Raw genomic sequence first — 72,089 nt, 5'->3', positions numbered from 1 at the left:
TCTTTAGTGTTGCTACAATGTTTTCATAATCACCTTTGTCCGCACTCTTCAGAAGCACTGCTAATGCCTCATCATCTTCTACCTTTTTGCCAATAGCTGCCAGCTGTTGCTTAATGCTTTTATATTTGTTCAAGTGTGTGATTAAAGGTTCACTTTCCTTCATGTCCAATTTGTAGAATTGCATTAACAGATTTATCTTTGAATTTTTTGCTTGTGTACCAAATAATTTATTGAGTTCATCCCATGCATCTTTTGCCCATTGTATCCCTGTGATGTGATGAATGATTTCATCATTTAAACTGAGTGCAATAAGTCCCAATGCTTTTTCATTCCTGCTCTTCCACTCATTTTTCCCTCTCTCTGGGCATTCATCTCTCCCTTCAACTAATCCCCACAGATTTTTCCTCATGAGCAAATACATGGTTTTTGTCTGCCATGTATAAAACTGCTCCCCATTAAATTTGGCTATTTCCTGTGCTGTACTCGGATGTGAAGGGGGTCTTACCTCTTGATTCAATTTCAAGATTCAAGGGCAGTGTCTACCCTTTTACAACTCAATCTGGTAATTAATAGATGATTACAACAAATTTATCAGCATAAAATCACCAAAAATTACATTAAATCAAGGGTAACCAATTTGTACGGAATGGTTGGAGTATCAAACCAACTCCGAGTTGTAATCTGAAGTTATAGGGATCTGTATCAGATACCTAATGGTGAATTTAAACCCTCAATTGCACCAAAATATAGTGATTAGCATTGATTAATCATTGATTAGCAAATTAATCCATTATTTTGTGTGTAAAAAACAAAGTATGCGGGGAGTCCAAATCTGGTACCTTAGACTTCAAATGAGCTCAAATGATTTCAAAGGCATCAATAGCAATGAGTCTAGTAGAGGATTAAGCCAATAAACACAAGATTTGACCAAATATTGAAAGCTTAATCTCTGTTTTACCAAAGTCACCTCCAGATTTGATGAAGAGCTTGGATCTCACTGTAGACTTGATGAAACTGAATTCTGTCTTCACCAGCTTTTAGAGCATGCTTGAAAACACCTTGGGCTAAGAGGAATTGAAGCAATTTGATTTGATGAGCACAAGATCTGCAATTTCATCAGAAAAGTCTGCACTGGTCAAATTCGTAATTTCTCCCTCATGCGTCCGCGGTTTGCTGCGTGGATTCAACTGGCTAAAGCTCCTTTGGGTTAGCTACCTTGGGCTAGAAGGGTTTGGCCAATGATTGAGTATGCAAGGAGCTAGAGCTCCTCCACCAGCTGGGGGTACAGAGGCTAATTGAAAAAAGAGGAAAAATTATAATTTTCTACTAATCCTAATTAGCAAAATAATTAACAAATAATGGGCTCACAAATTAGCATGGCTCTGATACCATGTTGAAATTAGAGGAATGTGATGAACTATGGTGGATCAAACACTAGAATCAACATCATTAACAAAGTGATTAGTAAATAATTAATGGGTAATTAGCAAATAGATTAATGTAGGCATGGATACTCAAATAGATTAATGTAGACGTAATTAATGGGTAATTAGCAAATAGATTAATGTAGGCATGGATACTCAAAAACCAAAAAATTCTCATTAGGGCAATGCCTCAATTTATAGAGTTTACATCAAGCATCAAATCCCACTGATTTCTCCATGATTCACTCCACCTCTTTTCCTTGATTCTCTCCACCTCTTCACTTTTTCCAGAATATCTCCACACTTCCTAAATCTTCTCATGCTACCCTTTATTCTCTCCCAGTAGATTCTTCTCACCTTTTCACAAGTTCTTTCACATTTACACATCCTCTTTTATAGCCTCTAACCAAGGGCTTGTTCCCGGGCACACCCTATTCACTTGTATTTTCAACAGGTTTGACCAATGCTCCAACTACATTCAGTTGTATGATGAATCGCATTTTCCTAAAGTTTCAAAGCTTTGTTGTGGTGTTCTTTGATGATATTCTTGTTTTGAGCGAGAATTGTCAAAAGCATGAGCAACACTTGAAGCAAGTGTTTAACCTTTTGAGAGAAATTGAATTGTATGTCAATCTCCTGAAAAGAGTTCTTTCTTTCAAAAAGAGATTGAATACTTAGGCCATATAGTGTGAGCTGAAGGAATTCGTGTGGATCCTAAGAAGATTGAGTGTATAGCCTCTTGGCCTACACCTCGAGACATTCATGATCTTAGATCTTTTCTAGGTCTATGTAGTTACTATAGGAAGTTTGTCAAGAATTTTGCTTATATTGCACATCCTTTGACGGAACTTCTCAAGAAAACTACATTTTTTCATTAGACTGAAAGTCAAGATAAATCTTTTATATTACTCAAGGATGCATTAACTCATGCACCAGTTCTTACACTACCTGACTTTCAAAGACCATTCTTTGTGGTAGTAACTGATGCTAGTGGCAAAGGTTTTGGTGATGTGCTTATGCAAGACAACCATCCTATTGCCTATGAAAGTCAAAAGCTAAAACCTACTGAAACAAATTATAGTACATATGACAAGGAATTAGCAGCAGTTGTGCATGCCTTGAAGATTTGGAAGCATTACCTAATGGGTTCAGAATTTCTTATCAAGACTGATCAACAAAGCATTAGGCATTTGCTTTCGCAACCCCTTATTTCAGATAGGCACATTAAATGGGCATCTTTCATACAAAGTTTCCAACCCATGATTCAATACCAACCTGGAAAGGAAAATGTTGTTGCCGATGCTTTAAGTAGAAAACCTCATATCAACAAAATTTTCGCTATTGAAAGTGAACCATTTGTACTTATGAAAGAAACTTATGAAGTAGATCCAGATTTTTTTGAGATATGATCAAATTGCGTGAAAACAATTGGACACCTCAAGGAAATTATTCTCATAATGATGGCTATCTTTTCTTTGAGAAAAGATTATGTGTTACTTAACCCTATAGACAACTTGTCTTGGAAGAGATGCACCAACCACCATTCATGGGACATAGAGGAGTTTTCGCAACACTTCAAGTAGTTTCTCGAGAATTCTTTTGGCCTCGTTTGAAAAATGATGTAGTAAAATTTGTAACTCAGTGTAACATTTGTCAATCAATTAAAAGCTACAAAGGCAAAGCTTTGGGATTGCTTATGCCTTTACCCATTCTCGACCGACCATGGGAACAAGTGTCTATGGACTTCATTACAGGCTTTCCTACTACTTCCAGTCATCATGACATGATTTGGACAATAGTGGACAGGTTTAGTAAGCAAGCCTATTTCATTCCATGTAAAAAGACACTGACTTCTCAGCAAGCTGCGACCATATTTGTCAAGCAAATCTTTGTTCATCATGGTCTACCCAAAGTGATAGTTTCTGATAGAGATTCCGAATTTTGTAGTCACTTTTGGATTGCTCTTTTCTCAAACTTAGGCACTAAGTTAGATTTTTCTACGGCTTTTCATCCTGAATCAAATGGATAGACCGAAGTCACGAATAGCACTATCTTAGATATGCTTAGAGCCTATGTTTCCCAGCAACCTAGTTCATGGGATAAGTACATACATCTACTCCAATTTGCTTATAATAATACTTCTCATTCTGCTACTGGTCGAGCACCCTTTGAGATTATCTATGGTAGAGCTTTGCCTATTCCGGCTACTAGACTCTCCCATAAGATTGAAGCTACTGACCAATATACTCGAGACTTTGATCGCATTTTATCTGAAGTGCGTGATTGTATTGAAAGAGCTCAAGAGAAGTATACATTTCAAGCAAATAGGAAACGTAAAGATTTTTCATTCCAAGAAGGTGATTATGTACTTTTGAGAATTGAGAAGAGACGATTGAAGAGTGTGGAAAAATTCCCTGCAGTTAAACTTGCACCTAGATACTATGGACCATTTAAAATTATTGAAAAGATTAATGATGTGGCCTATAGACTAGAGTTTCCATCTAATTGGAATATCCACAACTCTTTCCATATTCATCTCTTGAAACCCTTTCGAGAAACACTTCCTTCTCACCCAATTTATGAGGAACCACCTCTTGTTGAAGGAGAGGAAGAAGTCTTAGTTCCTGATGCTATTATTGATCTCACGAGACGACAACAACAAGAACTGGAAACCAATACATCAAATATCTCTTGACATTCAAAAACCATCCTCAAGAAGATGCAAAATGGATGCCCGAGAAATTTTTCCGAGCTTATCCTGAGATCCTTCGTTCTTTTCAAACCCAGCAAACCCGCAATTGAGGGCAATTGCAAACTCAAGCAAGAGGGATGTCATGAGAATATATTTGAAGTCCTCTTTAAGAATATTATTTTTCCCTCTTGAGTAATTTGGGGACGCCTAGGTTACTCTTGTGTCATACCGGCTAGGTTAATATCGTGGGTGACACTACTATAAATATTAATACGTGCGGTATATGACGTATGCTTGGGGCCATCTATGATTATTTCAGTTAGGTTTGTATGGCAGGGTGATTCCTGGGGTACTTACGCCTGGTAGTCATGAGTTGGTGATGGTTTGTGCCTGTTTAATATTTGTGGAATTAATTTAATTATTAATTGGGCTTATATTTTCAGGTGATGAAGATTACGAGGATTGATGAATAATGTTGAGGAGAATATTTCTTATGCGCGTCATATTTATTTTTACAAGCGTAGCTTGTAACCTTAGTAGTTGATTTTTCCATTTTGATACATTGGGAAAAATACATTTATAATGTTGAATTTATTAAAGCCTAAAGGCTTTACCCTAGCCCCAATTTTTGGGACACTATTTTTATTGTGAAAGAGTGTCGTGCTCTCAAAAAGGACACTTTGTATATTTTTGGGGGCTATGGCCTATTTTTTGTGGAAAGCTAATAAAAATACTCTTGTGTAGGGAAGGCCACGCACAAGGGGGGGGGAAGATTGCACCCAACATGTTTGTCTTGGAGCTAAGTATTATGTTTGCTATGTTGTTGTTTAATTTATTTGATTTTGTTGAAACCTGCAAAGCATGTGTTTTCATGGTTGAAATTATGTGTTGAATTTCTCAAGTGTTCCACAAGCTATCCTAGAGAACGATTCCGTTTTCAAATAGTGAGATGAGCCAACTTGGTGTTAGTATTGCTCTTGAGAGAACTATATCTTAATTTAGCGAGTCTCAACAATACATAATCCTCTTCCTTCAATCCCAATGCCTTATATGCTTGTCTTCATGGTGCTTCATCCTTTCTTGTGAAACCTCTTGATATTACTCTTACATTGTTGAAGCAATGCTTGCATCTTTTCTGCTTCTTCTTTTGCATTTGGATTAACACCCTCTTCCTTATGACCATCATTGGTACATTGATCTTGTAGCCATACAATGCTTCAGACATGCTAGTACTCACACAATGAGTACTAATGTAAGCAAACTCAAAAATAGCCAAGCAATCATCCCATTTATGTTGAGTCTCATGGTAATAGTATCTCAACTAAGTCTCCAGCCACTTACTCACTCTCTCTATTTGACCATATGGCTCCCATGGTCCCAAATAAAATTCTCCAAAATGAACTCATGAATTTGACATCGCGATCACTAATAATGTGGTGGTATACCATGCAATTTGAAGACATACTCCACAAATTGCTTTGTAATCGTAGATGTCGTATACTTGACCTTTGTAGGGATGAAAATGTGCCACCTTTTGTCAATATATCCACAATTGTATACAAGCTATCCCATCCTTTCTTTGTGTGAGAAATTCTTGTGAAAATATCCATAGCAATGTGAGTCCACTTCCCTTCAGTGATATGCAAGGGTTGAAATAAACCCCCGAGCTTATGTGTTGGACCCTTGTTGAGTTGACAAGACATGCACTTTGACACATATACATGTATGTCCTTCCACATCCCTTTTCGATAAAAGCTCTTTCTTATCTTGTTGTAGGTCGTGAAAAGAACCAAATGCCCTGAAATAGGAGATGAATCGATTTCCTCCGTCATCTTTTGCTTATATTCTGACATTGGCACAAGATAAAGTCTTTCCTTGTAGTACAAGAGACCATTTTGAAGCTTAAAATGGGGCAATTGTTCATGAGAACCATGCTGTAATTTCTGCACCATTTGTGACACTCCCTCATCTAAGAGATACTCCTCTTGAATAATATCCGTGATCCAATCCTTATACACTTCAGAGATGGCTGATAAAGGGCATGCCCACATTCTAGATAGAGCATAGGCAACCACATTGTCTTTTCCCTTTGTGTATGTGATCACAAAATCATAATTTTACAATGTGGCCAACCACCACTTTTACTTAGGAGGAGATAAATTTGGTTAAGAAAGATAATACCACAACACCCTATGATTAATTCTCACATAAAAAGTGACTCCCATAAAGATAATGATGCCACTTCTTGATTAGCATGTACGATAACAACCACCCTATGATCACTTCTCACATAAAAGTGACTCCCATAAAGATAATGATGCCACTTCTTGATTAGCATGTACGATAACAACCACCCTATGATCACTTCTCACATAAAAGTGACCCCCATAAAGATAATGAAGCCATTCTTGCTAGCATGTAAGATTTGCATTTCCTTCTCATTCAACTTATGGCTCTCATAAGAAAGCACACCATGATCTTGGTATAAAACTACCCAATTCCGTTACCACATACATCAGCCCTCACGATGAATGGCTTAGAGAAGTTTGCATAAACTAAAATAGGGACTAAAGTGAAGATCCTTTTGAGATCTTGTTTGCTATTGCATCCCAAGAGAAGGCGTCCTTATTAAGCTATTGGTAAGAGGGGAAATAATTTTTGTATACCTCTCAAATGAACCTTTTATAGAAAGAAGATAAGCCTAAAAAACCCCTTAGTTAAGTCACATTAGTGGGTGTAGCCCACTTCTTCACATGTTCAACCTTCTTGGGATCACCCCCTTTTCTCATAATGTGACCAAGATGCTCCACTTCTTGAGCCATAAAAGTACATTTTCTCTCCTTTGCATACAAGTAGGATTATTCCTCAATACCTAAAGCACTTCTCTAACATCCATCAAATGCTCATCCTCATTCTTGCTATAGAGCAAAGAACACCAATATGAATTTGAAGAGGAAGGGATGAAGGACTTTGTTCATCAATGCTTGGAAAGTAATGGGCACATTGCATAACCCAAATGGCATCACTGTGAAATGAAATAGTCCTTTTTTCGTTCTAAAAGTTGTTTTTAGCTCATCACCTTCCTTTATTCAATTTTATGGTGCCCCAACATCAAATCAATCTTAGAGAAGTATTTGGCATCCTTAAGTTTATCAAGAAGTTCTTCCACATGAGATATTGGAAACCTATTATTGATGGTGATCTTGTTGAGATCACAATAGTCAATACACACATATGGAATGTTCCATCTTTTTTCTTTCACCAAGAGTATCAGTGAAGCAAATGGTGATTGACTTGGCTTAATCCATCTCGTATCCACCAAGAGTTCTTTGATTTGCCTTATGACCATCTTTTTCCACCTTAGAGAGGGTTGTTGACTGCGTTTGCATTTAGTTCGAGCTCAATACCATGATCAACATCTTTGTTTGGTGGTAAACTCTTGGGCATTTGAAACACATCTTTATACTCATCTACGAGTTTAGCCATACCCTCATGCATTATTACTTTTATCACCATTTATAACCTCCTCTTTGCAAAGCTATAATGCATAAACCCATTTCATTTTCATGATCTCTCTCTTGCTTTTAGTGCCATTGATCAATGTAAACTTAGACAAACAAGATCCTTTCAATGTAACATACCCTTTTTCATGCATAAAGCTCATGAAACCTTGTTACCAATTCATGTTAAAAGTCGCGTGGACTACCAATTGCAACCCAACATAATGTCTATTAACCCTAGTAGATCAACTTTACATGTGTATTCATTAGAGAGCATGACATCCTCCTTTGCAAACCATTGTAAAATCCTCCTTTGCTCGATTTTCCACTTGAACCATATAGAAAGAAGATCAAACCACATGGGATACAATGTGAGATTATATAATAACTTCTGGTTCACAAAGCTGTGTGTGCTACCACTATCCACCAATATATGTGCCACTCTTCCATTTATCGATGCTTTAAATCTCAAGGTATTTGTACCTTTGCAACCGGCATATCTATCATATGAGAGTGAACACATGGTAGCATTATGCCTTGATGAATCCAACGAATACTGTAGTGGGTAATCCATCATCATAATCCCCCTTATGAATTCCACTGGGATCAAAAGGAAAATCGCGCTTATGAATTCCACTGGGATCAAAAGGAAAATCCCCCTTCTGAATTCCACTGGAATCAAAAGGAAACTCCCCACTAGGCTTATGGTTATGATCATCATCCTCATGCTCATCATAATCCCCCTTATGAATTCCACTGGGATCAAAAGGAAACTCCCCACTAAGCTTATGATTATGATCATCATCCTCATGCTCATTATGATCTACAAATTTTTCAACATCATCCTCAAGTCCTTTATCAGGTGTTGTTCCATGAAAATCATGCTCAAAGATAATGTCTTTTCTTACATGCTTTATAGTGATCCTTTATAGCCATCCTTGCTCTATTTCTCCCCACATTTAAAACATAAATATTTGCTATTAAGCTCATTATTGTGTGTGATCCTCCTTAATCACATTTCTCTTGCTCAAACCACTTGAAGGTTTTCCATCCCCACTTGGACCCTAGAAGAAGTATTCCCAAATCTGAAATTTGGTTTTATCTCTCTTTCATAGATCGTAGGGTATCTCAAAATAGTAGGTGCCATTGTTGAACCATATGAGAACTAAGATTCGAATCACTCTTTTGAGGTCCTTTGTATTACCTCATAAATCTTGGCCAACATCATAGCCTCCTTTACAGAAAGAGGCCTTTGAGCATTCACATATCGGCACCAATACTAGTCTTCAAGCCCTTGATGTACTTGATCATTTGGTACTTTTCACTCACCCTTCTACATGCAAAGTAAGCTTGAGGAAATGGTGTGAGTACTCCTTAACACTAGTTTCTCTTTGTTCCAATCATTCCAAGCACCAATGACATTATTGTTGTTGTGCAATTCTGACATAAAAGTCTTGCTCATTCCTTTTTTAAAAGTTGTCCTTATAGCAACCTCATAATCATGAAAAGAAATGTGTCTCCACCAACAATGAACATATCCCTCAAGGTGAAGAGTGGCAAAATAGACTTTGACTCTTTCACTCCTTGGATTGAGTTGAAAATACATGTCCATTTTGTTGACCCATTCTTCAAACTCCTCATTGGAATTGCTCTCTCATTTGAGTTTGGTGATAACTACTTTGTCTTTGATCCCTTTGAATTCATCCCTCTATTCATTATTGTTGTATCCAAATGCATTCTAGGTCTTCTATCATTCCGAGCACCATCCACACGTGAAATCATAAGCTACATGTTTCCCTTTGTCTTGATTCCATAATGAAGCAGGCATATAGTAATGATTTCCTCCCATGGTTCATGATAGTGGTGGATGATTCTCCTTATTAGCATGACCACCCTCATTTGCATTGCCAACAAGCGAAATTCCCACCACGGGTTGTCTTGATAGAGATGTCATTTCTTCATTTGCCCTAGAATAAGAGCCCACTTGTGTACCATGCATTGGATTTACACCATGAGTGAGTTGCACCAAAAGATGATTTATCACCATGATGCATGCCTTCATCTCCTTGAACTTATTTCTAAGGGAAGACATTTCATTTATCATCCCTTCAATCAACTTTTCTTGTTTCTTGTTGAAACTATCCACAGTGCCCTCTCTCATAGAATGCATCATCATTATCATTGATTTTATCTCCATGCTCTCATTGAAGGGATTGTACCTAGTCATCCCCACATGGGTATGCACATTCTCATCTCCATGGCATGTATTTGTCACATTGAACTTCCAAGACCCTCACTTGACCTAAGCATATAGACCACACAAGATGTGCTTGATCAAGGAGTCACAAAGACTTCATATAGATTTTCACATAGTACGTATCTTCAGATTTGGTGGAGCCTTCCTCGTACCACATAGATTTTCAAAAAAACTGTGTGGTACACTTGAATCCTATTGGGTATCAGGATGATAGAGACAATAACCTTTACTTTTCGAGCTATACCTCAAAAAAATACACTTAACAAGCTTACCGAATTTCCTTAGGCACAAGTATATAAGCAAATGCGTAAGTGAGCCACAGAGAGATTTCTACCATTCCAAGCTTCAAAAGGCATAACTGTTTACAAAGCCTTTGTAGGACACTTGTTCAAAACATATGTTGTACACACTAGCCAAAAACCATAAGGTAATTCTTGACTTTTGACAATACAACATGCAATCTCCATTGAGAGACATGTTTTTGCATTTAGCTACACCACTTTGTTGAGGTGTATAGGGCATAGTACATTGGTGTTTTATCCCATGATCAGCCATGTATGCACGAAACTCCTTAGACATATACTCCCCCCTCAATCTTATATGTAGAAACATTTTCAACCATAGCATTAAAGTTCTTAAAGTACATAAAAAACTATGATTTCTGTTTCAATGGATACAGCCAAATATGTCTAGAATAATCATCAATGAATGTGACAAAATAGAGATAGCCCCCAATAGATGGTATCCTCATAGGACCACATACAACATTATGTATAAGCTGCAATTTTTGTACTGCTCTAACTGAACCATCTTCGGGAAGCGATGTGCACTACATTTTTCCAAGAATACAGCCCTCACATACATGCTTGATAGGGACTTCAAGATGTGGCAGCTCAGACACCATGTCATGCTTATGCAAACACAGTAAACTGCCAAAGTTTAAGTGACCAAAGCGTGCATGCCACAATTTAGTATCACCTATTGCCTTTGTGGCAAAAACTATACATACAACATGCTTTTGTCTTTCATATGCATCTAGCCTTTGTAAAGGCCATAAACAAAGTACTAGAAGCAACAATTGTATTGCCATCACTATGATCATGAACAATACATCTGTTATCCATAAATTGAACCACTAAGCTAGCCTTAGTAATGGCACAGACACATAACAAGTTCTTCTTGATCCCTGGTACATATGATACATCTGAGAGCATGATTGTTCCACCATATTTATAGCAATGAGACCAATTTTACCAACTCTTTTTACACGATATGAGAAGTTGTTTGTACATGTAACAATGTTTTCCTTTGGAGCAAATTCAAGTGATGAGAACAAACTGTGCTAAGAAGTAATGTGCTTACTGGCACCACTGTCAAAATACTAGACATGAACATCTGTAAACAACCATGCACACATTCTTATGTGGAGGGTTAAAAACTGCGCACACAAAAAAACCCCAATCATCATGTGCATAGTTTGTAGAATTGTTGTTTTCTGCATTAGATGCTGACGCATCAGCTACAACCATACCTGAGTCTTTCTTTTTCTCCTTCTCTAGCCGCTTCCTACACTCATTAATGTAGTGACCAGGTTCCCTGCAATAGTTGTATTTGCCCTTTTTCTTTGGCTTGTCACCTTCCTTGTCTATGCAAGCTTACTCGATGACTCTGATTTCGGCTTGTAACTTCCATGAGGAAAGGATTTACCTTTGCCTCTTTGTTGACTGGCTACAAAAGCCTGGCATGACAGAACTGTTTTTCCTGGATTGCTCTTCTTGCAAGAGCATAGAAACCAACTCCTCAAACTTCAAGACATTTGGATTGCCTTTCATCATCAGTCTGATGGTAGAAGCAAAGCACATTCAAGAGAGTAGGCACCAACGAACTGCTTCTTAAAATCCTTGATTTTTGTAAGGAAACTATCCATGGAGTCTTTCTCATTCATATGCTCTGACTCTGATTGCTTACATAGATAAGTAACGCATACCTCATTATGTACTTGTTACAATGATCAAGTGCATCCCAAGCATATTTAGTAGTTGTGCATGATCGAATGTGAGGAATAATACTCCTCTTGACTAACAGAGCAAGCAACACATGTGCTTGCGCATCTCTTCCATCTCACTTTGTTTGTTCCTAAATAGGAGATATACTATCCTATGGTAACGTACCATGTGAAACTGAGTCCGTGTTGTCTGCAAATGTGTTTTTTGCAGCATGTTCATCAAAGAAGCCAGGACGTTTCTCATAGTACCAACAACCGCAACATTACATAGCCCTTTGGCTACCAATACATGGCGCATCATGTAGAACCATGATAGGTAGTTGGTCCCATCAAGCTTATTCTTATTAGTAAATAATATTTGAAATATATCACTATCTACCTTTTCTAATAATACCCAAGCAAGTTATCATGCAACATATAAGTGCTAAGTGGTCCTTTGATGCAACCAAGGTGGACATAAGATGTAGAGATCGATGTCACTGAAGTGTAGCTCTCGTAGACAAGATCTGTTGTGGTGAGTGTCTGATGATGCTTTCATGTGTATCTGCACACCCATCTATAGTAGATATGATAATACTAGTCCAGAATCTAATGAAGAACAATGCAAATATGGTCCCCGAAGATGTTTGCAAAAAATTAAAAACCACGTGAACGGCTAAATGGCCCCCAAAACGTGCCCGAAACGAAAATATGATCACAAAGCAACAATACAAAGTACTACACACTTTAAGGTCGTCTTTCTTTTTCCAAGAAGGGCGCCTTGGTCTGATTCAAGAAGACAAGTGACTTAGGGTGAAGGATAGGGAGCAACAAGCGAGGAGCATATGCTCTGATACCGAATTTTGAAAACAAGGTTGTAGGAATGCGCACACACACACACACAGTGGAGAAGCTCAAGAAAGCACACGATGATATGACAGATAGATAGTGAATGTGTGTTGTGTACAAAGATGATAAGTATACCCTAAGATGGGTGTATACTAGCACGGGGGGAAAAACTTCCTAAAGGGAAAAAAAGTGCTCCGGCTCATCCTACTATGTTCACACACATCACTACCAAATATGGCTACACTTAATAAAAAAGTTAATGCCACTATGGAAAGATCTAATTATTCACTATGTCTACATTGAACATGTTTTAGAGCCAGTAGCATTGGATGGTTTCTTGGGATACAATTAAGTATCCATAGCCCTAGAGGATATTATAAAGTGGCTTTTTCAATAAAGTGGAGTATCTATTTTTATAAGGTTATGATATTCATCCAAACCAATGCCCTAGCTTCTTTTCAATGATTGATGTATACAGCATACAAGAAATACCTTTACAAATTCCTTGAAATTTTCATTGACAACCTTTGTGGACACTCGGAAAAAGGCTTAATAAAGGTTGAGATGTTGATTGTATTGAATATCATTAAATCCTCTTCATTAGTGCTAAATTTTTTTCAAGCACAAGGTAATGCTTGGTCACATTGTATCCAAAAATAGCATCTCTGTAGCTAAAAGTAAAGTAGGATTGATTGCAATGCTGCCTGGGAAATGTAGGATATTATTAAAGATTTATTGTGTTATATGCAAAGATATAGAAGTATTGTTGGCATTAAATGTTGGTAATTAAATGATATAGAGATGAATCACACAAGAATGGAAAGAGAAGGGTTGGTCATGGTGTATGCAGAAGTATTATCATTACCTCTTCACTTTTTTAAAAAAAAATTATCAAGCATTGGTATATCCCATGTAAACAAGACAAATTGTGGCTATCAAGCATTGGTATACCCCATGTAAACGAGACAAATTGCATGTCATGGTTACTCACTCTCTTGGAATTTTCCTTCATCACCACAAGAAAAGACTCATGATATTATGTGCTTATCAACTATATGTTTATATATATCAACTATATGTTTATAATTGTAAATTGTTATCCATTCACTAGAGTGGAGGATGAACTTCTTCATGGTCCTCTGTACAAACTTGATTTGGTTCCTAAATGGAACAATAAATTTCTTAACTTCACGACTTACAAATTTCTTAATGATGAAACTTTGGACAAAGTTCAAATGCGGCATTTGATCAAATAAGCATCTCCATATTAAAATGATTGTAAGGTAACTATACAAATTGGGATAATGCCTTATGTTGATGTGTGTGGTGAGGATGAGTTTGCTGATATTTTAGAATAGGCACATTCAAGTGTGACATGAGGGCATTATGTAACTAAAATGACTCCACAATTTTTTTTTAAAGTAGGACTATGGTGGCTAACATTATTTAGTGATATACCTGATTTTGATAAGGGTTGTGATAAGTGTCAACATTATGCAATACCATAGTAAAAAAATGATAAGATGCCACCAACGCGTATTATTATGCAATACTATATTAAGTTATGCCACTAACACATCTATCATGATCCACCAACCATCATGTGGTGAGAATGAGTTTGCTGATATTTTAGAATATGCACATTTAGGTGTGACATGAGGGTATTATGTAAATGAAACGACTCCACAATTTTTTTTCAAGTAGGACTATGGTGGCTAACATTATTTAGTGATTTACCTGATTTTGATCAGGGTTGTGATAAGTGTCAACATTATGCAATACCACGGTAAAAAATGATAAGATGCCACCAACGCATATTATTATGCAGTACTACAGTAAGTTATGCCACTAACACATCTAGCAAACATATTTTTTCCAAGTTATATAGAGAATAGCTAATGGCATTAATCACTAATTAATCACTAAATGGCTCCCCGACCTTTAAAAAACATTCCTTTTGATCCGCAAAGGCTATTGACAATCCGTCTCCACATGTATTTTTTCTCAATGAAATAAAAATTCCCATGGAGGCAAAATCTCAATGCCTTGTTCTGATCAAGAGATGTGAAAATCTATACATGTGAATGTGAACCTCTCCACAAGATCTTGTTACATAGGGTTTAGATTTAAGCATGTTATATTAGGGTGAATTAAAGCAAATGGAAAACCTCTTAATTACAAAGTGAAATAACTAAGAAACTTGATAAAGAGTAGCTTAAACAAATTGCACAGGTAGCCACCCATAACCAATCTCATTGATTTAGGAGCCAACATACATCAAAATTTATAGCTTCAAATGGAAATCTCTAGATCCTCACACGATCCATGCCCCGTGTACATATGTCTACCATCCACACACTATTCATGTGTACATCATAAAACATGTTACAAATATTATCCATGTCACTGGCACTACTCATATGTCTAGCACCAATCACACGTGTCCCATTAATGTTATGCATGTACATTTCTTTTTTACATTTCACCACTCATTCAAGACAATAGTTAGGCTTCCAACCTTTCATTTAACCTTAGAAAGCATAACCAACGACTCAAGGTTGCAATTTTAACATATATTTAATTAGCCTTTTAAGGAAAAAAAATGCACTCTCTTGCCCACAATCCTTTCACATGTTCTATAACTTAAAAAAGTGTACATGCACATGGCCATGCACCCACTCATCCTTAAATTTACTTTGAAGATTAATCAAAATTATTATATTGAAGTAAATTTTCTATTCAAAGAAATATCATACAAGCTTGCAAAATATTCATTGTTCTGTTTGTCCTGAAGTTGTAGAGAGTTTGTCCACACATGAAATAGTGTGAAATTTTTCAACCACCAATCCGCACATGTCTCATTTCGGGAAGCACTATGCCAAGGAAGAGAAACGATGCAAGCTTTGAAAGCTTCAAGAGGAAGAAGCATGCATCAATAAGCAAACACTTTCGTACTAGAATAGTTCTCTTCTTGAGGGATATTGGCCATGAAAAATAAAAAGCTTATAGTTGCTAGGGCAACCTTGCATATGTGATATACATTATGTCAAGTAGAACAAAATTATCTTCAACTTCATAATTTCACTTATAACTTTCAATATCTTATGCAAAGGCAGAATGGCATGTATACATACACACACACACACATTTACATGCACCAATATACAAACTTGATCTCTAGGAAAATATTGTAATGCTTTTTGAGTTTTAATGTTTCCTTCATGTGTTGTGTAGAAGTTCCACTAGGGTACACAAAATGGGTTCTCACTTCAAAACTCCAAGCTTGGAGGTCTCCACCTTGCATATGTGATATACCTTATGTGAGGTAGAAAGTAATTATCTTCAGCTTCATAAATTTCGCTTATAACTTACAATTTTTCATAAATATCTTATGCTAAGGCATAATTGTATGTATACATACACACAAGCACACTTACATGCACCAACATACAAACTAGAGATATATTCCAAAGGTAGAAATATTGTAAGCTTCAACTCAATCCAACAATGCAAACAATTCATAAATAAATATCAATTATTAAGATTTTTTTAAATGTAAGTTTGGTAGAGAAATAAAAAATGTCATGCACAATAGACAAGCCACGCTTTTACCGTTAAAGCATACTTGTGAGGATTATATTGCATAAGAGATCCCTATGCCTAGCCAAAGAGGCGATAGCTCAAGTGGTAAAGGTTTTTGGCTAGGACTAGGAGGTCTTGGGTTCAGAACCCCACAAGGTGCTTCCTTGGAGGCATCGCCTACGAGCAAATAAAAAAAATGCCTATGAGCGGTGAAAAACGATAACTACAGAAGGACCTTGGCCGTAAGGCCCATTGGGGATTTCCCTGTCTAACGATAATGCAATATTCCAAAACCTCGAACTCACTAGGGTAGCCCTCTCTTCCCTAGTATATAGACATAGATAGCTTAAATCAACCCTCCCTATTTCTCTACAGTGTTGCAGTTGGTGTTTCACACATTGGTGGTCTTAGAGGTGTTGGTAATTGGTCTTACTCAGTAACATATACAAATGGCACTCTTTTATCAAAACTAAAGAATGACACAAAATGTGTAACCCATACCTAAATATACATTACATAATGCTATCCATCATGGTTTTTTTTAGTTCTTGCTCTATTTTTCGTTCTTTCTTAATGAGCAAAGTCCTTCACAGTGATAAATGGATGTTATGCCTTGATCGAAAGGCTTTTCCCCTCTCTCTTCTTAGAATCAACCCTTCTTTATCCTAGTTATGTGCACAATGATAAGCTTAAAGGCTATCTTGCCGTCTAGTTTATATTGAGATAGTTTATGTTTCTAGTTTATATTGAGATAGTTTATGGCATACTTGGAATCCTGTGGATAATATATGCCAAATTTCAAGTGATGGTGTACTCAGACAGCAAAACCATCTATGAATGAGCATCAAAAATTCCCATGTTAAGAGGCTCATGAAGAACCTTATGATTCCTTCGAACGATCTTGCAGCACTAGCAGAGGCACACATTGCCCGTGCCCAATAGTGCTTCCTAAGACTGGTCGATCATGGTTTTATTACATAAACCTACCCAGTTCACCTTCTATTTTTCTGTTATAGCTTTTGGAGATGCTCAATTACAGATTGTATACACATTGTACCTTCTTAGTCGCATAGACCATTTTGGCCTCCCGCAGATGTTAATATGAGATCTCTCTTTTCCTTGACATAAAGGCCCCTTATGACTTGGCATTTAGCATGCAGAAAATGCTCGTGTCAAGCTACCTTCTCCATCAGCTGATACAATACAGCACCCCCTTGATGACAGCCAGGCATCTTGCCTGCTGCAGATGATAAGTCATCCTATTCATGCAGAAGGGCATAAAACAAAAGGTCAACAATAAGGTCGCACACTTTAACTACACCTTATTTTTCACATTGCCTTGGATGGGACTTTTCGGATTACCTTTGTGATACTCAGTAGCTGAGTTGACTCAAACCCATGCTCTGCATGTTTGTATAACTGCAGAACCTCTGATGATGATAGTGAGCATCTCACGAAGAAGAAGGCTGTGGGACGGACATTGAGAACACGGCGAGAAATCCCAATAAATAATGGATCACTCTGCAAGACAATCCTGTTGCTCAGCTACGATTGAAGCAGTTAGCACATGAAAAAAGTAAATGCCTTCATTATTTTTGGTTAGAGAAGGATACAACCTTCTCAAAGAGAAATGCCATGCTCCATACTAGGAAAAAGGCCTCCTCTGTTTTCTTGGAGCCAGAGTCAATTTGGAGCTGCTTTGAGCAGCCTCACAGCACATTAAAAAGATTTAAGTCCATACGGCAATGATGATCCTCGTGGGAAAGGTGACAATACCCTTGACGCGCTCACAACATCAGGCGCCCCATACATTTCAAGCTGCCAAACTGCTAATCTGCTCTTGATACTAAACTCTAGTCTCTCACAGCAAGTCTTGAACGATCCTCTACGAGCTTCGTCTTCAAGGCCCATGCAACCATCGTGATGTAATGAGAGAAGCTGGTGCCACGTTAAACCGACTAGACTGCATTGCACCATACGTAATGAGCCGCAAGACAGTCCAAGATGCAATGTCAAACAATAGGGCCAACAAAGTCCACTTGAAGAAGGGCCTTTGCTCACTCAAACCGCCAAGTGGGGGAAAGGGATTTCATAAAGATCCAACTTTATCTTGATTGCAGGAGCCACCTTTTTTCAGGGTGCAACAGGTTATCTTGGTGCTCAAGGATGGCATCAAAAAATCAAAGTTTCCCATGCCACCTTTGCTCAAATATTCTTGTTGCCAATAGCAAAGAAAGTTCCCAATCGGCCTTGTGAATTTACTTACGAATATGCGGGACAGTGGAGACTGGCGAGGCAGTACGGATGTGGATGAAAAAGAGGGGAGTGGCAATCTGGTGCACAGTGGGCATGGCAACAGGATTGTTGGTCCGGGAGGGGTCATTAGCTAAAGATCACCTTTAACATTTCAAATCTACCTACATAAAACCTTGTATAAAATAAACTGGTCGGCTATCACCAGACAGACAGCCCTCTGCAGCCAATGTGGAGACTCAGCAACACTGCCCTTGGAATTACCCAAAGGCCTAGCAGTTTTGGTGGAGGATTTTCACGTTGTTCCCTTCTGAACCCAGCACTCTCAGCATTACATAAGGCGTCATTGCATGGGCCACAGAGGTGGGTGCGGCTTTATTCTATGAGGAGGATGGCACAGGTCACACCCCACAGCTCACACTTTCCGATCTCAACCATTCCGTACCAGTCCCACAATGGACCCCTCAGGCCGGTGTGAGCCAGAGATGAGAGTTCATCAACAACATTGCTGCCTGGCATATTTGGCAGGCCAGATGCAACGAGGCCATATGATGGATCCATCACCCCACCTGTGGAGACGATCCGCTTTATTTGGACGGGCATCATTCACACCCTTCGGGAAAGATGGAAGTGCCTCACAGGTGACTCAAAGTGGATGTAACAGCATCATGCAGCCTTCTTGCACACATGGAATCCAGGCCCATTCTTCACCAGGGTAGATCTAGCATTAGAGGCTCCAGTGTGGCTTTTTCCACCCCCTACACCGTTGTAGCCTCTTTCCAAGAGCTGCCAGCCAAAGGGGGAGGCCCCGTCCTTATGTTTTTTGGTTGTATATACCTCTCAAGAGGATTTCTTTGTATCGTATCAGCCTCTGCGGAGGGTTGTAGTCTGCATATGCGGATGTTTTCTTTTGGCTAATGAAGGCTATTTTTGGAAGAAGAAAAAAGGCAGCAGTGCCAAGCTGCCTTCCTTTGCACTTGGAACTCGGGGCCCTCTCTCACTCAAGGGGAGACTAGTCTCGTTTGGCAATTAGAGTGGCTTCCCATCCCCAGCCCCCCCAACCACTTCTTCCCCTTCTTTTCTTTTCTTATTGTGTATTGACCTCTTGCAAGGGTTGTAATCACCTTTGAGCAAACACCTATTTTCAACTAATAAAAGGATCTTATCTTGGGAAAAAAAGGAGTTCGGTCTGTAAATCTTGATTGTTGGTCTGGTGGCCCTGCCAGGCAGAGGAGACCACCTTTTTTATTTTTCTTTTCTTTTTGGGGGGTGGGGTGTGTGTGTGTGTGTGCGTGTGTTGGGGCAGGGGGGGGGGGGGGGGGGGGGGGGGTGTTGGGGGTGTGGAGGGGGCGGGGGGTGGAGTGGGGGGGGATTTCAAGGGGCAGAGAGAAAACTATACCTTTCTCCCCTACGAGTATTTGCCTGAAAGTCAAATCTAGCAAATTGTTGGGCAGAGGAACAGCTATGTCTTTTTCCCCTACAAGTATCGGTCCAAAAAGGGTGTACCAAGTCAATCTAGCAAATTGTCCTCCCATGTCCACTCTTATGTATCCCACTCTTCATAGGCGAATGGTCCCAACCTTAGTGATCATCACAGTGGTAAGCAGGTCAACCACCCATAATCTGTCATTCCAGCATATTATTGCATCTAGAGTGCTGTCAAACCCTCCTTTGAGAACATGACGACATGATGCAGCCAAGTAAGCTGTGTAGATGAGAGCCCTTCACGGTATCTAAAGACTCAAATCAAGATTCTGTAGGTGTTTAAAAACATTGTCCATCATAGGCAATTCTCATGTTTAACGATGTTTCCCACTTTTTCGCAGCATTGGGTCCATTGGTTTCATGCATGCACAGACCACATGGCGACACCCTACTGTTCTCACCCTTTAACATAGTTACATTATAGATATGGATCAATTACCAAAGATGCAGGCGGAACTCCAGTCTCCTCCACAACTTCTCTTGTAATTCCATTAAACATCTCCTCAGCAATCTTTATATTCAATTCCGCCACATTGTCCATTGAACTATTGGTATGACCGCAGATTCCGATCTCGCAAGGCTGTAAAGGAGAAACATGCACAGTAACCAGCTTTTGCAGAATTCACACTGCTATTTCACAAGAAAAAAGTACTTCAAGATGCTACAAACCTCAGAATGTCCTCCAGGAAAAACAAGATGTCCAGGAAATTCTCCAACTTGTTCACTTCTTTTTAGCACCAAGATGCAGTTATCCCGAGTCTCAACGACTGCCCCATTTCCAAGTGGACTTCCTGTATGTTTGCATCTTTCCACATCATCTGGCACAGCACAAAAAAAGCCAAGGTCTCATATAGCATACAAAAGCCAAGGTCTCACATAGCATACAAAGCCCTCTGATTCATTCAATTTGTAAGGGAAAATGTGAGACAAGTAGAGCGAATTCAATGCAAGCAGCCTGTATCTTGGAGGTCTTGATTATTCACTTAATAAACAACACACTAACCACAATGAATAAGCCATACAAAAAAGATCACAGTGAAATATACTAAGGATTGAAGATGTTCCGACCCCCCGCCCCCCCCCCCCCCCCCCCCCCCCCCCCTTCCTTCTTCTCCCTCTTAAGGTATTTCATTACCAAAAAGTGTACATAATTGTACAAGCTTTTTGGGTGCCGCAGAAAACTCCAGCCAATACCAAGAATACAAGTTGCAAAAGAGATTTGTCAATGCAATTTCAATGGATCCCCTTGCCAGCAACCTGCAAAAATTTTACCTTTCTGTGCGGTTGGTCGCACTTGTATCTTTTGGCGCTTTAGTGCGTGTTTGTATGAGATTTTGTGGTGATATAATCAGCCCTGTTTTACTCGGAAAAAAAAAAAGACGTTGCCCAGAGTTTTATCACTAAATTATTCACGGCACAAGCATCCACATCAGCCACCCACACCAACACCATCGCATCGACACCAGCTCATACCATCCGTACACGGGCTATATTTGTGTCCCAGAGGAGTCCTAAGATGGAAGGCCTACTCCATCCTACGTGTCAAGCACCCTAACCCAGAGCACCGAGGATCACCACCACACAAAGCCAGATCCATGAGATTCTCCGATGACTTGACATGCCCTCACCACAGCCACATCTGCCATTAGGCGGCTTATTGTGTAATGTTTCAGTTTTCAGTTTTCATGTCGTTTTTAGTTTTTCCATGGCATTGTTTACCCATGGTATCATTGTACTATTCATGGTCTCATAAACCCTTCGGGTCTTTTGTAGACGTTAATATATCTTTCTCTCTCTTTTTCTCCCCTTCTTCCTTTGAGTTCCTGCCTGCCGTGCACGTCTGCTTTATCAGCAGCGCGTGGTTTCCTTTGGCATTCCCCCTTTGGAAGACTCCATGGCAGCCGCTCCACCATCCCCGTCCAAGGCTGCCATCAGCTCTCAATTATCTGATGTAGACCTCCAGCTTCTAGCATCAGCAGTGGACTACTTGGAGGCTCCCACTTTGATTTGCAAATTTGTAAGCAGAGCAGATCTTGGCAACAGCTACATCCGGATCGAGTTCAACTCACCCTCCTCTGCCGCGAAGGTCCAGGCTTTGAGCCTGCTACCAATGCAGGGCTCCAAGGTTCCCCTTGCCCACTGGCAGCAGAGGGCCTCTCCAGACTCGGACCCCTTTGCTGGTGTCACAAAATTCCCCGTTTCAGTCTATTTCCCATACCTTCCCAAGGAGTACCATCCCCTCCTTCCATCAATTGGGCGCTCCTTTGGGACAGGTTCTTGAGTCCCCCCCTACCGCAGAAGCCATTGTTCGCGAGGGTGACAAGGCTTCTTTCTGTTTCTGTTCTATTTGCCTCTGCAGAGTACCTCTCACGCCACGTGGCAATTTCCCATCTTGATGCCTCCACTTTCTCCTGGGCAATGTTGCATGTGAACCCAGATGGAGCACTTCAAATGGGCATGCCTGTGCTGATGCTCTGGCTTGAGCCACCTCCGAGAGCTCCAGTTGGCGATGAGCCCAATGGGTGTTCAGTTCCAGGTGTTGACCACCAACCTCACCAGTGACAGCCCGCACCCACTCTCCAGCACCGTGAAGGACGCCCTCCTGCAACATTGGATCTGCCCAAAACCCGATACAGCTGCTGGTAGCAATTTTTGGATCAAGTGGTGACGGTCATAGGCTCCTCGCCAGTTTCCGCCCTCTTCCCCTAGTCTGCAGGTGCTCCCCCCGCCTCATGGGACACTCAGTGGAGTATTCCTTCTTAAAATGCCTCGCAGTGGATGCTAGCTTTTAGAGGAGGTGGTGGCACCTCTCCAAGTATGTGTGGTTCTTCACCACTCTGATCTGTATCTCACAAACATTGGTGCAGCCGTCTTCTCCTTCCCCCTAAGAGTGGCCCTGGAGCAACAGGAACGGAACCGTGATTCAGTAGAGGGTACCCTTCCGAGCCAAGCACACCTTGGGGGATCTCAAGATCCCCATCAAGAAGGCTTGGTCGACATGCCACATGGAGCTTGAGCCCTTTACAGGAGAGACCAGGAAGACCTGCTATGGCCCTCCTGTGCAAGCTGCTGCCTAGAAGACTCAAATGCCATCCTGATCTCTATCCAACGTGTACAAATGAAAAATGTAGGTGATCGTCTGGAAGAGGGCATCAATGACCAGCGGTGCTGCCCCAAACTCTGCCAAAACTATCTAATGTGGTACAGACAGAGGGCTTACTTCTGATCATGCGTGAAAAAGTCATCACCTGCACTCTTTCTGTCCTCACCTTGTTTGGTTGTTGAAAGAAGAATCTTCAAGAGCTCATTGGTGGCCAAAAAGAGAAAGGACGCTGACCTTACTGTGCCTAATGCAGGCAAGAGAGCTACTGCAAAACCAATGTCAATAAGCAAAGGTAGTGGTGTAGAGGTGCATCTACCTCTAGAGCTAGACAAACAGCAGTAGTGCCAAACTTTCTTAACACACAGCCCTCGTACTGGGCGGTTCCACTGTAGAAACCGAAGAGAAGAAGAACAATTAGCTTATGTGAATAGAAGCAAGGCAGCAGTTGTAACTATTTGGCCCTCCTAGCTCTATTTCACATGATGGAACACATGCCCGGACACTTGGACAGGTTGATAAAAGCATGGGAACAAGGATCATGAAGTTGGCTCAGGAAAAAGCACCAGTTTTGGTCAAAAAGCAGGGAAAAGCAAAAAGTCAAACTTAGTTGACCGCAGCCAAGGGCACCATTGGAAAGAGGAGATTGAGCCGGACCAAAAAGCTAAAAGCCACTTTTTCAAAAAGCAGCTCCAGGGCCAAAAAGCAAGGCCCTAAAGCTAGAAAGGCAATAAATCAAGAACTTTGGCAAAAGACAATATTTTATTATTAATAACATTAAAGCAAAAAGAGAAAAGCAAAGCATAAAGTATAGCTTTTGGCAAAAAGCAAGGCTTCCCCAAGGTATAAAAGAAGCATGAACCTCTCCCTTCTCCTCATCCATGCAAGCTTGGAGATTATCCTCACCTTCATCATCATCAAGTGTGCGGAGGGCAAGCGTGCCCGTGGATTGTTTCTGAATAAATTCCTGACCGCTCAGTGTGGTGTACTATGCAAAGTTCCCTAACCCCTTTTTCTCTCTCCCCCTCTCTCTATATCTCTATCTCTTGGATACATGGTTGAGTCTGTCACGGCACGCCCCGCTAGGCTTACAGCAATAGCAGAGGCATCTCAAGTTTTCTTCTCAACTCTATAACGCAGCAATACATGTAGGTGCTCTTCATCTCTCCAACAGTCTCTAGAGCTTGCCGTCCTTTCAAATCATATAAGGATCTTTTCATTGTTTTGTGGGGGAGTGGGGGGAACATGAACAGTTCATGCTCAACGCAAGTTAAACCAACAACAAGCACGTAAGACTAGATTCAGACAGCAGGCAGGTCAGACGAGCACAATGTAAGGTGCCCGATAGGAACATCGTAATAAAGAAGCACAAATTGAGGTCCTTAGATTCCTCCACAAACCACTCCACATGGGCATCTAGCTAGTTGAGATTACCAGAAAGAGAAAATCTTTACATTACCTTTTGAGCAATTTAGAAACGCCTCCCATTTGGAGCACAAGTTTGTACCCACAAAAGTCCTGCAAATGATCCCCATTGATTAGGTTCTTTATCTGCCCTCGTCACATCATCTGCAATTTAGATTTTTATAACTAAAAAATGTCCAAACTTAATGTCAAACATCAAACACAAACTTGTAATCAGTGAGGCCGAGGCAAAGGCAGACGTGATCACTCTCTTTTTCGTCCACACGAAGGATTTTATGGCCTCCATACTGTAAAATAATGGTTGCTATCTTCAAGTTAAACATCCAAGTTAAAAAGGTATATAATCCATAACCAAAATTTTGTCCTTGTAGGATGGTATATAATCCATCACCAAATTTTTGTACTTTGTATATTAATCAAGCAAAGGCCAAGTAAAATACTACATAACCTGTACATGCAGGATTCCTCTACACTCCTACTCACGCACCTGTCCTTGAAGGAATATTGTAAATGGGGTGCGGAAATAGGGAATCTAAAGGGCTAGCCAAAATGGTGAGGTCTCTTAAGGTTAGAAAACCCTTTTGGGCCTTCACCACTATATAAACTAATGCCTAGGGCCTCTCCCATGGGCATTTCTGTTCAAATTGGTCACCTCACCCACTGGCCTAGACTCCCTATTCACCCACCCATTCTAGGAGGCATCCATAATACAAGTGATGTAACTTAAAAGTTTTCAAATGTTAGAAACGATTGGAAAGTACTCTAAATTTCGAGGCAACGAACAAGGATGGGTTCACGTGTGTGCGCTCCTCCCAGATCTGCAGGAACAAAATTGTCTGCAATCATTGAGCATTACAATAATAATAATGGAAACAAGAGAACTATCTAAAGCCTCATAAGGCCCTAGAGTGGCAGCTAACTTTTTCAATGGCTCCCTCGAGGTCAAGATCTGGATGAGGCACTCTGTCATATGAAGAACTGAAATCAATTTGAAGCTGCAAAAGGCAAACTCTAAAACATAAGAACTTCTTGGATACGTGATTTTTATCTAAACCAAATAACAGACTACTTGGAAAAATAGTAAAAATAATCTGCCTTGTTGCATAAAATGAGTCATCTACAGTCCCCAAGGCATTAGCCTAGTAAATTGACCTTACCCCTTTTTAAATGGAGGTACAGGCTTCACACCTTTGAGGTGTTAACAGAGAAGACTTTCACACACAACACAAGCACACCCACTAAACCTGCAACTAACACTTACTTACTATGACAAAATGCTCTAAATTACAAAAGAACGTTTCCACAACTAATGTAAGCTAATCCAAATGATGACCAATAGTAGAAGAAACCCAAATTGATGTAAAACGCTATGTTTTCTCCAAAGGCTGGCTGCTCTTGCTGACTCCTACCTTCAATTGCACGCTAAAATGCTCTTTGGACTGCTTGATGGCTAAAGTAGGAGGCTTTTGATTGATAGCTGAATAGGCCTACTGTAGGGTAATCAAGCCCCCTAAACTGCATGTTGCATGGTGGTCGGCTGCGCCATTCTGGTCATGGCCTCATTTACGAACTAAAAAACCCCAAAAAAAAAAACCTTATAATTATGACCAGCCCTTTATACATGGGCCCTCAACTAATTGCTGGCCCAGATCTGCCATGTTGACTGGACTCTGGCTGCACTCCTCCTGCCTGCCCTGCCTGCCGCCTATCCACACATGCCCGATGCTACTAGCTTGCCGTGCTCAATTGGTTATCAGGGGTGCCTAGCGTAGTTACGGGAAACGACCAAAACAACTCCCCTCAAGGCAGGAAACGGCATCTGCCTTTGCTTGCAGCCCAAAACAAGCTTCCATAACCGTGGAAAATGCCCCCCATCTCTTTTCCTTCAAGTCTCCTATCATATACTCCCCTTATATCTTCATGTGTTTCTTCTCTCTCTCTTCTTCTCCCCCCTCCCCACTTATTTTGCATCTCCCTCATGACATGGTGTTTCCCGTTTCAGCTCCCTCAATTGTCGTTTCCATTTTGGTTTCCCATAATACGGTGCCTAGTCTATCAACACAGCTTCATCACATTCTAACCCACCTGAATGGAAGTTGTCCACAGCTACATGGCTTTCTGATAAGCTTGCAATAACCTGAGAGACTTCTCCATGAACTAATCTTCATCAAACTAAACAACCTCCTGTATCAGATAACCCTTAAACTGAGGAGGTAATGAAGTTCCTTTAGGCAAGAGCCTCTTTTGTACCCATGAAGAACCAGCACAAATACCTCCTAAAGAACCCCATCATTCACCAGCTCGTGGCTCATTTTCCTCAGGGAGATTACCCAATTCTTGCCCATGGTACTCCACAGAATTTCTCTAATGAACCACCGGATGCATCTTCCTGTTGCTCACAAACTCCAGCTTAAAAAAGACATCATTGAGCTACTTGATGATTTTGAAAGGACGCTTCTTGTTCACCTTCCAACACAATTAATTCCTCCTCCTTTTGCTCGCGCCCAACACGAAGAGAGCCTCTAACACAGTTCTCAGCACCGCCAGACTTACATACTTTTGCCTCATCCTGGCCTATAGCCCACCTATAGCCCAACGCCCACACATGTAAGGCTGCAGATTGCGCTTTCCCATGCTATCTGTTGTGAACAGTTGACCAATGGCAACTCATGCACTCCATACGGTGCAGCCTACTACATGCCTTGCCACTCACAAAAATGCACCAACAAATACAGCATGCTCACAGCCCATAAGGTCCATCACTTTCTTCTGCTCACAAGGGCACACACTTAACCAGTAAAAAGTGCCGTCTCTAAGTGAATAGCAAACAATAAACAAGCTTTTTACCTCAAGATGATAGATGCACGCGTGAAGGTGTCCGAGTCATAGTAATAGGAAACGTGTGACAAGGGAGGAGTCGTGTTACCTCAAGATAAAAGATGCATGCCAAAAGTTGCGGAAACTCCATTTCTCGGGAGGAGTCGTGTTATCATACTATACGTTAACATGGATTCACCCGCCTGACCTACCATAAGGCACTTTGCCATCTTACACGCTACGAGCTTCGTGTACATAGTTGCTTAATACTAGTTAGTAATAGAGGCCGGACCATTTTTAAGTTTGGCCAGCCTAGAGTGAAAACTAGTCATTTGTATATAAGCCATTTTTTACAATAAGCCATACCTAATCATTCCCTTGGAATAATTTACTTGTGAGATCTCCTCTTCCTTCTTCTTGCTTGCTTGTATGCCATTGAATCTTGCTTGATGAATGCATCCTAGATAGGTTTGGTTGAAGGTTGTCTTCTTGCATTAGCTTCCCCTTCATTCTCCGCCTTTTGTGAGAGAGAACCATCGTGAAGGACCATCTCTTGTTGCCTCCATCTAGGCATAGAAAGCTCTTCCTTCACCCTTTGGCAAAAAAGCATTCCAGTGTAAGAACGGAGTGAGGATGTGACCGATGAGCTAGCACACCCACATAGGGAAGTTGCAATTTTTGCGGTTCTGGCAAGGCTGACGTAAGCTCTTGACTTAAACATATTTGGCGACACTACCAAGGACTAGCCTTGGGCTTAGCTCTGTCTATCCATCCATCCAAGCTATTGGGATCACCCAATATTGCCCAGTGTTGATTAGGAGGTTACACTCCAAAAAACATACGGTTTTGAAGTCATTGGATGTGTTTAGTTGTTTTTTAAAATTTTTCTTTGAAGAGTTCATTTGCATTAGGACATTCTAGTTTCATCGATTGAAAGGGAAAAACCATGGTGCATTGATGATTTGCATGAAATTGGTGATTTCATCGCTTTGAGCCAAGGAATAGCTTAGCAATTGTGATTAGGAGTGGACTCCACTCCAAAAACATGAGCATTGAGCTCCATTAGGATGGATTACAGTGGGATTGTCAAATTTGTTCATGCATCTCATATTTTTTCATACATTGTTCGAATTGGTAGCTTAGAAGAATGTAAATCCATCAAAAAACAATCAAAAAACATTTAATTACTTGCATAACAACCATTCACTAGGATCAAGACTATTAATCACATCCCATAAGTCCAAAATCTCAAAAATCACCAAAAACCAAGCCAAACCAGCTCTTGGGTTGGGGACATATATATATACCTAGATGAATCCAGGAACATGCCCAAATTCACATTTTAGGAACGTGCATGTTATATACTCATGGTGGTCAACCCACAAGGCTATATAACTATCAACTCCATTATGCATAGTATGGACTAGATACTACGACATCCCCACTAACGTCATCAGTGCCCAATAGTGGGTGTAGAACTCTGTATCAAGATATGCTCTCACACACGCACTCCACACACACACACACACACACACACACACACACACAAGCCAACAGCCAAGCATAAAAAGACACGAGTCTGAACACGTGAAACACCATACGTGAGCCTGCAGACGTGATCTAGAGATAGGTATACCTAACATTATACGGACCATTTATTAATGCCTTAAAGACTCATATGAACATACCTACTTATGCCCTTGGAAGATTCTCTTGTTATACAACTGTACCAGCTACAAATTCCAAGGAAAATTCTTGTCCTTTGCAATTAAAGTACAATTATTACACCAACGTCGTAGGCCCAATTCCTAGATTTATGTGTTTCACGTAGGCTTTTTCATAAAAGGGAAGTATGTAAGTCGAGTTCATATATAAAAAGAACGTGGGCTTGGACACGTGAGTCTAGAGACCTAAGACCAGATATGTGAACCTAGACACGTGAGTCTGGACACATGAACCTGCATACGTGAGCCTACAGACGCTAGCCTAGAGACGTGAACCTGGACACATGAGCCTAGAGGTGTAAGCCTACAGACATGAAAAAAAAACATGTTTGAAATCATTTTCAGACTTGCACTTGAAGCACGGACCTTTGATGCAGACCCGATATGAACCAACTATTCAAAACAACAATACGGTCGATTGTAGCGCATCCAACCACACTTCCTCAAACCCATCGAGCCTTCGATCCCAACAAACGACCAGTACTCAACAGAGTGCCCGTTTGTTAAGAAGGCTAGACTTGTAACTATTTGGCCCTCCTAGCTCTATTTCGCATGATGGAACCCTTGCCCAGACACCAAACAAGTAGAAGAAGGCATGGGGACAAGGACCATAAGGTTTGCTTTTGAAAAGGCACCATTTTTTTTTTGTCAAAAAGCAGGAAAAAGTAAAAAGTCAAAATCGGTTGACCACGAGCCAGGAGCACCACTAGCAAGAGGAGACTAAGCCGAATGAAAAAGTAAAAAGCCACTTTTCCAAAAAGCAGCTCCGGGGCCAAAAAGCAAGGCCCTGAAGCTAGAGTAATAATTTACTATTAAAAAGACCAAAAGCAAAGCAAAAAGCATCACTTTTTGGCAAAAGCAAGGCTTCCCCAAGTATAAAAGAAGCATGATCCTCTCTAGCATCAAGTTGAAGAAGAACCTCTTCATCGCATTGCCATCTTCGTTGAAGCATGGAGATCATCTTCTCTATCATCATCTACTTGATCATGAACCAAATCATGGAGTTTATTGCAGCCTGCCGCCGCTGATTCAAAGTGCCTCCATCAACTGATGTGCCAGGTCATTACCTGTCCGTACGATTGTACAGATCCGTATATCCGTAAGGAACTATACGGGCTGAAAATTTCAAAACCCTTTAAATTTTAGAAACCCTAATTCTACTCCCAAAACCCTAAAAAGTGCTTTTTGGAGGTTTTTATCACTTGAAAACCATTAACCAGGTTTTATATCAGTTTTCTTGCCATAAAGAGCTTTTTCATGGTTTTCTTCATCGACAAGGCTATAGGAGTTGTGGAGATTACTCATGGGATCTTGGACTTGAACTTGGACTTGGACTTGGATCTGGACTTTGATCTCGACTTGGACTTGGATTTAGATCTGAGTATTGGATCTGGTACTAGCCCGATGAGAGTTTCTTGTGGTCATCCTCGTGGTGTGCTCAATATCAGAGATCTTGTGCCTCGACATCGACTTGGATTCTACTTCGACATTTTTGTTTGTTTTGTATTCATTGAAATTTGAATGTATTGACCCTGGCTAACGTGCCCGTGGATTCTTCTTGAAAGGGGGCAGGGCCTATTCCCTGCTCAATGTAGAGTACTGTGCAAGATTAATAAATTCAGGAAAGGGGGCAGGGCCTATTCCCCGCTCAATATAGTGTACTGTGCAAGATCCCTATTCCCTTCTTTCTCTCCCCTCTCTCTTTATATCTTTATCTCTTGGACTCGTGATTGAGTCTGTCACGGCATGCCTTGCTGGGCTTACAAGACTCCTTTGAATAAACACAAGCTGCAACGGTCCTCCGAGCTTCAGATTCACCAAATGCCTCTGTAAACAATACCATAAATTTTATGAAGGCATTAAGCCACCAAGCATCTCCATATGAGATGTAGCACCCGCAAAAGACTGGATGATCTATTGCTTATCGATTTATTCATGATCAATCTTGAGAGCAAGAGGCTTCAACCAAGTCGACCACTATGAGGAGTGCAAGTGAGCTGTAGCAGCCTCCCCATTCGCAAACCTGAGCCCCCTCTCCCCCTATCCTCCTTCGTGCTGCCCCTGCCTCTCTCCTCTTCCCCCTTCAGCCTGAGCTCACCCTCTCTTCTTCCCCCTTCAGCCCGAGCTCACCCTCTCCCCCTCCCCTTCTCCTATGCGCTGCTCCCCCTCGGCTTTTCTTTTCACCTCTTTCCCGCCATTCTTCCAATGTGCCCCCCCGCCTTCAGCCTTTTTCCGCTGCCAAAGTGCCCCTGTTTTTATGTTTTCCGCCCTGCTGCCCCTACTCTTATGGACCCTAGCCTCCATTTCGTCCCGCCACCTCCTTCGAGTCCCTCTTGCAGTCCTTCCTCCCCGCCTTCTCCCGCCTCCTTTTCCCTTGTGTAAGCTGCCCCTTTGCCTTTCCTTTCTCCTCATGCCCCCTCCTTGCTTCCTCCCCTTCAACGCTTCTTCACCGCACGTTTTTTGCATTCGGGTAATATTTTGACAAGTTATGGCAACTTCTGGTCTTTGAACCCCCACCTTTGGAGGCCTCCACCTAGGTATGCAAGATTGTGGGTAGCCGCCCGGCACACGGACAGATCAGGGATCTATTACAAGCAAGCCTTCTTGGTGCACCTAGAAAGATCACTGATATTCATCATCCCTTGGGGCGTGGCTACTATGGATGAAATATCATCATCATAGTGGAGTGTGTAAAAGAGATATATATATATATATATATATATATATATATATATATATATATATATATAGAGAGAGAGAGAGAGAGAGAAGCAATAGAGCTCAAGTATGAGAGAGAGATTACACAACTTGAATGGTACTCATATGAGAATGAACGACCCAAGTACATGCTTTTATAGGCATCAAGGCCTTATCTTTTGACCCTAAATAAGAGGGTGTTCACACCACAAAAGACACTAGACTCCAAACTAACTCCGAAACATCCAACAGTTAGTAGCTAATGAGAATTTGATACCTTTCGTCTACTCTTGATTTCATTATTAATACTCCTCTTGTCACGTGCATCCCGCACTTGGATGCCACGTAGAAATATCTGTACAAAAGGTGCAGGACCTGGGATGGTGAACTAGTCCCATGTGAGCCCAGTCCGGGACAAGTCAACCAAGGATCCATCTCAGTCGTCTGAGGTCAGGTGTGCATTGTCCTGCACAGGAGCCCAAGGTCAGGTGTGCACTGTCCTGCACATGAAACAGTGCCAGTCCGCGCTGTAAGTCTCCCTCTAGAATGATGTCAGTGATTCTGTGTATCTGGTATGGTACCGGATACCAGATCACTGAGTGGTTAGTTAGGGTTTGCTTTTAGAACAAGGGGCCAGCCCATAAGGCTACCCCAAGTCTTAGTGTGGGCATGGGGACGGTGTGAAACCACCCCTATGAGGGCCAAGAAGGCCCTGGCTGAACCCACCAGCCATGGAGGGGTTGTAGGACAGCCCCAGGGCATGCCAGGGGCAGCAGACAGTCCATGAAGCAATTATTGGGCTGTAGGGAAGGTATGGGGCAGCCCATACAGGCTGCCCAGCCTCAGGGTACTTGCAAAAACAGTGCCCAGCCCATCTAGAATCAGGCGCATGATGCCCAGCCATCTAGGGAATGATGCGCAGCATTTTATGTGATTTTTCCAGCATTTAATGCTTATTATTAGTCGTGGGACAAATCAGGGCTAGCCGACTAGACTTAAGCTGGCCGACTGCTCATCCTAGAGTAGTATAAATAGAGGAGCCCACAATCCCATTGTTTCATCTCATTTTTCACCAAGAGCTCAAGCATACAAGGGCTAGACAAGCCAAGAAGTTGCCAAGCAAAGGGGTGGAGGACTGCAGGTCAAGGGCAGGGATTTCTCAGCCAAGAAAGGTCAAGGTTTTCTGTATTTTCTTTTCAGATTCACATCATTCTAATAAAGCAAATACACCATCCGTGGTGGGGGCCCTACAGAGGGTATTTGGGACCCAATACTGTGTCCTCTCCATCTCTCCCTCGCTCTCTCTATTTTCTGCACATCTTCATTCAGTTTGTGCATTAATTCTGTCGCGAAAAGAGTGCTGATTTCTGAGCATTGAAGTTACCAATCTTCTCCGAAGCTTCCGCATGTTACACCTCTGTAAGACGTGTGAGCAAGAAGAAGGGGTGCAAGCACGCATCACAGAACTTTGGCAATAGCATGGTGTTTAGCAGGCCACAATAAGGTTTGGCTTTTATTCCTCATTTTCTAAGCACATTTGAGGAGATCGTCGAGTATAGTGTGCGCAGGCAGCTTCTAAACAGAAGCAATCTTGGCAATAACCAGGACCACCACAAAGCAAGCAAGCAAGCAAAGCAGCTCTGAGCAATCGCAGAGAAAAAGAAATCAACTCAATAGCTTGCATATGCCAGTAGGGCGGTCAGACAAAATGCAAGAAGCCATCAGTAAAGAAGAAAACCGCGAGCAGCAGCACCATCATCCGCATGCGCAAATCTGTTGCATGCCGTCAGCCCCACACACAGCAAAAGTGTGGCACCCGCCCTTGCAAAAGAAAGAGAGAAGCACAGCTCTTGTAACAGATCCGTCACAGCAACGTGTCGCGATACAAAGGGGGAGGGAGCTGCCGCCATAGCTGTAGATCTTCACAAAACAAAACAACATTTTGGTGGTTGTAAGGGTTTTAATACTGAAGCGCTAAGGGATCCTTCACACACAACTTCATCTTCTTTTCACACCATCAGAAGTCGAGCCCAAAAGTCAACCTTGTCTACACAATCACTTCAAGTGAAAAAAAAAACAATAATAATATTAAGAACAAAAATAAAAAGTAAGACAGCCTCCATGCTAGTACTTGTTGTTTGTAACAAATCACCCAAAATCCATTGTAAGGCATTAGACACTGCCGTTGCAAACGGTAAGACCTTGCCATTTCAATTCACTATGGTCAAGCATTTGTTGTGGGAACACTAGTTGTATGGTGGACCTTGTCAAAATTTGTGGCCCTACCATTGTTGTGTATACCCACTTGTTGTCCATACCTTGATTGTCTGTATTACAGAAGAGTACACACACCCTTTGTACACAGTAAGGGGGGACTCTATCGCATTGTATCAAGGAGGATTGTTGTTAGGCAATACCCATTGTTAAGTGTCAAGTCGTTATTCCCAAGTTTGGCTTAAGGGGGGTGTTGAAATATAACCCAAACTTGTCCCCTTAGCCTAAAATACAAGGTACATAGGATATCACATAACCTATGGTCATATATCAAATGTGTTAGGTGCATCCACTTGTAGCCCACAAATCAGCCCCTACATTCATGGAGACGTGGAGATATGTTAGGAGAAGATTTTCCACTCATTTACATCATTAGTGATGTCATCATTGAGCTCTCACAACATCTATATAAGCCCATGTACTCTTTCTCTCATGTTAATGAAAAATCATCACCTGTTCACTCTCATTATGAATGGATCCATGTCTTATCCTTCTTAATCTAACAGACAAATGAGACACATCGCTAGAGCTTGTCCTCAAGAGGGCACCTCTGTCAGAATGCACAGCGAAAATGAAGACAACTGCTGTAGAGAGCAATACACAGATGAAAGAGAGAGAGAAGCTTGTATAACTCTGCTATATACACCAACAAAATCCCAGAATACACAATGAATGAGTGTGAGGGCAAGGGGCCATTTTATATGGCCCCTGGCTGCTGGTCGGCCAGCCCAAAACAGGCCGACAGCAGCCTGGCTGCTCACGACCAGCAGAAAAGGTCAGTCGGCGAGATCAAACCCAGTCGACCAGCACTAAAAGGGTGGTCGGGTATCAGTAGAGCAGTCGGTACCCAGCAGACACAGTCGGCCAGCACCCGGGGGCAGCCGACAGCCCAAACACAGCTCCAGATAAATGGGAAAAAAATACGGAGAGTGAGGAAAAATGGGAAGACACCAAATACGGGCGGGCACACCCACAACAGAGGCCCTGACATAGTGTACAGACAGGAGATGACTGCTAACACCCCCTCTCAGCTCCTAGATGTCTCCCCAATCTGAGTCACTCCAACCTTGGAGTCGAACTCGTTCCTTCATTTCACCTCTAGTGGAGTGGTGTAGAAGAGCAAGATCCTTCATACCCTGCAGATACCGCAAGATCCGCAATCCTGCGTCCCAATAAGACTTCAACAGCGTTTGCATAAATGAGCTCAACAGCCCCACACGAAAGCTCAAGTCCATTCTGGTGTTCAGCAACCAGATCAATGAACTAACCAACTTTCAGTACACAGAGAGGCATCAACTGGCTCACAAGGATCATTCACGATAAGTTTTGTGTTCGGGTCCATCGGTGACGTGATAGGCTTGCAGTTCTCCATCCCAAAGGGCTCAAGCAATTCATGAACATACCGCTGCTGAGAGACAAAGAACCCCCTCTGGGTCTGCCAGATCTCCAATCCCAAGAAGAAGTGGAGTAAGCCTAAATCGATCATCTCAAACTCCTTTGACAAGGCAACCTTCTTCACTACAATGTGCTCCATATGACCGCCGATGAGAATGATGTCATCCACATAAAGGATGATCAACATGACCATACCGTATTCCCAAAAGAGATATAGGTTGGGATTTGCAACCGATCTCTAAAGTCCAGTCCGTAGAAAGAAGGAATCAATCTTCTGATTCCAAGCCCTGGGAGGCTACTTCAGACCATACAAGGCCTTCCGCAACCTGTAAACCATCCCCTTTGATCTTGGAACCTCAAAACCTGGAGGCCGCTCAACATACACCTCCTCTTGCAGGCCACCATTAAGGAACGCAGATTTCACATCCATCTGAAATACGGGCCACCGCTAAGAAGAGGCAAGGGTAAGAACGGTCCGAATTGTGGTCATCCTCACTGTCGGTGCAAAGGTATCCTCATAGCCGATGCCAGGCCGCTGAGCATAACCCTTGGCCACAAGTCTCGCTTTGTGTTTGTCCACCGACCCATCTAACATATACTTGGTCTTAAAGACCCACTTGACACCAATGACATACCGTTCGGCGCCTTAACGCTGAGTTTGCCACCACAGGCACTGCCAAGTCCCAAGAAGATCAGGTTATCACTCTTCTAAACAAATTGCCCCCTAGCTTCTTTACTTTTGTCACACAGACCATTAGTTTAGAGCCTATGCCTAACCTATATGAGTGTGAATGCCAACTCTTGCGTTTCGCTAGGTTGCATGACCAATTTCATCCCAAGAAGTCATCCTCTCCCTCCACTCAAGAGGGGGTCCTTGTGTCCAATACAACCTCTACTCAAAAAGGACAGCAAGGGAAAGGGAACAGCAACTTAGGAAATCAAGGCAAATCTACTGGCAACCACACTGATTCCAAAAATCCTGCCTCCACACCCATTCCCTACTGGTAAAATATTCCCAAAAAGAATAGATTTTGCACTTCTTGCCAAATACCTGGCCATGTTGATGATGAGTGTGTTTTTAAAAACAAGGAAAATAGAGGCAACAACTCCAACCCCACTACCTCCGCCCGCCAAAACAACCAAGGTGGTAGCAATGCCCCGAATTGGCGATCGAGAGGGGGTAACAATCCTACACCTACTCTACCAAACTCCCCTCCAAGGACCCAACAACAAGGAAATGGTTCTACTTGGCCACGTTCCTCCCACTAGCGAGCTAATAGTTAGGTTGCTCACACCCCACCTTCCCAGTCTGTTTCTTTCACCACTCCTGAAGAGATGTCTGACTGGTCTTCCCTCACACCTCATCCTGGCCCCTCAGCCAATATTGCTCAAGTCACTCTTAAGAGTGATTCCAGCTACCACTCCACAAAAAGGAAGAAACGAAGGCCTAAACAAGGCCATCCGCAGGGAAAGGCCTCTCCCCTCATTCAAATTTGTCAGTTACCTGATAAACCCTCTATGCCCATTATTGAGGCCCATCCTACTCTTCCTTGTGGTTATCCTGTCACTTAGGTAGTTGACAGTGGCGCTACTCACCATATGGCACATAATGCTGACATTTTCATTTCTCAACGTCCCGTTAAAGGAGAAGTTCGATGCGGCAACAACACTATGATGCCCATAAAATCCATTGGGATTGTCTTATTTGACACCAACACTGGCCCCAACCAGGCTACCTTGGACAATGTCTATCTTGTCCCTGATTTAGGTCTCAACCTTCTTTCTATCTCCCAGCTTACTCAACTCGATCGTGGTGTTTACTTCAACAAACGAGTTGTTGAGGTAATTGATGAAACTACTGGTCTTGTTGTTGCCAAAGGACAAGCTTAGAAGGATGGTTTGTACCGACTGTCCGCTTTTCTAACTGAGCCATCTTCTGTTAACTCAGAGTTTCATGGAGTTCGGGCCTATGTGACCCAAGCTCCCTCCGACCTTGAACGACTATGGCACTTTCGCTATGGTCATCTACCCTATTCCACTCTCTATGAGCTATCTCGAGACAAGTTAGTTGAAGGTATACCCGGCCTCAAACTGACTAAGGATGTCTGTCAGCCCTGTCAACTGGGAAAACAGCATTGCTCCCCATTCCCACAACATGCTACTCATCAAGCCTCGGGATCCTTCGATTGATTCATTTTGACTTGAGTGGCCAATCCCCAACCCCTTCCTTGAATGGATCTCTATACTACATGCTGATTGTTGATGATTATTCAAGATACATGTGGGTATATTTTCTAAAGCATAAATCTGACGCTTTCCAATACTTTTCCACATGGGTTCGGTTAGTCACTAATCAAATGGGCGTCTCAATTGGGACTACTCGTAGCGACAATGGGGGTGAATTTATCTCCCATCAATTTTCTCAGTTCTTGCAAGATCATGGCATTCAACGCTAACTTACCTCCACCAACTCTCCCTCATAGAATGGAGTGGTCGAGCGCAAGAACCGAACGGTCATGGATATGGCACGCTCCATGCTTTTTGTAGCTCAGCTGCCTGAACGCCTCTGGTCAGAATCGGTCAACACAATGGTATAACTTCTGAACCGTTGCCCCACGGTTGCTGTTCCCCACAAGACCCCTTTTGAAGCTTTCTTTGGCGAACAGCCAACTGTTTCCCATTTCCGTGTCTTTGGATGTCGAGCATATACTGTCACAAATCCCTATATTCTAGGGACATGCGGATGCGTGTCAGGCCTAGAAACATGCGGATGCATGTATGTATTATACCTGGGCATGTGTATGGATCATATGAGTGGATGCATATGAGTCCAAGGACATGGCAGGACATTTGTGGACTTTCGGGCGGTGCCCGTGTGGATTCCGGCCATGCACACATGGTGTGTTATGATGGCAGGCGGAATATTTTCAAGTACAAGAATGATGATAGGTGGTTCTCCAAGTTTACATGTGCACAATGCATAAATGATGCATGCCATAACTTTATTTTACTTTGTGTGACATTGTCTTGCTGCCTGGACAATGCTTGTTATTTTGGCTTGTGAAGTCCGAGGGACCGGGGACGCCCGGGCACCTTGTGGACACGTGTGTGCTTGGGCCTAAAACTGTGGGCTTATGGGTTTTGCAGGTGGTAAGTGCGTCCACACTCAATTTACAGCTTATTTCATTTACTACTAAAGTTTATTGGTTTGCAGGTCCACACTCATTAATAAGTGGCCGGACAACTTATAATGCCTTTGCATTTGGTTGGACCAAAATTAATGAAGTCCGGACAGCTTATGGCCATTTCCCATTTGGTTAGACCTAAACTTATACAAACAGGACAAATGGAGCACTATGGGCTGGACACCTACCTAGACACCTTATGGGGACACTTGTCAGCCTGTATGTGAACCCACCAAGCCCCATAGGTGGCACTGGAGAAAGGCGCCTCCTTCAAGAGACCATTTGGGCTGTTTTATTCATGATTCAACACATTGGAGGGCTGATTGAAGCTTTGGGAGTTGCTACAGGGCTGGTTGCTTGCTTCCCGGACTCACACAAGCTTAGATATCGATCCCCACACTCTTCTAAAGGGCTGGTTGGTAAATTTCAGACCTGTATTTTCTGGTTATTGCGAGTTTTGGGCTGGTTACAGGTGTCCAAAGTCAACTTGGACAGTACAGGACAGCTCTAGGGACCTCCACAGGGCTGTAGGACCCTTTACAGGTGGATTTCTCGCGATAGAAAGTTGCTGTTTTGGACTGGTTATTGCACAAAACAGGCCGGACAGCAATGGAATATGTGAGCATGGATGTGTCTCAAGGATTCCTGGTGTAACAGGTGCTTAGGGCAAGCATTGGGGACACTTGCTCGCGGAGAACACAGGTTTCTGGATCAGTTTCTCGCGTGGAAACAGGGCCTAAAGATCCATTTACATCTTGTGCAGGGCGGAGTACCTGTGAGGATTGTGATACTCTTGTGCAGGGCGGATGTACCTGTGAAGAGGCTTGTGCAGGGCGGATGTACCTGTGTGTAGGGCGGATGTACCTACAGATTCTCTTGTTTGAAATGTATTCATTCATGATGTATTTGGAAGAATCAAGTGCAGGCTGGTGGTGAATCCCCAGGCACCCGTAATCTTGTACTTTGCAGACTCTTTTGGTAATATAACCTAAAGGGGGGGGGGTCAGCCTATCATCGGCCCCTTTATGTGGTGTACTGTCATTTTCAGCTTTGTGGTTGTAATGCTCAAGTGTTAAGTGCTCAGAATCTTGTTCACATTTATACGATTCCAATACACGCGTCCGCCTCCCGTTATATTGGTATCAGAGCTCAGTTTTTCTCCTCATTGGAAAACGGTCTGAGGCTTGGAATCAAAAGTGGTGACCTGATTTGAGTGTCATGGACAGTCACATTTCTGACAGTGTGGAGAACACACAGGACCGTGAATTTCATGGTACAAAGGATGCAAGAGATGCTGCAGGCAATGATGTCTATGGAGATGCAGGTACTCATGACACTATGCATTCTGATTTGGAATCTTTGAGGCGTCAAGTGCGACGCTATAGGGCTGAAACCGAAGAGCTTAGGTCATTGAAAAATGACCCGGATGTACAAAGGGTGTTGGCTGCGAAGGCAAAGGCTTCGGTCCATGAAGTCACTTTTGAAGCAATTGCGAAGGAAATGGATGTTGAGAAACCCCGAGAGCTTGCACTTGCATACCTAATGGTTAAGGGTGATGTATACACTGAAGCAGATGGTAGTTTGGCTTTCAAGAAGCCACCCCTCATGGCTGCCCGTGGTGATGCACATGATACACAACAAGCAGAAAGAGCACAGCAAGTGCCAAATGCTGAAAGGACAAGAGTCCCTGGTGCTAGGCTTGATGCAGGTCAAGAGAAGAGTAAGGATGAGGGATCCTCTACTCATTCCCGCTTTGCTCCAAGAAGACATGTCCATTCTCGTGTTGAGCTTTCCACTCATTTGGAGAGTGTGGCTCAAGAGAGAACGAAGAGGGATCGTGAATCTTCATCGCGGCATCATCATCATGCAGATGAACAGGATGTACATAGGGATGCTTATAGAAGGAAGAAGCCTTGAGAGTTCAAGTCCGGTGACAAGGATGTAAAGTTTGAAAACTTTCAGGGACGGATGGACTCTACCAAAGCACTTGCTTTCATTAGACAGTTTGAGATAGCTTTTTGCAATGAAGACTTTTTGGAAAAGTCTATGCTCAGGCATGTGGGAATGCATCTCAAGGATACGGCAAGTGATTGGTGGCTTGCAAAAATACTTGATGGAAGTGCTGCCCCAACTTGGTCTTCTTTCAAAATTCAGTTTTATGATCAATTCTTACCACCAAACTTTGCAAAGGATGTACGCAAGGAGTGGGACTGGCTGTCCCAAGATGAGGGAGAGTCCGTTGCTTCTTACATAGCAAAGTTTTGGAAAGTCCTTCTCAAGGTTACTCCCTTCATGAAGATTGGAGAGGACGAGAAGAAGAGAAAGTTTGAATCGGGGCTCCATCACATCATCCAACAAAGCTTGGGAGTGTACCCAAATAAGACCATACAAGAGCTTATACACTTAGCCATGATTGCGGAGAACTTGCACATAAAAGCACCCACAAATAAGCCATTTGCAGGACAAAACAAGAGCAAATTCAGGGCTGGTTATGACCAGAAAAAGGGTGGACAGCCACCTAAGAATGCTCCCAAAGATGGCCGAGATCCAAAGGATGACTCCGAAAAGAAGCCGGGGGGTAAACGCCACAATTTTGGGCTCTCAAAACAGCAATTGGAAGAGTACAGGAAGGCTAAAAATGCTTTAAGTGTGGCAGTAAAGATCATATATATCCTAAATGCCCACAAAATCCTAAGAATGCTGAGCCTAATGTGCAAAAGCCTCTTGTGAATGTTGTACCCGATGTGCAGGGTAATACAGGGCATGAGCCCAAGAGTAGAGTCATATGCAAGGCTTGGGGCAAATTGAAGGATCAGCCCGCTTTGTTTCTTTTTGATGATGCTTCCACAGATAACTAAAAGAGAAGAAAATCAGCTTTGTACATAGAGGCCGTGAGCACTCTATAGATGCTGGTACTACTGGAAGTACCATACCTCTTGTAAGCCATGTACAAATTAATAAGGCAATAAAGAAATCAGCTTGTTCTTACTTGGTTTTTGTACGTGATACCATTGAACATTCTAGTGTTGATGTTAGTGCATTAGATCAAGACAAGCTTAACTTTTTGAATGAGTTCAAAGATTGTTTTGCAAATGCTTTGCCAGCAAGGTTGCCACCAGAGAGGCCGGAAGATCATTACATAGATCTAATTCCCGGTAGCTCTCCACCTAATAGGCCACCATACAGGGTGAGTGCTGGTCAACAAGAAGAGATTATGGCACAGGTGAATGAACTCTTGGAAAAGGGTTTGATTCGGCCTAGTTCCTCGCCATATTGCTCGCCGGTACTTCTTGTTCAAAAGAAGGATGGTACTTACAGGATGTGTGTTGATTACCGTGCCCTCAATAAGATAACCATCAAGAATCGGTTTCCGATTCCGCGCATTGATGACATCTTGGACAAGCTTGAAGGTTCGGCATGTTTCAGCCGAATAGACCTCAAGAGTGGGTATCATCAAGTGAGAGTGGCACCTCAAGATGTACACAAGACTGCATTTAGGACAGCCTTTGGTCTTTATGAGTTTTTGGTGGTGCCTTTTGGCCTTACAAATGCACCCGCTACCTTCAACAGGATGATGGACAGGGTGTTCAGAAAGCATAGAAAGTTCACAGGTATATTCTTTGATGATATTATTGTATTCTCAAAGAATGAAGCCCAACATCGTGAGCACCTGGCTATTGTGTTTAAAGAGCTTAAGGAAAATCAGCTCTACATAAATGCAAAAAAGAGTGAATTCTTCCTCCCAGAGATTCACTATCTTGGTCACATTGTATCAAAGGATGGTGTGCGCATGGATCCCGCAAAGATACAAGCCATGCAAGAATGGCCAGAGCTGAAATCAGTCCATGAAGTGAGGAGCTTCCTTGGTTTATGTGCTTACTACAGGAGGTTCGTCAAGCATTTTGCTTTCATTGCCGCTCCGTTACATGATTTAACGAAGAAGAAAGCAATCTCTAAATGGACACAAGAAGAGAGAGATGCCTTTCAAAAGTTGAAGAATGCAATCATCTCGGCACTGGTACTCATTATTCCGGATTTGCACAAACCTTTTGTTGTGGAATGTGATGCAAGTGGGGACTGCATAGGGGCTGTTTTGAACCAAGAAGGACATGCCATTGCCTATGAGAGCAGACGCTTGCAACATGCAGAGCTTCACTTACAGGTTTATGAGAAGGAGTTGTTGGCTGTAATTCATGCCCTTACTATTTGGAAACACTATCTTTTAGGGGCTGATTTTATGGTCAAAACTGATCATCAAAGTTTGAGATACTTTTTGACTCAAAGTAAGCTCTCAGAGAAGCATATGAGATGGGCAAATTTCCTCTCAATGTTTCATTTTCAGATTTTACACACTCCAGGGAAAAAGAATGTGGTGGCGGATGCCTTATCTAGACGACCACAGGTTCATGCTATTACAGTTGCATACCATGAGGACTTATCGGATATGCGTAATACTTATCATCTGGATGAGGATTTTACACATGTATGGGCTGATTTGCAAGAGGGTATTGCTGTCCCATCTTATGTCATAAGAGATGGATATCTCATGATGCAAAATCGTATGTGTGTGGTAAAGAACCTTCGCCATAAGGTTATGGATGAGTGTCATGCTCCTCCATATGCAGGTCATAGAGGCATTTTGGCCACAGCACAAGCTTTGGAGAGGTATTTCTTTTGGCCACATATTCGCAAGGATATTGAAGCATATGTACGTGAATGTATGGTATGTCAAAAGGTCAAGTTTGACCGACATAAAGCACCTGGATTGCTTCAGCCTTTGCCTATACCAAATGAACCATGGGAAAGCATTGCTATGGACTTCATTATGGATTTGCCAAGGACGCCACAGGGAAATGATGCTATTTGGACCATTATTGACAGGTTTAGCAAGCAGGCACATTTCATTCCCGTGCGCAAGACAATAAAGCCAGATCATATGGCTAGGATGTTTTTGGCACAGATATTCAAACACCATGGCATGCCTAAATCTATTGTGGGGGATAGAGATCCTAGAACCACAAGCTTATTTTGGCGCGCATTGTTTGACAATATGGGTACAAAGCTGAACTTCTCATCAGCTTACCATCCACAGACAGATGGGCAAAGTGAAATAGCAAATTCAGCCGTCCTCGACTTGCTGAAATCTTATGTATCCGACCGCAAATCGGATTGGGAGAAGTATTTACCACTTGTGGAGTTTGCCTACAACAATACGGTACATACTTCTACGGGCAAGGCGCTCTTTGAGATTATCTATGGCAAGGTGGTACTACCACCCATTCTTCGTACAAAGGATGAGATTTTTGCAGCAGATGAGTATGTCAGAGACTTGGATACTGCATTTGCACAGGTATGGACAGCCATAGAGAGGTCTCAAACCAAGAATAAAAAGGCAGCTGATAAGCATAGAAGGGATGTACAATTCAAACAAGGTGATTGGGTCTTGCTGAAATTTGAAAAGACACGCCTTCGGAAGAGGCCAGGGAAAGAGGGAAAGTACCCTAAACTTTCCAACAGGTACTATGGACCTTTTCAGATCTTGGAGAAGATCAATGATGTTGCATTTCGGCTTGTACTCCCAGATCATTGGAACATGCATAATGCTTTTCATGTGAGCCTATTGAGGCCTTATGTGGGACCGACACCGTCTGAGCCGGTTTTGGAAGACCCACCCGAGGTGGATGAGCTGGAAGAGATTCTTCAACCTGAACAGATTGTTTTTCACAAGGAACGAAAGCTTGCGGGAGGCAAACTTCTTCGTAGGTATCTTGTGAAGATCAAGAATTATTCAGCTTTGGATGCAAAATGGATGGATGAGGCCTACTTCGAGGATTACCCAGATCTTTTGAAGGCCTATCTCGAGGCTTTTCAGTTGCGGTCAACTGATTAGAAGCCGGGGGGATGTCACAAATCCCTATATTCTAGGGACATGCGGATGCGTGTCAGGCCTAGAAACATGCGGATGCATGTATGTATTATACCTGGGCATGTGTATGGATCATATGAGTGGATGCATATGAGTCCAAGGACATGGCAGGACATTTGTGGACTTTCGGGCGGTGCCCGTGTGGATTCCGGCCATGCACACATGGTATGTTATGATGGCAGGCGGAATATTTTCAAGTACAAGAATGATGATAGGTGGTTCTCCAAGTTTACATGTGCACAATGCATAAATGATGCATGCCATAACTTTATTTTACTTTGTGTGACATTGTCTTGCTGCCTGGACAATGCTTGTTATTTTGGCTTGTGAAGTCCGAGGGACCGGGGACGCCCGGGCACCTTGTGGACACGTGTGTGCTTGGGCCTAAAACTGTGGGCTTATGGGTTTTGCAGGTGGTAAGTGCGTCCACACTCAATTTACAGCTTATTTCATTTACTACTAAAGTTTATTGGTTTGCAGGTCCACACTCATTAATAAGTGGCCGGACAACTTATAATGCGTTCGCATTTGGTTGGACCAAAATTAATGAAGTCCGGACAGCTTATGGCCATTTCCCATTTGGTTGGACCTAAACTTATACAAACAGGACAAATGGAGCACTATGGGCTGGACACCTACCTAGACACCTTATGGGGACACTTGTCAGCCTGTATGTGAACCCACCAAGCCCCATAGGTGGCACTGGAGAAAGGCGCCTCCTTCAAGAGACCATTTGGGCTGTTTTATTCATGATTCAACACATTGGAGGGCTGATTGAAGCTTTGGGAGTTGCTACAGGGCTGGTTGCTTGCTTCCCGGACTCACACAAGCTTGGATATCGATCCCCACACTCTTCTAAAGGGCTGGTTGGTAAATTTCAGACCTGTATTTTCTGGTTATTGCGAGTTTTGGGCTGGTTACAGGTGTCCAAAGTCAACTTGGACAGTACAGGACAGCTCTAGGGACCTCCACAGGGCTGTAGGACCCTTTACAGGTGGATTTCTCGCGATAGAAAGTTGCTGTTTTGGACTGGTTATTGCACAAAACAGGCCGGACAGCAATGGAATATGTGAGCATGGATGTGTCTCAAGGATTCCTGGTGTAACAGGTGCTTAGGGCAAGCATTGGGGACACTTGCTCGCGGAGAACACAGGTTTCTGGATCAGTTTCTCGCGTGGAAACAGGGCCTAAAGATCCATTTACATCTTGTGCAGGGCGGAGTACCTGTGAGGATTGTGATACTCTTGTGCAGGGCGGATGTACCTGTGAAGAGGCTTGTGCAGGGCGGATGTACCTGTGTGTAGGGCGGATGTACCTACAGATTCTCTTGTTTGAAATGTATTCATTCATGATGTATTTGGAAGAATCAGGTGCAGGCTGGTGGTGAATCCCCAGGCACCCGTAATCTTGTACTTTGCAGACTCTTTTGGTAATATAACCTAAAGGGGGGGGGGTCAGCCTATCATCGGCCCCTTTATGTGGTGTACTGTCATTTTCAGCTTTGTGGTTGTAATGCTCAAGTGTTAAGTGCTCAGAATCTTGTTCACATTTATACGATTCCAATACACGTGTCCGCCTCCCGTTACATATACTCACACTCCGAATGATACTAGGGGTAAGCTTGAGCCAAGAAGTGAGTTGCTCATTTTTGTGGGTTACTCTTCTTAATCAAAGGCTTACAAAGTTTTTGATCCTCGATCAAACAAGGTTTTCGTTCGTCGCTCGAGACATTGTCTTTGATGAGCGAGACTTGCTTCACCTTCCGCTGCCCATATCAACTGAACAAGAATCTCAGACTGTGCCAAAGTAATCCCATCAGTTACCTACTACTCCACCTCTTGAGGAGGCTTCCTCCTCTCGACAACCACCTAGGGACCCTTTATCTCGCTAGTATCAACAAACAATGTGTGATTCTCGCATACTTCCCTCTGATATCCCTTTGGACCGTCCTCGTCAATCCACCATACTTGCCCCTCGTGCCTCATTTGCCTCTGTTTTTTCCGTAGACTATGTGGCACATGATGAGCCAACTTCGTGGAAAGATGCTATTAAAATTCCATCCTGGAAACAGGCCATGGAACTCGAACTCGAAAGCATTGACCGAAATGGCACGTGGTCTCTTGTGGATCGCCCTCGTCATAAGAAGGTCATTGGAACCAAATGGATTTTTTGCACCAAATTTAAAGCCAATGGTACCTTGGACAAATACAAAGCCCGGCTTGTCGTGCAAGGCTTTCGCCAAAAAGAAGGCATTGACTTCAATGAGACTTTTGCTCCCGCTGCTCGAATGACCACAATCCGTCTTTTACTCAAGGCTACGCACCATAAATGGCCAATCTATCAGATGGATGTTAAGAGTGCCTTTTTAAATGGCATTCTTAACGAGGAGGTCTACGTTGACCAACCTCCACGTTTCCCTCTCCCTGGTCTTGAGGACAAAGTTTTTCGCCTGCATAAAGCTCTTTATGGGCTAAAACAAGCACCCCGGGCGTGGTATCATCACATCGACAAGTTTTTTCACAGCCAAGATTTTCACCCATCACACTGTGACCCCAATCTCTATATTTACACTGATCAGGTGATGGTTTGCTACCTTGTACTGTATGTCGATGACCTAATTATTTCAAGTTCCCATCAAGCCAAAATGGTTGATATCATGGCTCAGCTCAGACAAAATTTTGAGATGACTGATCTCGGTGTTCTCTCATATTTCCTTGGCATGGAGGTGATCCAACATCCTGATGGTATTTTCGTGTCCCAACAGAAATATTATTTCCAACTCATTTACTTCCTATTTTCCTGATGGTGCTATCCCCATGGCCACCCCATTGGATCCCACTGTTAAACTGTCAAAGGAAGTGGACTCACCTCCACATGAAGAGCGAGCCTACCGACAAGTGGTTGAGAAACTTCTTTGGCTCACCAATTCTCGACCTGGTATCTCCTATTGTACATCCATTTTAAGTCAGTATTTCAATGCTCCCAAGAGCCACATTGGAGTTCGGCGATGAGGGTTGTTCGCTATCTAGCAGGTACCTATTTGTATGGCCTTCACTGCAGTCGTGGGGTCACCTTGCACGGTTACACGGATTCCGACTGGGCTAGTGATCTCGATTCTCGGCGTTCTCATGGTGGTTACTTGTTCTCCCTCGGATCTGCCCCTTTCTCTTGGTCTAGCAAAAAGCAGGACACCGTTGCAGGTTCTTCAGCAGAGGCCAAATACCGGGCCCTCTATGATGCCACCACTGAGGTTATGTATCTTCGTCAACTTCTTTCCGACATGCGCGTCTCCATCGACACCGCCTCTATCATCTTCGTCTCAACAGTCAGAGTGTGATTGCCCTTGTTGGCAACCCTATTTTTTCTAACCGTACCAAGCATGTGGGTGTCCATTTTCACTTTAACACGGAACAAGTTGAGCTTGGTACCATCCGCCTTCGGTACATTTCCACGGCACACAACCAAGCTGACATCCTTACGAAGTCTGTCAACCGCCCCATTCTCGAGCATCTTCGCACTCGGATTGGCATCGATCCGCCACATCACCCTCCGCTCATTAAGAGGGGGATCTGCCTCTCCCTTCATTTTTGCCATTTTTGTATTGGGCACATGAGTCAGTGAAAACCCCATGAGGGCACGGCTCCTGTGAAAACCCACTGCACTACATTTTTTTCCATCCTGCATTCCCTATGCATAGCATTCTGTTTTGTGTGTTTGAGGCGCATGTATGAATGAAAACCCAAAAATGGGCATTCATGCATGTGAAAACCTCTTGCATCGTGGCATTCTTCCAGTACTTCTCAATCCCAGATGCCTGGTCAATCACTGAAATCCTCATCTTCGACAACCACATCTTTTCCCCCTCATCTTCTCTCATGATCCCTTTTTGGTCTGAGAGGGGGTGTGAGAAAATATGCCTAATATTTACCATTTTTACCCAGCCCAAAAGGGCCGAGGACTCCAAGGTTGGCCGCCTAATTAAAAGCCTCATATAAATATGAGGGTCTCGACGTGTTGAATGGCTATCATCAACTCATGACACCAACGCTCGGAGGAGTCCTCTCTCAGCGTTTCAAGCAGGCGGGTCCTCTCTCAGCGTTTCAACGCAGGTGGATCTCCTTCGCTCAGCGTTTCATACGCTTTACTGCTGTCGATGATTTCAGCCAACTCGTGCGTTAACTATTGTTGCTCGTCGCCTACAATCAGTTGATGTTGTGCGTCGACTGCTCCTTTTCAACACAGCCACCTCATACAATTGACTACAGCCGACACCTTCAGCCAGTTGCTACGTTAATCGCTATTGGTCTGGCCGCGTACATCGGCTCTCTACTGCATCGATTGTTCCTTGTCAATGCCTACAGCCACTTCATACGATTGACTAGAGCCGACGCCTTCAGCCAGTTCTTGCGTTAATCACTACTGGTCTAGCCGCCTACATCAGCTCTCCGCTGCGTCAACGCCTTCTACGTCAGGTTCCTTTGCATCGACTATATTAGCCTGACTTCGTCACCCTCATTAGGTTGTCTTCAGCGTTTTGCACCAGGCTCATATCAGCGCATTCATCAGGGTCACCCCGACTCCGATAACTGCGTTTTATGGGACAAAAGCTCTTTCTGCTTATTCGGAGTCTCACATAGAGCTCCTGTACTGGACTTCGTCTATTATATTCACATCACCATTGCATACTTTATGTTTTACGCTGATCTTTCATATATTTGGTGCTTTGGTCTCTTTTGTCCTCACAATGTGAATCTGCTACAATCATCAACAAGCAGCATAAAGTACAAAGAACCTCCCAAGCATGTTGTCTGCATAGGTCCACACAAGTCAGTGTGTACCAACTCCAAAGGTTTTGAAGCCTGCTTCGGAAAAGATTCCATGTGCTGCTTACCACGAATGCAAGATCTACAGCGTCCTTGCCTGCTGCCAACATCTGGCAAGCCAACCACCATCTGGTCCTGGAAAGCTCGCCAGCACATCCACATTCAAGTGGCCAAACCGAAAGTGCCACAAATCACCAATCTGAGAACCTGTCAAAGAGGAGAGTGCAGAGAGTTTATATATACCATTCTCCACACCGCCTTCCCAAACAACCTGGCCAGTCTCACGGTCCCGCAGAGCAACAGAATGCTCCTCAAACTCCACCCGGAAGCCAATCTTGCACACCTCGTGCACTGACAATTGATGAAAACCAAGTGCGGGGACGTAAAGAACACGAGAGGAATGCTCCCCCCCTCTGCCATCAGGAATGATCTCCATCCGGCCCTCACTGTGTATCGGTATGGTGGAATTGTTGCCAATGAAAATGCGACCTGACTGCCATTTCAGATCCTAAAAGAAGTCACAGGAAGGAATCATGTGCCTAGAAGCACCACTATCAAGAATCCATTCCCAAGTATCCTTGGCGGTGAAGCCATCTGCCTCCTTGCTCGAAGAAGATGAAGCATCGGTGTCCAACATCTCCAAGTGCACAAAGGCTGGAGTCTTTGCAGCTGAAGCTGAAGAATCAGGACTCTTCCTAGTCCACGTGGGACACTTCCTCCAATAGTGGCCTTTCTCGCCACAATCATTACAGGTCCTCTCGGCCTTCAATTTCTCTCGGTCTGAATCGGGCTTCTTCTCAGAAGACTTCTCCGATGAAGCCTTCCCTTTGCCCTTGTTGTTGTTGTTATTACGGCCTTTCGACCATTGGCCAGTCAAGGCCTCAGAACCTCCGTCCTGTGGGGAGGGTTCATGAATCGCTCTTCCTGGTCCAGGACCATGGGCACAAGCTCCTTCCATGTGATGGTGCTGAGCCTACCACTGGTGATCAAAGAAGAGTAAAAGGCTGAGTACTGAGAGGGTAAATGTGACAACAACGTTATGGCCATATCCTCTGACGATCTCTTTCCCGGCCTAGAGAACTTCCTACTGAAGAGCCTGTAGCTTGTTGATGTGTTCCCACATCGTCGACGACTTTGCGGGATGCATCATCCGCATATGAACTTCCAAGGAGATTCTCTTCATGGGTGATACACTGTTGTAGAGAGAAGCCAAATGCTGCCAAATCCCTCTGACCAACGTCATATGCTTTATGTGATTGATCACATGTGGTGTGCAATTGAGGAGGATGAAAGAACGGACTCGAGCATTAACACAATCCCATAACTGTGCATGTGCCTGTGCCTCCCGTTCCTTCCGAATAGAGGGTAACTCCCCATCTTCCAACTCCGGCCGTGGAACCCCAACAACAATGAAAACAACCAAGTCATAGGACTCCCAAACCAGATTCCATCATTACCTTCCATATGCCGTAGTTATTCCCGTCCAACTGGCAGTCCACCGGAAACGTGGGGAGTGTCGGGATCTTCACATGGTTCTCAGCCATCTCAAGCAAATCTGCCATCTCAAGGGTTCACAAGGTCTTGTGAAGGGAGGGTGGGTTGGAAAAAAGAAGAAGAAGAGGCTGCAAATAGAATGCAAGGTGGCTGTCCAATGGTGATGGCTGCCTTCTACCCAATCTCCAAGTCCCGTACAGCCCAAAACAGTCTCCAATCAGCAGACCCTTGACGTCCCACTGTCTCCAAGCTTCAAGCCACCTGGGACTCTGATACCATGTCAAAATGCAGGTACTGTTTTTCTATACATTTGGGGCTCTGCCCACACCTTCTGGAGGGCTCTTGAAAGCAAGTAGAAGAGCTTATGGCAGCCCTTTAAAGACTTGTACGCAAAATGCGCTTGGATTTTGACTCTTTGAAGACTGGAAAGGATGCTTACGTGGAAACAGCACTTGTCTTTGGGCTCCTCTTGGAATTCCAAATCTTTGGTAAAATAGGGAATTCCAAGAAAAAGTCCCTCCGTTTCTATATTCACCTGTGATTAGAGCTTTAGGAGAACGAGTGTACTCCATAGAAGGGTTCCTTCCGTTGACGGATACCCATGTGATTAGAGCTTAAGGACCAAGGTACTCCGTGGAAGGGTTCCTTCCGTTTACGAATACACCTATGATCGCAACATGGACACATTTGTTTGATTTTGAGTGGTCATCGGAAAGCTACCAAAAAGAACGTCAGATCATCATGTTGTGGGTGCCCAAAAGCACGACAGATAATCGGCAAGCTACCAAAAAGCATGTTGTAGCAGCTCAAAATAAAGGTTGCATGATGGGGTTCAAGCAGTGCAAAGCATATGATGTTAGCTTTGATCGACCGCAAGAAGAGACGTTTGCCTCCAAGTTGAGATAATTATACATGGTGTTGGGCCTCCATGCAGATGGAATCATGCCATGGGGATTGTAAAAAGGTTTTTCAAAATCAATCTCTACACATGATCTAAGGAGATGATCCAAGTGTGGTTTTTTTTCAAGGGTTGTTGTTAGCGTACGCTGCTACATTAGTCAGAGGTTTTTAGGGTCCGGGGTGTTGGGCTGCATTGCGAATTATGAGGACAAAGCGATTTGAATTTGATTAAGCAAAATAAGCACATGAAGTGGGGGATTGTATGCACCTGAGATCGCGTGAGGCCAGATGAACAAGCAAACAGCAGGTCGTATGCAGGGACTCTGTTATGGGGAAGAGAGCCTGCCATATAGCCTCTTGCGACTGTATAGCCTACGCTAATAAGTTCTTTAGATGTCCCTGTTGATGGGATATGGCCCGGTACACGCTGACGGGCAGAGTGTGAGGTGGGATTTCTTTCAGAAGGACTTGGTGGCTTGAGGGTATGCTAGTCCGTCGTCTTGAATAGTTTGCCTCTATATGGGGAGGAGGTGCAAGGAGAGGCAAAACACGGACCCACTGTAGGCACCTTAGGAACGCACTCACGCACCGGGTAGGCACGTTAGGCCTTCCTGGGTGCGGGAGAGGTTCCGTGGGTGCCGAGTGCCCCGGGGGTTGCCCTCTCCTTGCACCTCCTCCCCATATAGAGGCAAACTATTCGGGGCAGGCTAGCATACCCTCAAGGCACCAAGTCCCTTCGGATAGAAATCCCACCTCACACAGAGTACCTAAAGCATATGGGCATGCAAAAATACACATGGGCACCCATGTTACGCACTCATAGATGACCAAAAAAAACAAAAAAAACTGAGAGGCAGATCACACGGGTAAATGGCGCTTTTCTGCTCTCGCCACCATCAGTGGTGCTGAGCATGAGAAAATCTCTCTCAAAAGATCCGCCATCAGTGGTGTTGAGCGTGAAAACTACTTCAACTCTTGCAAACCCGCCCTCTAAAACTGCCGTGAGCTTTCAAAACCACTTGGATTTCCTCGACTTTTGCAAACCCGCCCTCCAAAACTGCCTTGAGCTTGCAAAACCACGTGCAAATCCGACAATACTACCTTGAAGTTTTACCATCTCTGCCTCAATTCTCACAACACACCCTGTGCGATGCATGGCCACCAAATGCGAGCATTCGAGCCTCCGTGTGATCTGCCTCTGAAAAGGGGCAAATTTGATTGGTTGGGAAGTGGGGTGCCCATCTTTGGGCAGAGCCTCAAGTGGCTGCCCACACGATTTTGAAAAAGTTAGGCTATAGGTGGCAAGCTGACTATAGTTGAAGTACAGTATTCAACTTGGTAGTGTGTAAGGGGGGAAGTGCACGCCAAGCTCTTTTTTGAAACCTTATTGGCTACATTAAGAATTTCTTGGTGGCACGCACCCTCCAATATACTTTCAAAAACGATTCCACAATTGACTGTATAGTCCTTTGGTGGTTGCATTTTTTTCCTTTGTTGTATTTTAAAAGGCTAAGCAAGCTAAATGTCATGGATTCACTGTTCTTTTTTTCCCCAAATTAAGTTTGTATATTAACTTCTAAAAACAATTCAAGGACTTCCACTCAGTTCACAAAAAAAAGGAATGTCGTCGGCTTGGTCCAAGTACACAAACCTTACTCTTAAAACTCATTGCAAAGAGTATGAACTACATCTTATACCAAATTGGAACCGACCTGGCAATTGATAGTTATTGGAGGATAATAATCTCCACCATAGCTAGATGATCAGCTCCATACTTCATATTTACAAGCCTCTTCAAAAGTCATCCTGCTGCATGTCACCAAAAAGTACATGCGTCTAGGTCCTTTGATCAAAGGACATGTGTCTAGGTCCTTTGATCAATAGTTGGTCAATCGCCATTAAGGCCTTCTCTAATGTTGTTTCCCATCTCATCCAGTAATGTTTGGATCTCATCAAAGCCCATAATAATGACTAAATCATTGCGCATTACTATGATTAAGTGATAACAAAGTTTAGTTGTCTTTTGGAAGTGTCTCAAGGCATATTTAACTATTCTCTTTTTGGCCCAAAGGAGTTGATAGCCAATGATCATGCTCAGTTGTCCTCTTTGCAATCCCCAGTGGATGCATCTTGACCTGAGAGCTGATAAAGTCCAAGAAAGAAGAAGCAAAGCTGCCTCTCTCAAAATATGGCATATTGAAATGTGGAAAAGAGAAATTGATTGTTAATTACTACCATGACATCTAGCTAATATGTTTATTTAAATTCTCTTGGTGTCTAGATCCTTAGTGCTGAGGGAGTCTCCTCTCAAAATTTAATGAACATAGCCAATGCATTCCCGATGACCTCTCCTTTAGAAATAAATGATTGTGTTACACCCACATTACAAGCTTTTGGATGAGTGGCTTCTCCCTCTAATAAAACTACAATACAAGCATGAAAAATGAATAAACAAAGAATACACTTACACTGAGAACACCTAGTAATCCATGTCCAACGAGACACGTGCGATCTTAGAATTTTTTTAAAGATGAAAAAAGTTTCACTTGTAATTTGCTATTTAAAAAAAGCATACATGCAATGTTTTGCGGCCCAATGCCAAGCACAACTCTTAACACATATGCCATGGTGTAGAATCAACCAATGAAAGGTTTTTCAGTTTGACAAAAAGTTTTTTTAATTCTATTGAAAAAGTTAAGGTTTTGATTCTATTAATACCTTAACTCCTAGCATGTCTTATAGTGTGTGGTCCATTACTTAAGGTTGAATCTCTTAATCGGATTCTTAATAACACTGCATTTGGTTTTAACTCTAGTTTGAACTTGGTTTGGAGAAGTTGGTGAGTCAACTCTAGCCCACCTCCAATCCTTGCACAAGTCAAATTCTTTTAAGCATCCATTTGCATTACTATTACCCTGTCAATGTTTTTCTAATCTACACCCATGTTTAATAGCTAACCATTATTTCCAATAACTAACATGGAAATCCCATACGCTAGCCCAATCTTGCACTCCTCTCTTTTACGAGGAGCATAAGCTCATCCAATGTTGAAGTCTTTGCTTGGAATGCATGTTGAAAACCTTATTGACTCTTGAGCTACAACTCTAAGTCTTATTTTTTTTCCAACCAATTGATTTATTTTTTAAAGTTTCCCAAGATCTCTAGCATATGATGTTTCATAAATTTGACCCTCTACATCTAGCATAGAGAATTGAAAATTGAGAGAGTTCTTTCCATTAATTTACATTGTACTTGACTAATATGTGATAGATTAGTCAAGAGTAAACTTGCCTATGCTTGAGAGGGATTGTGGAATGCTCTTATTACACCCACTTAGCACCTAATCAATCAGCCAAGGCATGGATGTTAATCAATCCTAGACCTTCTACTTCTTATTGTAATAAGCAACAAATCTCCCATTCAACCTTAGCTTTTGCCACTTTACCACTTCTCTTCCCCGACAGGAATCCCCTTGTGATTTTAAATAGCCTCTCAATTTGAGTATTTTAGGGCCTCCAACAACATAATGACACCAAAAATGATGACCTTGTTGAGTAGAATGTAAGCATGGACATATTCCATAACTGGGATTTGATATCACAAATGATGATAAATGGTCCTAAGTACTCCAAAGCATTACCAAGAAATGCAATAAATGATTTAATGTTCTTAATTGCATATTACTAATTCTTTTGAAGTGAGGGCTATTGAAAATGATAGCAAGTCACTTTGTGTAATTATAGTTATTGTAACTTTACAAAGTGTGGCATAACACCCTAGAGATAATATCTTTAGTAGTATAAATATCATGTTGATGGGGAGGAAATTTCAAGGTCATCATGTGTAGAGGTAATAGGAGGGTCTTTTGTTAAGGCAATGCAAGTTGTAAAGAAAGGCGATTTCTCTTGCTATTTATAATACATAATTCATATGCAAGGATCTCATGGCGATACATGCTCAATTAGAATGTGGTTTGTTGATAGCAATGTGTTTTCCAAACCATTTTGATATCCTCATATTAGAAGAAGGATGGACAACTACAAATGGAGGTAGCAAGTCTAAGCATGTAGTGCACTTTAGAAAGTTTGAGGAGGAAGAGAGGGTGTGAGTACATGAACCAAGCCTTCATGTTGCTCCACTCCCACTCCAATTTCCCTCTTTACCTTGCCAACATCAACATCGTTCCTACCACCACTCCACCTCATGATGCCACATTAATCGCCAATGAAAATGTTCAATCCCCTTTAGCCCCATCAATGATTATGCACAAAATCTTGGTCATCACCTTCACATTATTGCCAAGCCTCCTTCCCTTCCAATCCGGCCGATATTTTAGCACTTAAAATATATGCATGGAGAGTTTATTATTGCGCTAGTACTACACTTCAGATAGAAGTATACAAAATTTTTATTTTGGAAGTTTAGAGAGCTAAGATTCTAAATCTTAAAGGCTTATTCTTGCACTAGTACTACACCTCAAATAGAAGTATACATAATTTTTCTTTTAGAAGTTTAGAGAGCTGTCTAAAGCTTAAAGGCTTTACCTAAGAGATGATTTTCATAACTGATGCCTCTAGGTGTAGTGGGGTTGACACATGCAACTTGGTGATATGTGGCGGTGCTATAAAAAATGTCTCATTCTTACACGAGTATTTAATTGCACGTACTTGTTCTTACACAAGTATTCAATTACACTTACTTATACATACAACACTTATTACAACAATGTGTAGTACGTTAAAAAATCAATAGCAACTTTGAATTTTCACAAGAAGTGAGATAACCACTCTCACGAAGGGCGTGAATGTTTCTTAGTTCCCTTTTGGTTTTAGGATGATGTAAATTAATTTGATTTTTCAAGGAATGTAAATTTATAAAGCTTGTAAAGATTGACTACCCATACTTGTGATCTATTGGATGTGTCATTTAACTCTGTCAATTTGTAATCTATAGGTCTTGGGAAAAACTAATTTATTTTGGACGATGCTTTGTCTCCTCACTCATGAGGTTTTGTTGAGAGGAAAAATTACGAACTTTTGATTATATATGTTAAAATAAGGCTTTGTGGATTTTTACCTTGTCGATGATCCCCATCTTGATTTTTTAGAAATGCCAAAACATGCTCATCACAAAACTTCTTAATGTTATGATAAACCATTTATACAATGCATGCCCTTAACTTTTTATATAAATGACATCAAATTAAAAATGTAGTTATCATCTTTCAATAAAGTCTCTTGTGATGAAGAAGAAGGGTAGTAAGTCTCATTTGTGAGAAACTTCCTAGAGACAATAAAGCACCTCATGGTATACCCACCATTGATAAAAGTAGCACATAAGGCTTAAGCAAATAAAGCATCTCATGGTATCAATTGACAACTAGCTTAAAAAGAAGCACCTAAAAGCACATAAGCACAAAAGAAGGATAATAAGTCTCGTTTGTGAGAAACTTCTTATTAAGAGACAATAATAAGTCTCGTTTGTGAGAAACTTCTTAAGAGACAATAAAGAATCTCATGGTATACCCACAATTGACAACTAACTTAAATAGCATCTAAAAGCACATAAGCAAATACTAAGGCCCCATTCCCTTACCCATCCTCATCCTGATCTTTAGACCTCTCTAAATCTTCATAATCACTTTTCTCTTGTTCTTCACTTTTCACATTCCTAAGAAATTCTTTGAGACAAAACGTCTCTCCCTAAGAATGCTATGATAATTGTAATAACCAGGTTAAGGTTATAGGTGATAAGGGGCAAGCTTTTATGTGTGGCATAGTACCAAGTCACTATTTATGTGTAGCATATTACCAAGTCACTATTTAAACTTTGAGTCAAAAATAAGTTTTTTTTTACATGTTGCTTCAAAGGTAGTTTTAAAAGTTGATCCTTGTCGTCAGAGTCTTAGTAATTTATATCTATTGAATTTTACCTTCTTTATAGGTTAAGGAGCTTGAGGGGATTCAAATTCAACTAATGGATTATGTTTGTTTACCCTTCTTGGTGCCATTTTCTTGCTAGAGTTTCTATTAAGCCCTCCCCTAACTTACTTCAATAAGCTCCAAAATTTCCAAAATATTATAAATCACCAAAAAAATGAAAAAAATAACTCCAAAGTGAGATTTAAGGGTAAAACACACTAAATAGTATAGGTAATAGTTTAAAAATCATATTAATCTTAAATCTTTTAAAATAAGAAAAAACTACAAAAATGGTAGAAATATGGCAAATTATTTGTAAATAAGATACCCTGTATCTATTTTCAAAGGAATAATAAAAAATATGAGTCAATACAACCTTTTGTGATGGGCCCTCGACCATTAGTAGAATTTTTCCGCCAGATAAACTTTGATGAGGTAGATGTCCGGGCAACATGTGATCCTGTTAAGATCTAGTGTGGGGTTCTACCTTTGCTCTAGGATCCAAATGGCTTTATCAATGTCAATTTTGTCCAATGGGTCCCGCCATTTGAAAGGGCGATTAGGGGGGAACATCTATTTATGCTCCCTGACTGAAGGTGTTGGGATTTCTCCTTCTTCCAATACTCCCAAAGATGTGGGTGTTGCCTATGGGGTAAAAGGGTGGTGGTCGTCTTGTGAAGTGGAGCATTTTGGTAGTCCATTTAGGACTTCCCCTAAGGCGGTAAGGGGTGGGGGTGGTTTGGGAGAGACAAAGGGGGGATGGTGGCATTAAGGCAGGGGGTGTAACCATGGGTGGCCTTCTTGAAAAGTGGATACTTTTGGTAGTCCATTTAGGACTTCCTCTAAGGAGGTAAGGGGTGGGAATGGTTTGGGAGACAAAGGGGGGGATGGTGGCATTGAGGCAAGGGGTGTAACCATGGGTGGATTGGCAGGTGTCAAAGTGGAGGTGACAGGGGAGGGAACTGAGGTTGAAGGTTGGGCATGAAGATCTTGGGTTTTTCCTTGGGCAGAAGCTCCTAGAGTTAGTGTATCAAAAGATGGGGAATGGTCTTGAGGTGTCGCACTCGGGCCACCTATTTTTGAACCTACAGGGTTCTCCTCTATTGTTTGCTCCTTTGGATATTTCGTCTCGAAAGTGGGAAAGTATTTCCATGGATTTCATTACGGGACTTCCACGTACCAGCAAGGGTCATTATGAGCAGAATGGCACCCATAGTCGTTGTCCCCAAGAAGAATGGGAAGCTCAAAGTCTATATAGACTACCGAAAACTGAATGCCTCCACCATATTGGATCCATTTCCTCTATTAGGAATGGATGTTATATAGTAGGACATGAGACATACTCATTTTTGGATGGAATTAGTGGGTACAAGCACGTGCGCATGGCTCCGAAGAATAAGGAGAAAACAACCTTTGTAACAGAATGGGGGGCTTTCGCCTCCAATGTGATGACCTTTGGGCTGAAGAATGCTCCAGCCATGCTCTAGAGGATGGTGCAAGAAATATTCTAGAATATTTAACCACCTTCATGAGGGTCTTCATGGATGACTTTAGTGTGTTTGGAAGAAAATAAGACCACATAAATCACTTGATGATGTGCTTATAGAAATGCAGAATGGCCAGATTGAGCCTCAATCTAGCCAAATGTGCCTTTGTAGTACGAGCGGATCTCTATTGGGGCACATAGTGTTTGCAAAAGGACTGGCAGTAGATCCGGAAAAATTGAGATCATTGTAAAACTACAGCTACCAACCAAGAACACCAAGGAGCTAGCCATATTCTTGGGATTGATCAAATGGCACAGTAGATTCATGAGGTTCTTGGAAAATGTGGCAATACCCCTATACAATTTGACCATGAAGGATGCAAAATATGTCTGGTTAGGAGCCTGTTTAAGAGGCATTCCGAAATCTGAAATGGATATGGTCACTAGCACCAATTCTTCAACAACAACCAAATTTTGATCTTGTGTTCCATGTATTTATGGATACTTCTGACTTTGCCATAGGAAGTGCTTTGATGCATGAGTCACATGAAGGTTGGTTCCGACCAGTCTATTATGAAAGCAAAAGATTGTCAAAGCCAGGAAGGGACTATTCCACCACGAAAAAGGAATCACTGGGGATCCTCTATTCAATCAAAAAATTCAGGCATTATCAATTGGGTAATGTCTTTGAATTTCATGTGGCCCACAAAGCACTTATGTATCTAGTGAACAAGCTAGACCTGGTAGGAAAATTGGCCAAATGGATACTCTTGCTACAAGAGTTTGAGTTTACCATCAAGCACACCCTAGGAAACAAACATGTAATGGTGGCAGATTTCTTGTCTAGAAGAGAGTCTCAGGAGAAACTCCAGATGGGGTGGAGGATGACTTCCGAGCTGCTCACCTCTTCATCATAGATGGAGAGAGACCTAATTGGTATGATAAGATGTTGTAGTTCCTTTCCGAGTTGTCCTTTCTGGAGTACATGTCCAGAGATCAGAGGAAAAAGCTGACTCTCTCTAGAGCAAGTCGTTCATGGTAGTGGCATGACAAATGTACAAGATGGGCATAGACTAGATCTTGAGAAGGTGCATCTCGGAGCATGAATAGCAGGATGTGCTGGAAAGGGACATGAAGGGATTAATGGAGGCCACTTTTCTAAAGAGATCACATGAAGAAAAGTGTTTCACACAGGACTGGCAGCGGCAACAACATTGAAAGATGCCCACAAGTTTGCAAAGGAGTGTGACATGTGCTAAAGGCTAGGGTAGCTAAATGACAAAGCAGAATGCCTCACACCCATATTCTACCACTCGAGTCATTCTAAAAATGGGGTTTAGACTTTGTAGGACCATTCAAGCTAGCAGCTCATGTTGAGATATCGAGCTCATCTAGTGAGGCGGTGGACACTAATGACCCGCCTGGGGAATAGGCCCCACACTTACACCACTGGCATGGTTGGTGAGATCATGGGTGATATGCGGCCAGTGGGATGACATGCTGTGTGACAGCCATTCTAGAGACTGGCATAGTTATAGCGCCAGCTCATTTAGTTGGGTTCACACTATAGAGAACCCTAGTATGTATTTGGTTGAGTACATTTTCATATTGTGTGTACTTTTATCTTTGTATATGGTGTGTTGAGTGTTGTGTGAAGAAGAAGAAGATTTTCAGCCTCTCACCTGTGTGTTCTCTTTTAGGGTTTTGTGAGTGGTGTGTGCAAGAGCTCAAGCTCTCTTCCCCCCTGCATCTTTTCATGGTATCAGAGCCTGGTTCATGCTAAGGGCTGAGCTGCAAGCAAGAGAAGCACAGGAACTGGTACGAGGGTAATAGCTTCACCTACTCTTTCCTATTTGTGTTGGCGACGACTACACCCTTGTCGGGAGCTCTACGGGAGGCACTGGCAAATTATCTCTGATTGAGGAGCTTTCTTTACGGGAGTAAAGCTCTAGGGCAACTATACTATCCTATCAGACCTGAATTTTACATGCCGAAAACACGTTTCGGGCACGTTAGGACCTCCTTTTTTCAAAAAGCAGGCGATTTCGAGCACTGCACGAGTAAGTCATCAATTCTAAGTAGAACTCTGTTTTAAGAACTGCAGGAAGACAGATTGGTTGTGCAGACATTTTGTGTGCTGCAAAAGGAGGTCAACATTTGCCATTGGGTGTATGTATGCACATTGAGGTCACTGGTTGTGACATTTGAGTGTAGTATAGTACCGCTGCAGAAAATATAGTAGTTTGTGCAGGAAAAACCAGAGTGCTGTTTCTGGTAAATTTGTGTCTGGCAAGATGTCAAATGATAGCATAAACCAAATTGTTGCTGAGAAGCTTGATAAGAATAACTTCCATGCTTGGAGGTTCAGGTTGACAAATTTCCTGATGGGAAAGGGTTACTGGGACTACACAGAAGGTGAGCATGAAGAGGCACCGGAGATACCGAAGATCAATCCGACTGCTAGATGTGAAAGACTTCAAGGATTGGAACCAAGGAGCTAGAAAAGTTATGTATTGGCTCTCTATCAGTATACAAGACACCATGATTGGGCACATACAGGATGCCAAGTCCCCCAAGGAGGCGTGGGACACCTTGGTAAAACTCTATGAAACGAATACCAAGGCACGAAAGATACAGTTGAAGAATGAACTTCATACTGTGGAAAAAAAGAGTATGTCTGTGTGAATGACTATGCATTAAAGATCAAGGGTATTGTGGAATCCCTTGCATTAAAGATCAAGGGTATTGTGGAATCCCTTGCATCTATTGGCGTTTTGGTAGATGATGATGATAAGGTGGAAGTCTCTCTACGTGGTCTCGGGCCACAATACAAGGCATTCAAGACGTCTATTCAGACTCGGGAAAACATTCCCAATTTCACAGATTTGGTGTCTATGTTGATTATAGAAGAGAAGAGCTTGGGTGAAGACCAACAGTCTTCACCCAATTTCACAGATTTGGTGTCTATGTTGATTATAGAAGAGAAGAGCTTGGGTGAAGACCAACAGTCTTCACAAAACAAAAACAGTTCAGAGCAACAAGCCTTCTACACAAGTTCACGAAGAGGACGAGGTAGAGGAGGCCGTGGATGCGGCCAAGGAGGTGGCTGAACAGGTAATCAGAACTATGGCCAGCAGCAGCAACAACAACAACAGTCCCAGAATTCACAACAACAACAACACGCAGGTGGAAGAGGCCAATTCAGATGCAGGGGGAGTCAAAGAGGCCATGGAAATTGGCAAAGGCAGTATAATGATACACGTGGATGCTTTTATTGTGGTGGTAAGCCTAGACATGTGTAGGCAGATTGTTATAAGAAGCAGACTGATATGCAAAATGGAAAATTGCAGCAAAACAACTATGCATCCTCGAGCAGAAACAATGAGGATAATGAAAGGTTGTTTGTTATGCAGCATGTCGTTAATGCCATGTCTGAAAATGTTGAAGCAGCACATAAAGATGATGTATGGTACATTGATTCAGGTGCTTCAAACCACATGACAAGTCATGGGGAGTGGTTTAAGGAGATGAAAAACCTTGAAAGACCAAGTTTTGTGGAAACAGGGGATGACACTGCTCATCCAATTGCCCATGTTGGAGATGTGCCATTGTCTATGCAGGATGGCAAAGTGAAGTACCTTGTAGATGTACTTAGAAAGATGCATAAAGAATTTATTTTTATTCCAGAAGTGTTATTCTCATCAATTTTGATTTTATGTATAGAAAGATGCATAAAGAATTTATTTTTATTCCAAAAGTGTTATTCTCATCAATTTTGATTTTATGCATAGAAAGACGCATAAAGGAATTTATTCTTATTTCAAAAGAGTTATTCTCATTGATTTTGATTTTATGCATAGAAAGATGCATAAAGGAATTTATTTTTATTCTCATTGATTTTGATTTTATGCATAGAAAGATGCATAAAGAATTTATTTTTATTCCAAAAGTGTTATTCTCATCAATTTTGATTTTATGCATAGAAAGATGCATAAAGGAATTTATTTTTATTTCGAAAGTGTTATTTCCTTAAAATTGAATTTATGAAAGACTATAAGGCATTGTCAGTTGGCAAAGTTTCTATATGAAACTATCATGACAACATTCGGATGTCCAATAGAGATAGACAACAATCAAGGGAGCCACTTCGTTTTAATGAAGTGATTAAGAAGCTGATAGAGCAACACATGATCATACATAAGAAATCAATAGTCTACTACCCGCGTAGGTGAATGGTCAGGTAGAATCTACCGACATAATACTGAAAGGAATTTTGGTCAAGACGGTAAATAAAAATAGGACAGACTGGGGCACAAAGCTGCATTCTACATTATGGGCATTTAAAAAAACTTACAAGAATGCAATGGGACTTACGCCGTGGAGCATGGTGTATGGACTGGAAGCAGTAGTTCCCATGGAGTTCCTCACACAAAGCCTTAGGATAGCCATGGTAGTCACTACGGTTTTCTCTTGTCGATCGTCTCGGAGGTCTCCAATTAGGTGAAGGTAGTATGACAGCTCTACCTCTCCGGAGGAATTAGAAGTGCACAGAATTGAGAAACTCCTTCAACTGGATGAAAAGAGATTGTATAGTGTGTAGACAACCAAGATTGTGCAAAAAAGAGGAAAGCTCCAGGTGGATAGAAACACAAAGTTCAAAATCTTCGAGGAAAGAGACGCAGTCCTGCTATTATTGGTGTAAATACGATCTCAGTATGCACAAAAAGCGAGAGCCAGCTGGCAAAACTACATGGAGATGGTGGGAAATTTGATTTTTTTGCCCCAAAAAAGGATGCATGGATGGAAAGGGAAAGGCATCACATCACCTTTGCCCCACCATAGAACCTGGCCATAAATGACCTCGAGGCTTGTGCAACAGGCACTAATAGACAAAATTTGAAAAGGATTGGGGAGAATCATGGAAATATTAGCTAATTAAGACCATACTAAGGGGAGGCATGCGCCATGACAATGGTTGGAAGGCATTACACTTTCTCAATCAAATGCCTTGTGAGACCCCCACCCCCTCCGAGATGCCCCCTTTGAGGGGTAGCTAGTGACAGAAACCGCGTCAGCCTCTCGTGCGGGGCAGGGATCCACACTCGGGGCCTCGCCCCCATGGATATCCGGACAAGAGACTAGCTCGACAGTTCCTCCGAAACCAAACTCGAAAAAACTTCCCTCGCCCAGAAGGCACGGGCGATTCCGCAAGGAAAATCATCTAACAGGAGAATTAATCTAATGAGTCAAAGTCTTAACTAACCAAACTGATCTGAGCAAACCCAAAAGTAACATGGTTAGATCAAGGAAGACACTTGCACTTGGTCCATAAAATCACCGCTTTTTTCCTCCTTTAGCGAGGCACAGCCCTGTTGATTCCCTCCCACAGAACAAAAGTCTTCTAGGACTTAATCTAACTAATGTAACTTAATCGTAAAGATTTGTATCGTAGAAATCCCCTAATCCAGCCGGCCCATGGGTTATTAGCCAACCACCCAACCACTGTATTGGTGGGATTCCTTTATAAAAAATTGGTTCTGTTTTGCCCAGGTACCAAGGAAAAGAGTTCCCAGGCCCCCTAGCCGGCGTTTCAAGCAAAATTCAAGGTAGTCATACCACTTACATACCCAATATGAAATTGCCATTTTAATAAATTCGACTGTCTTTAAAACAATCTTTCAATGAAATCATAGTATTACTGATCATAATCCTTCAAAATATTGAGTCCATTGTTTTACAAAATATATCATCCGGACTCTCCGTTTGTTGAAGACCAGTTGGTCAACCAATGAGATCCAACCAATGAGATCCAACCAATGAGATCCAATATCAAAATTTAGTTCACGAAAGTAATTCTTTTCAGTTTATTCGTATCTTCCTTGACGTATGCATGGGTGTCCTAGCAACCGCGAGCTCGTGCATCACCTGGTCAGAACCCTCTAGGATCCTACTTAGGTGTCCTAGCACTTCAGTCAGGGATCGCTTCGTCAGTCCTCGCCCATCGTATCGGAAGCGCACCATTTTAACCATACCGAGGTTGGTCAAGACCTCGACAGGCTTTGCCGTGAAGCGACGTCCCTCGACGACTCCCCGCCAGCTGTTGCAAAATGAGTCTCTCCTTAGTTAAATCACATACCAAATGCTTCCTCCAGCATTCTAGCATAAAACATTCTTTTAAAAGAAAACAGAGGTTCTATGCAAGTAGAATTCCCAGTTCGAGATTGGTTCTACAAAACCATTTTTCCGTAATCCAGATTTTCTTAATGATAATCATTGATCTCTCATCAGGGTAATCTACCCATCATTTGATTGAATTTTCAGCTAGATTCTTGGTGATTTCGGTTAAGGAAAAATTACGTTAATTCAACAGTAGTCTATTCTTTGTGTCAAGAATTGGAATTAGTCTCTTGAGGTTTTTGCTTGATTCAGATTCAAGAAATGGACAATTAGTTTACTGGCCGCCATTTTCACAGTCATGGTCTAACCAAAATTATTCGCTTTACTTCTAACTTTGATTCCTAAGGATTTTCTTCAGATAAACATCTACTGAACTTCTAACCGTAAGGGAATTCTAACTTTATGAAATTCATTCCTTCCTAACCACAATAGATTAAGAATTAATTCTATACGAGAATATCAGGATTTTATAAAAATACTCTTCTTCCATTAATCCAATTTTGGGTAAATATTAATTTGGTGATTTATCCACATAAAAATATCTAAGAATATTCTTTCCACCAATTTAATTATCAATCCTAATTTTCTAGGTGGAATTATGGTGAAAAATCCTCTTTATATTATTTAAACCTTTTTCTACTTAAAATACCATAAAAATTTATCTTTTAATTAATTACAAATATTCATTTTTTTGAATATGCTTAAAATTCCTTCTTTCGTATTAAATGTTTAAATTCCGAATGTCATGGGAGTTCCTCTTTTATCATTTAAAAATTCTTATACATAAAATAAATTTATCAAAAAATTCTCTTTTTTTTAAATTAAATAAAAATATCCATTATTTCAAATATGCCAAAAATTCCTCTTTTGCATTTAAATGATTGAATTCCAAATGTCATGGGAATTTCTCTTTTATCATTTAAAAATTTCTTATGCATAAAATAAATTTATCAAAAATTTATCTTTTTCTTAATTAATTAATTATGATAAATACAACAAAAAGTATTCTTTCCTAAATATGGTCAAAATCATTATTTTACTTTAAATTTCTAAACCTACAATATGGTAGGAGTTCCTCTTTTAGTATTATGCATAAAAATAAGATATGTATTTTTTTCCAAAAAAAAATTTCATAGCTTTGCTACTATTATTGATAATTTTTAATTTTCCTAAAAGAATAAAACCTTGTAATGAAAATATGATAGAAAATCTAATTTTAAGCTTAAATCTAAACTATGAATTTAAATCATAATTTTACTCATAATCATAAACTTAATTATGATTATCCCACTAGATTAAGCTAATTCCATTATTCCTCTTTTCCCAAATTAATGGGATAATCTATTTCTCATTTATAATCAAACAAAGTAGTTTTTAACTACATATAAATAATCTAAAAGAAATAACCATTATTTTGTTGACAAAAAATCATAAAAATACCATTTTCTTAATCTCTAGCTTATCAAGTCTAGAGTTTGGTTTTGAAGTAAGAAATTATCAAAGAGAAGCATTCTTTTGCTAAAGAATTAGTCATAGAAATGACTATTCTTTTTGAGAGAGAGATATACATAAGAAAGTATTCTAAATAAGCATAAAGATTAACTTTTTCTTGATTACACATTAAGATTCTTAGGGAAAGCTTGATTTGAATTAAAACAACCATTTAGAAGACTTCTCAAGCTTGAGAGGGGTTGAGAAGAGAAGTCATTTGAGAAAATTAACAAAAAACCATAAAATTCATTCTTACCTCAAGGATTAGCTTGTTTCTTTTTCTAGAAGTGAAGCCCCTAACCAATCAATTGGTTTAGCAAGTGGAGAAGAGAGCTCCAAGAGTTGTTGAAGAGAGAGAGAAGCTCCAAGCTCCCCAAGTAGAGGAAAATTTAAGGGATAGTAGAAAATATGATTATTTTAATGTAATACTGGCATGGTATAGCTCACAAATGAGAATACAAAAGAATGAGGGTCTATTTATAGGTGAGGGAGGCCACTAACTGAGTCCAACTAGGTTCTAGAATTTTTCAGCTTTAGTTTGACTCAATTCGGACAAGATTTAGACCAGTTTGGCTCCCCTTTTGATCCAGTTTGATCTAGGAGAGAGGAGAGATAAAAATATCACAATTTTTTTGAATTAAAAAAACCCTTTCACACATGTGAAAGAGGCGTCTACCTCAAAGGTACCCCCCTCCTTACCAAGGTGTCAAAAATTCATCATTTCTCCAAAATATCTTATTTTTTTAGTAATATCTCTTAATTTTTAACTAATAAACCTTGTACTCAGTCAACTCTCCATCTTATGTGAGCATTTACTCATTTTTGGGTATTTTCTTTTATTCTTTAGATTTATCTCATCCCAACACTTGGATTAATCCTATCGGCACATAGGAACCTTAATTGGACTATAATCCAAAACTTTCTAAAAATCTTGCCCCTTAGGAACTAAGGTCCTTTATATCATTTTTAATTGATTTCTAATGCACATTGGAGAATTTATTTTGAACTTCTGTTTCAAGGAAATATATTTTAGATATTAGGAGAATTTTTATATCTAAAAATATCTCAATATTGAATTATCTCTCTCTAGAATTTTTCTTCTCTCTAGGCAAAAACAAGAAAAAATAATATTTTCTTGTATTCTAAATTAGGGAATGATTATAGGGGATTGAGGTAAAAGCTTATTCATTATTCAGGTTGAGGAGGAATCTTACATGCCTAATTTGCATGTTTCTATTGTGCATGCCACTTTGTAGATAAATATGCAAAGTGGCTGGTGAAAATGGGCCTGAAGAAGCAGTTCGCAGAGCTAGCCTAGGAGGAGCTCCAACACAACTTCATAGTAGGCAAACAACTAGGATAGCTCTCCAGCGGTCCAACATCATCACTCTGCCCTCAGGAAAGAAGAGGGAATTCAACCCCTTGTATGTGACCGAGGTATTCCAATTTTGCTGACAGAGGAGAAGTGGAGATCAAGCCTATAAAGGATGATGACTTGATTGAAGAATTCACCCTTTTGGAGAGGAGAGACAAAGAATACAAAATAATTGGAAGAGATGATGAAGACATTCAAAAATAGATTCGGTTTGTGGTGGAGATGATAAACCTCACCCACAAGCCATACTACATGTCTAGAAAGACATTCGGAATGGTGAAGGCTATAGAAGCTAGCACAAGAGTGGCAAGCCATATCTGGACCCTCTGTTCAAAGGAAAGGCTCAACTAGGAGCTGAGAAGGAAAAGGAGGGGGGCCCAAGGAAGTCTAAAAGCTCAAAGCTCTCCAGAAAGTCTCAGGAATAGGCCCCCTCGGGACAAGGAAAGAAGAGAGTGTTTGAGTTTGGGGATAAAACGATCAGCAACAACAAGAAGGGAAAAACTTCTAAGGAGAGTGTCAGTGGAGGAATGGAAGTGCCAAGCGGTCGGATAATGAAGGAGGACTTGGCCGACCTAGGAAAATTGGTGTTGTCCCAGAGGTTGGAGCAGCAAGAGGCCACCTCCACTATAACCCTTCAGATGTAGCCATCATAACCAGAACTCACGGTACCCATATCGGCACAGATGGTGCTAAGATAGGCAAGTTTTTTAGACATAATTGAGATGGAATGGGTGAAGGGAGCCTTAAATTATCTACAATGATGCATGAATGAAAGAAGAGGGTGTTTGAGTTTGGGGATAAAAAGATCAACAGCAAGAAGGGAAAAACTTATAAGGAGAGTACCAGTGGAGGAATGGAAGTGCCAAGCGGTCGGATAATGAAAGAGGACTTGGCCAACCTGGGAAAATCGGTGCTGTCCCAAAGGTTAGAGCAGCAAGAGGCCACCTCCACTACAACCCTTCAACTGGAGATGCAACCATCATAACCAGAACTCGCGGTACCCATATTGGCACAGATGGTGCCAAGCTAGGCAAGTTTTTTGGACATTATTTGATGGAATGGCTGTAGGGAGCCTTAAATTATAATGAATGATGAGATTAAAGAAATAACAAAGCTGCAATCCATCATCAAAGAGAAAGATGCTATTTTATAGAACCTGATGAGACAACATGAACCTATGCAGAAGCTGGCCGGCTGGATAACATGCAAAGGCAAATTAAGGAGCTCTAGCAGGCTAACAAAGGAGTGAAGAAGGAGGTGGAGGAGATGAAGGAAAACATGGCTAGGAAGAATAGGAAACACTGTAGATGAAGGATGAATGGCCATAGAAAAGCAAGCAAGAATGGAAGGACAAGCAACCTTGATATGCAAAGGAGCACCTCAAGATCATAATGTATGTCTAGAACAAGGCTAACAAAGATAAAATAGAACTAGTAAAGGTAGAGGTAAGACTTGCAGTACTGGATACAAAGGAGTATCTAGAAGTCTATGAGCTGGACACTGAAAAGATGGAGCAGTGGGAGAGTCACGCAGTAGAAGCTGAAGGAGGTGTGGGGAAAAGCTGACAATAGCAATGTAAGCACACACACCTTCCTGAGGGCCAAGAGAATTAGAGCAGACTATTTTTTATGAAGATGTTATCTATCTGAAACAGACAGAGCCCCATGCCTTCATAGTCAGCATGGTAGTAGATGTAATGAGGAGAGCTAAAGCAAAGTATCTCGAGACATGGCCCATTGATGTGCATTTTAGACGGGTCAATGAAAGAACAGGGCTCGGGCGTACCTGGGAGCTTATGAGCCCAGATAGCCAAGATCGGCAAGTTTGTTTCAGGGGGCACGGCTACATAGGCTAAACAAGATAAAGGAGGGTGGAATAGGCCGTAAAATTATGGACAACATGGTATGGAGTTAGAGCCAATCTGAATTCAATTTTAAAAAAAACTTTCAGAGCAATAGCAGGAACAATAGGCTTCGTTGTTCCCATTCTTCTTGAAGACAATGAATATGGGTGATGGTAGCCATTTTGCTCTATCAATTGGATAGATGGATCCCACTCTCAATAGCTTATCTATCTCCTCTTTGACCTGCTTGGCGTAGCTAGGATTCATTCTATACCTATTCTACATATAGGAATTGCATCCTCCTTCAGATTGATCTTGTGCTGATAAAAGTTGAGATCAATTCCTTTCATGTCAAAGTAGTTCCATGTAAATACATCCTTGTAGAATCTCAACAGCACCTCCAAGAGTTTTCCTTAGAATTCTTGACTTAGTTTTGTGTTGACTTTGGTTGTTCTAGGCTCTTTATCATCTCCTAGGTTTACCTCCTCAAGCTCATCTTCTTAAACCCTAATATTACGTCTCTTCAGTTGGTCTTCTTTTTGCTTGCGAGACGAGCAACCATGGCCTTCTCTTGCTCAGTTTATATCTCTGCTATCCTATCCTAATTGTCTCCCTAATCTTCCTTTGTACTTTGTTTATTTATCAACACCTCTCAAGATGAGTGATCAGGACTTTTGGATTGTACCTCTAGGGTAGACAATTTGCTCTATGTCTACTTTGAAGAGTGACAGTAGGTACGGGTTCTCCTTTAGGATTTGCTCTTCCTCATCATCTTCCACCCCTTCCAAGTAGTTTAGGCCTTCTGTATTATGCAATGGTTTGCTGGCCAGACTTAACTTGTCATTCCCTGCAACCAAGATGCATACCTTATTTTTTCCTCTTCGGATTGTAATCCTGTCCGTTTCCCAGTTGTGCTTGATTCTTCCACTTCCGAGTCACGATCTTCCCAACAACATGGGGTATGCACCCACGATCTCAGTCATCTTTAGGACTATAAATACAACAGTGAACATAGATCCTCTCGCCTCAATTTTTTCTACTCTAATGATTTCAATTGGCTGGACCCTTCTTTGATCAGTTACTATCTGGATTTGTAATGGAGCAGGCTACATTTTTGTAATTCCTAGCTTCTTCGTGCTCGGCCTAAATTAAAGATTCTTTTCTGAGGACTATTTTTATATTGCTTCTCAATTTCTCAATTTAATTATATTCAATATTCTTCTTTTGAGTAAAAGAATTCATGAGATTTATAGAAATCAATTCTACCCATATTTCCTCTTATGGTAAAATAATCATAAATCGAATTTATACTAAAAATTCCTCTTCTTTCCATTTAATTTCTAGGATCCCAATTACCATGGGAATTCCTCTTTTCCCAACAAATATTTCTTATAAAATAAATTCATTTAAAATATCCATTATTTCAATATGCTAGAAATTTCTCTTTATCCATCTAAATGATGGAATTCCAAATGTCGTAAGGATTCCTCTTTTGACATTTAAATGTTTCTCAAAGATAAATAAATTTATCTAAAAATTCATCTTTGAAATTAAATGAATTATCCCATAATTCTAATATGATAGGAAATTCTCTTTTTCCCATCCAATGATGGAATTCCAAATGTAATGGGAATTCCTCTTTTAACATTTAATTACTTCTCATAGATAAATAAATTTATCTAAAAATTCATTTTTGAAATTAAATGAATTATCCCATAATTCCAATATGATAGGAAATTCGATTTTCCCATCCAATGATGGAATTCCAATTGTAATGGGAATTCCTCTTTTAACATTTAAATACTTCTCATAGATAAATAAATTTATCTAAAAATTTATTTTTGAAATTAAATGAATTATCCCATAATTCCAATATGATAGGAAATTCTCTTTTCCCATCCAATGATGGAATTCCAAATGTAATGGGGGAATTCCTCTTTTAACATTTAATTACTTCTCATAGATAAATAATTTTATCTAAAAATTTATTTTTGACATTAAATGAATTAT

At 41.6% G+C, this 72,089-nt stretch overlaps 1 protein-coding gene across 2 annotated transcripts; it reads right to left on the bottom strand.

The window, feature by feature from the left end:
• Nucleotides 1-17,055: 17,055 nt before the first annotated feature.
• On the bottom strand, nt 17,056-52,270 carry NUDT9 (nudix hydrolase homolog 9). Of its 2 annotated transcripts, XM_086777274.1 has the most exons (9): nt 52,055-52,270; nt 25,472-25,546; nt 25,313-25,369; nt 24,759-24,838; nt 24,586-24,644; nt 20,696-20,844; nt 20,466-20,606; nt 17,651-17,809; nt 17,056-17,547 (listed from the first exon to the last, which is right to left on the bottom strand). In XM_086777274.1, exons 1-9 carry the CDS (start codon nt 52,133-52,135, stop codon nt 17,461-17,463), a joined length of 888 nt encoding a protein of 295 aa, XP_086633400.1. In that variant the 5' UTR covers nt 52,136-52,270; the 3' UTR covers nt 17,056-17,460. The 2 variants fall into 2 exon arrangements, with proteins under 2 accessions (XP_086633400.1, XP_086633402.1); XM_086777276.1 differs by lacking the exons at nt 25,313-25,369; nt 25,472-25,546.
• Nucleotides 52,271-72,089: the final 19,819 nt, after the last annotated feature.

This window comes from Cibotium barometz, chromosome 38 (assembly GCF_041138505.1).
Source record: "Cibotium barometz isolate CiBa-2024 chromosome 38, ASM4113850v1, whole genome shotgun sequence".
Taxonomy (NCBI): domain Eukaryota; kingdom Viridiplantae; phylum Streptophyta; class Polypodiopsida; order Cyatheales; family Cibotiaceae; genus Cibotium; species Cibotium barometz.
Note: the sequence above shows the minus strand (reverse complement) of the source record. Positions and strands in the feature narration are given on the sequence as shown.

Bases quoted from the DNA above. Each gene is read 5' to 3' on its own strand.
- NUDT9 (XM_086777274.1), bottom strand. From the start codon at position 52,135: ATGGCAGGCTCTCTTCCCCATAACAGAGTCCCTGCATACGACCTGCTG. The intron at 24,645-24,758 runs GTTTGTGTTTGA...GATCATTTGCAG, and splicing joins CTCGGCCTCACTGATTACAA to GACTTTTGTGGGTACAAACT. The intron at 17,548-17,650 runs GTAATCCGAAAA...CTGCATGAATAG, and splicing joins AGCTACTGAGTATCACAAAG to GATGACTTATCATCTGCAGC.